Below are 72,089 nucleotides of genomic sequence, written 5' to 3'. Positions count from 1 at the left end.
TTTAATGCACGTGATATACACAATTTATACATAGTGACTCCCCCTCGAGGGCTAATCCTATAACAATTTTGACATCCCTACCCTCTCGTAAAGAATCTTGGGGTTAGATTTGCTATATATTTTCTACAATTAGACATGCTTATTGTTGCAAATCTTTCCTCTACATGAATCTAGGTTGAGCTTCCTCATGTGTATACTCTACACGCTATTGTTTTCTTAGCTTTCACTCCATGGAGCTGAATGGAGTTTTTTCAGCATGTCATTGGTTCGTGGAAAATGATACATCTTTAGCCTAGAACCACTAATTTGATTGGCCATAATCTCCTCGGCCACATCAAAAAGATTAATTACCCCACTTTTTGAGTTATCCATCGATAATAATTGGTCTATTTCCCTTTTTATTATTTATTGGGATATGCTATTCAATGGAATAGACTAGCACTAAGTCGATGGATATGCTATACGATGGAGTAGACTAGCACTAAGTCCCCTTTCTTGAACTCTTTCGTGATTAAATTTGAGTTGAAGGATTATTTTTGTTTTGGCTCGTAGATGTGTACAATGGTTGCTAATCTTTGCTCAGCCAAATATTGTAATTCCTCTACTCTTTACAACAATTCATGTCCTATCCATTCTAGCTCATTTTTCACTTTCAATGTAGGTAGCAAAAACTCCATTAGAAGTATAACATCTAATCCATAGAGTAGATTAAATGGTGTATTATTCAAAGCAGTCTTGTAGTCCATTGTTGATACCCACAAAGTAGAATGTAGCTGCATTTCCGAGTCTTCTCTTTTTGAACTAATTATTTTATTAGAATAGAGACCAATATCTTGTTTTCATGTTGAACCTATCCATTGGCTTGCGGGTGATATGGTGCAAACATGTTATGAATGATCATGAACACATCTAGCAAGTTTTCAACCACTTCATTCACGGAAATGTGTACCCCTATCACTTACAATCTTGATTGGCAAGCCATATCTTGTAAAGACATAGTCATACAAGAATAAAGTTGTCGTCCTTGCATCATTTTTCATTGTATCTTTTGCTTCAGCCCACTTTTTCAAATAGTGCAAATCTACAATGATATATTGGGTTGGGCTCTTATATGCCGACAATTGAATGAATCCCAAAAAATATATTCCCCATTTGGCAAAAAACTATTACCCCCATCATTGGTATCAACTGCATGTGGCCGGTCTTGTTTATGTGGCATGTTTCTTGTTTTGCAAGCATCACATTGTCTAACATACTCGTTGGTATCAAAAAATAGAGGGGGCCACCAAATTCTAGCCATCATAATTGATCTAGTAAGGTTATCAACTAGGAAATATCCTCCAACTAGTCAACATGTGCTTGCTGTAAGATAGGAACATATTTGTCTTCACTAGTGCATAAGAAAAGATGTTGGTCTTTACCTTGTCTGTATAGCTATTCTCCGAGAAGAATATAATATGGAGCCTCTATTGCAATTGACTTTTGTCTCTGTTTACATTATGTTTTGGGAAAGGTTCTTGTCAAGAAGTATTCTACCAAGTATTGACCCCATTGCTGTACAACCATATTCTTGAATAATGTGTATATGGTATTGGAGCTAGCTCATGGAATTCTTTACACCTCTCAATGTATTTATGGACATCCGTTTTCATTGATGGCCAATAACTTCATAACCATTTGAGCCTTGCAAATAGTTTGATGGTGGTCTACAAAGAACGTAAGTTTGGTGGCCAATAGATAGTGTCAAACTTTCTTTACAAACATATATCATCCCGAGCTAGATTTTCTCACTGTAGATATCTAGCAACCTACCATCTCATGTAGCTAGCACAATTCTAACCATTTTTCATTGTTTTTGCTTGAAACTATGGATTTGGCCTATGGTATCATGTTTGATTCCAGTCTTGGAAAAGCTATGTAGCTATAAATCGTCTAGCAGTGTTGAAATATTTGTTATGCTTCTAGTCATTAGGACATTTTGGAGGTCTTTTAGAAGACCTTGTAAGAAATTCTATTTCTCTCCCTAGAAACTTTTCTTAAAATGCATTTGTACTTATTGAGTATGTCCAAAAGGACAACTAGACATTCTGAAAAGTAAACCTAACTTTTTGTACTTTTTAAAAGGGTCACCTTTTCATTCAATGCAAGTGTCTTTTCATGAGGTAGGTGTCCCTTGTTTGCTATAGCTTTCATTATCTATAAAATGAAAAGAATTCATAAAATTGTCAACTACTAATAGAATTTGAAGCTTTTGGTAGCATCATTGCATCCGTAACGCCCAAAAACTCAAAAAAACTATTGTCTACTTGCCTTGTTCTAACACCCAGAGAGAGAGAAAAGGCCAAAAAAACCCCAAAAGGGGTTTTTTCCAAATGACGGGGGGGGGGGGGGGGGGGGGGGGGGGGGCATTCCATGATTTATTGGAATGCCCCTGTGCACCATTTAGCAAAAACCCCTTTCTGGTGGTTTCTCTCCAAGTTTAGAACAGAGGCAAGTAGATAGTCGTTTTTAAGGTTTTTGGGCATCCTTGATGCAATAGGATTGCCAAAAGCTTCAAATTTTGCAACTATTTGATAGTTTCATGATTTTTTTCCCATGTTATTGATAACAAAAGCCATATTAAACAAGTGACATCTACTATTTTTGTTAATATCAATGTATTTTGCTACATAACGTTGGTCCTTCTCTCATTGGAGGATCTCTTTTTTCTCTCTCTTCAAGAAGGCCTTCCAAAAGACCTCCAAAATGTCTTAACATTAGTTTGGTACCAAAACAGAACACTTAAGTGTCCTTTTTTTACAAATTTAGATTAAATGCTACTTGTATCATGCTAATTTAGATTAAATCAATTCAAATATTCAAAACTGTGCATGCAAAAAATTTGATATTTTAATTCTTGAGACATAAGTATTCCAAACTTCCAATAACTTCAAACTTTCCACACATATCAACTAAATGTATCAAAGTGCATGGTATGAATACAAATGGGCCACCTAAACCCTTGGTTTCAATGTTATTGTGGAGGACTCAAGATTTTCAAGAGTTTTTGCACAATTAAAATTTCAAGATAGGGTGTAAGCAACAAGATTTAAGTTAGGGAGCCGAAAAAATACCTAGTTTCTTGGTTTTAACATATAAAGTCATTTGATGTTGTCAAATTGCACTAGAATAACTCCAATTCCATGAGAAGACCTTTGAAAAACCAAAATTATGCTCTTAGTCAGCACGTGCTCAAGTATGAAATTATGTTTATAACTTGCAATTAGATTTGAAACTATTCCTTGAAGGTCATTCCATTGTTTTGTAACACTAAGTACTAGCACTTGGCTTTTAAAAACATAAAAAAGACACCTCTACAAAAAGATATAAAGTCATTTGATGTCATCAAATTGCACTAGAATAGATCCAATTCCATGAGAAGACCTTTGAAAAACCAAAATTATGCTCTTAGTCAACACGTGCTCAAGTATGAAATTATGTTTATAACTTGCAATTAGATTTGAAACTATTCCTTGAAGGTCATTCCATTGTTTTGTAACACTAAGTACTAGCACTTGGCTTTTAAAAACATAAAAAAGACACCTCTACAGAAAGATATAAGAATTTTATGATTTTTTTTTTGCAAAACAGCTTAAAATTTTAAAAAAAAATTATAATTTAGAAATTACCACAATTCTCTCCATAGGGCTTGTATTTTGACATGGAGGAAAATCCAATGTTTTCTTTCCCTCATAACCAACCTATGGTAGAAGCAAGGTGTAAAAAACTTCTTTTTAGCTTGACAAATAAATTGCCAAGACATCATAGAAAAACAAGACACTTTAGTGTCTCCGGAAACTTTAGTGTCCAATTGTAAAACTAGTGTTAATGATCCCAAGTTTTGAAACCAACATCACTGAAAAACATTTCAAGGCCAAAACATTTCACCCTTGAAATGGTGTTTCACCATGAAACATTTTAGTGTAATGATACAACACAGTGAAACATGGCATCAAAATGTGGATATATGAATTTTGAAAGGTCCTAACACCTCAAACTATGGTAGATGTTTCTTAGTGAAATGACATGTGTTTCACATGTTTAATAAAATGTTTCAAGGCTTGAAACATTTCACCAATCCAAACCCATTGAAACACATTTCACGATTACTATGTTTGAAACCATGTTAGTGCTTCTTCTTCAAGGTTTTCAAAACCCTCATAATGCATATAAAAATCATAGGATCTCTCTATTTGGACCACTTGCTTAAATCTTCCTAGACAATAATATGGATCTCCACTTCCACTTTATTTCTTAACCCATTTTTGGAAATCCGTAGACCCAACCCTTCTTAAATAAGCTCATGCTCATCCGGAGGCTGCATTAGTTGTCAAAAGGTTGAATTTGTAGAATAGAACAGACACTCAAAAGATATACTCGTGTATCTCTTGCGCCTGAGTGTTTTCAGTCGCAATTGGCCTATTTGCTAGTCACTGATTATACGGTGAGTCCACTTGTTTTATAAAAAAGCTATTTAGATGGATGATAGCATGAAGTGGGAGCACCGTTATGCAATATGAGTATAACTTGATCCTATCCAATGAGACTTGGAAATCGATAGAGTTATACAAGGGTAAACAAGCATTGCCTTGCAGATGGGTGTACAAGAAGAAGTACACGGCAGAAGATCTCAAGACTAGTTATAAGGCTAGATTGGTTGCTCAAGGATTCATGCAAAAAAAAGGCATTGATTTTGATGATATCTTTTCCCCACTGGTCAAGATGGCTACATTGCATCCTGTACTTGATCTAGTAGCCATAGAGGACATGGGATTGATTTAGATGGATGTGAAGGCAAGGTTTCTTTACAAGGATCTAGAATAAGATGTCTACATGATGCAGCCACAAGGTTTTGAGATAAAGCTTGAGAAGCCAACAAGGGCATAACTGGTGTGTAGACTCAAGAAAGATCTGTATGGACTTAATCAAGGTTCAAGGTAGTGGTACATCAAGTTTGATAAGTACATTCAATCCCAAGGTTATGTACAGAGCCAAGAGGATCAACGCTTATACACAAGGAGGTTGAAAAATGGTCCCCTCATCATTCAAATCTTGTGCTTGGATGAGATGCTTATAGTCGATAAGTCAAAAGATGAGATTGCACTTATCAAAGAAGCCTTAAGCAAGTAGTTTTCCATGAAAGCTTTGGGCTATGCACATCACTTCCTTGGTATGCATATCAAGAGAGATTATAAGAGTGGAATACTTTAAATATCACAAGAAGACTATATTCACAAGGTCTTGCAATGTTTTAACATGCAAGGGGGAAAAGCATTGACTTTCCCAATGGTTGCATATGTAGAACTTAGCAAGAATGATTGCCCCAAATCATATGCTGCAAAAGAAGAGATGAAAAATTGCCATATTCTTTGACAAGGTAGTCTCATGTACGCTATGGTTAGCACGCGACTAGAAATCACATTTGCAGTGGAAGTGGTCAGCAGGTATGTGTCAAATCCAAGTAGAAAGGTTTGGAAAGTAGTGAAGCTGCTAGCATATTTTGAGACACATCAAGGGTTCGGTCAGCAAGTGCTTATGCTTTGGAAACAATGATGCATCCATAGTTGGATACACTAATTTTGATAATCGATTTGTGTGGACACTAGGAGATCCACATCTGGCTATGTTTTCTTGTTTGCTAGAGCGGTAGTCTCTCGGAGATCGTGCCTCCAAAATTGCACTTTGTTTTCCACCAATGAGGCTGAGTATGTTGCAGTTTTTAGTGCCAACAAGAAATTTGTGTAGTTATCTTGTCTAGTGAGAGACCTTGGTGTACATCAGACTCTAGTGCTACACCGTGACAACCGAAGTGCAATTACGTTAGCGAAGAACCCCTTTTTCATTCCGAATCCAAACACATTGAGGTTAGGTATCATGTGATACAAGATATTTTGGCTAGCAAACGCATTGAGTTAGCCAAAGTCCACATGAATGAGGACCCAACAAATACTCTGACAAAGAGCCTATTCTTAGAGTGGTTTGCACGTTGCATAGAGATGATGGGAGTATGGTGAAGCTATGGGCATGCTTCACACTTGTATAGTTGTACATACTAACCCTTACACTTATAGCCACTTGGGCCACGTTGTCCTGCAAGTGGGACATTGTTAAGGTTCATGCCAAGTGGCCAGCCACCCATCACTAACACTAACTTATTCTTTGGTAATATCAAAGAATAAGGAGTCTGTCAGATCCTCTCACTAAAAAAGCTCCACCAAAACACTGTTCCTTCTCCTCTTCTCCTTCCCTCTTCCTACACACACAAGCAGGAGATCTCATCCCCTTAAGGGGGACTTGACCAATGTTCTTCTTATAAATATGGGACACTACTTCAAAAATAAGGAAGAATATCTCATGATTAATCAATGTTTCTTATAGAGAGTGCCTTTTTTTTTCCAAACTCACAAAGAAGATGTCTTTTATGTTACTTATGGGGATGGCCTTGATGAACAAGGGATAGATACTTTGAAAGGGCTACCCCTCATTGAGTTATATTTTTTATGAATTTCATACCTAATGTATAATTCATGAATTTTGTGTTTTAATATAACCACATGGAAATTATTGGAAAAATAGTAAAATCAAGCAAGGCTTGTGGTCGAAGATGGGGTAGTTTTGGTTTGGGCATATACCTTAGGGGGTGGTCACATGAGACACACTTGTCCGTAATAGATAATTATGTCTACTAAGTCATTTTTTGAATAAAAACATGTTGGTGGATGGACATACGTAAACACCTAGTTTGTGACCACTGCCACCTAAAGGTTTCAAGGCTATGACAACTCATCATTGATGTTTGAACTTGTGGATATAACATTGAGGCTCAAAATATCTTGTAAGCCTTGTGTGGCGAATTGCAACTGAACACTGCCACTATAGGATCGCATCTAAGGGAAAGGTGAGAGTTGTACCACTAAAGGTTTCAAGGCTATGACAACTCGTCACTGATGTTTGAACTTGTGGATACAACATTGAGGCTCAAAATATGTTGTAAGCCTTGTGTGGCGAAGTGCAGCTCAACCTACAACACTGCCACTATAGGATCTCATCTAAGGGAAAGGTGAGAGTTGTGCCATAGAAGCATGTGAGGTAGATTATTTAGGTCATGCATTAAAAGCACCCTCAGTAGCCTTTTGCCAGTATTCCATTTTTGCATAGTTGGGGAAGACTATGCATAGTAGAACTGTGTTGGCATAGTTATCTAGCATAACCACAAAAAAAGACATAGTTATCCACTAAAATAATTGATAGATGTGGCTCGCATGACCACCACCATAGTCAATGTTCTTCTTAGTAACACGCTATATTACTTCAAAAGAGGCTTCAAAACTAGGGAAAAAAATCTCATGATTAGGTGATCTATGATTATGATCAAGGACCTGACATTTGGTAAGGACCTTAATTCCCACTGGATACAAATTTTTCACAAGGCTACCTCTTAGTGTGTGTGTGTGTGTGTGTGTGTGTGTGTGTGTGTGTGAGAGAGAGAGAGAAAAAGAGAGAGAGCGAGAGAGCGCAAGGCTTTTACATGGGGTTGCAGGTGTGTGTGTGTGTGTGTGTATGTGTGTGTGTGTGTGTGTGTGTGTGTTTGAGAGAGAGAGAGAGAGAGAGAGAGCTACAGTTTGAAACAGTCTGCATGTGACCACTAACAGTAATCAAAGGGGTGTGTGTGTGTGTGTGTGTGTTCATGTTTGTGTGTGTGTGTGTGTGTGTGTGTGTGTGTGTGTGTGAGAGAGAGAGAGAGAGAGAGAGAGAGAGAGAGGCTTTATGCGATATGACACTTGGCCCTGCAGCTTATTTCGCTCACAATAATCAATGGAGCTTCGTGCAGCTCACACTGCGCAGTTATCAAAGGTGTGTGTGTGTGTGTGTGTGTGTGTGTGTGTGTGTGAGAGAGAGAGAGAGAGAGGGGGGGGGGGAGAGAGAGAGAGAGAGAGAGAAGCTCTATGGTAGATCATTATTTTTGGCCATATTTTTTGTCGTTTCTAGAAACCTCCAAAAAAATCATTGTTCCAAACATACATAATTTCTTTCCTTCGGTCACTAACTTTTTCTATTCTAGAGAGGAATTCCTCCTTCATTTTTTTTGGATGTCTCTACTTAGGGAGAAGTCGTTGTTCCAAACATACAGAATTCCTTGCATTGAGTTTGCCAAGAGGAGATTTTAGGAAATTAGGGGTGTTTTACAGGTTCTTACACTATTTTTTTCTATCTTGGGGCGAAATTTCTCCTTTTCCCCTTGCCCTCAACCGAAATTTTTTAAATTCGGCTTTTTGCACTATTTTTTTCTATTTTGGGGCGGAATTTCTCCTTTGCCCCTTGCCCTCAACCGGCCTTTTTGTAAATTGGAAACGGAACGCAATTAAGCTAAGACACATTTTTCCCCAACATTGTTTACCTTTGAATCATGCCGGCATTTTTGAAATTGGAAACGCCCGCTATTAAGCCGAGACACATTTCTCCCCAACGATGTTTACCTTTGAGTCATGTGTAAATCAACCATCGATGTGAGAATTTTTCCAGTTTTTATACTATTTTTTCTATTTTGGGGTGGAATTTCTCCTTTCCCCTTGCCCTCAACCAAAATTTTTGACATTCAAGTTTTTGAACTACCTTTTTCTCCTTTGGGGTGGAATTTCTCCCTTACCCCTTGCCCTCAACTAAAATTGGAAACGGCACACTACTAAGCTAAGACACATTTTTCCCGAGCGTTGTTTACCTTTGAATCATGTGTATATCAACCGTCAATGTGTGCGTGCGTGTGTGTGTGTGTGTATGAGAGAGAGAGAGAGAGAGAGAGAGAGAGAGAGAGAGAGAGGTTCTAGGACAAGGGACGGAGGGAGCAATCCAAGGGCACTGTCAAAGGCAAGTGAAGCCGAGGCGGATGACGAGCGGTCCCAATGCGACGTAGGAAGACCCGAAGTGGCACAAGAAAATCCGAGGTGGCGAAGGTGGGAGATGAACAAAAAAACTTGACGATATTTGAAGGTTCTTTTGCACTAAATTTCTCTACTATTTGTGCTAGACTTGGGTTTCTTTCTTGCCTTAAGTTGCAATGAATAGCTAAATCTTAAAATTTAGTGGTGCGATTACACTAAATGTAGGTTTACTTCCATCTCGCGTTCAAGTTACATTGAATAACTAAATCTCAAAATTTATCGGTAGGATTACATTAAACCTAAGTTTGCTTCAAGATTAAAAACCGACAAAAAATAATGTGAACTTTTCTGTGTGTTTTAAGGTTCTTTACCTAAAATTTGTAGGTTTTCTCATCTTTGAATTAAAATCAAAATCAAGACTAAAATTTAACGGTGAATTTTAAAATTGAGAATGTGGGAATACACAAAACCTACGTTTATTCAAGCAATCAGATAACACTTAGATACATAATGCTTGCCTGAAGTGGAACAACCAAATCTGAGGTGGCAAAGGCCCGAGATGGATAAAAACTCTTGACACTATTTGAAGGTCTTTACAATAAATTTCTCTAGGATTTGGTTGCCTTAAACTTACAATGAATAGCTATCGATGAGATTACACTAAACCTAGGTTTACTTCTATCTCACCTTCAAGTAATTACAATGAATAGATAAATGTCAAAATTTATCAATAGGATTACACTAACCCTAAGTTTACTTCCAGTTTAAAAATCGACAGATGGAAAAATTTAAAATGTAGGGCAACTTCATTGTGTTTCAATGTTTTTCCCCTAAACTCTATAGGTTTTCTCATCTTCAAATCGAATCAAAATTGAAATCGAACATAAAATTTAGAGGTAGATTTCAAAATTGAATATATGGAGTACACAAAACCTACATTTTTTTCAAGCAATCGGATACCCACTCAGATACACAATGTTTCTTCTTGGACACTGGGAAAATGTGCATACGAGAAATTTTAGATGCAACCTACTTTTACTTTACAACAGTAGAGACAACGCCCAATCGAATCTTGTGTATGCGTGCGTGTGTGTGTGTGTGTGTGTGTGTGTGTGTGTGTGTGTCCTCATCCTCTCCTCAGAAACCTCCTCTCCCTTCACAAGGAGCACAATAATTTCAATTGAGAGAGAGAGAGAGAGAGAGAGAGAGAGAGGCTCTAAGCAGTGGTGTTTGACTCATTATGGTGGAATTTTGAAATTTTATGGCTTTTGTATACATAAACAAGTAGATTTGTGTAGATCTTTATGCATGTCTGCGAGTGATTTACAAATTTAAGAGTTGTAGTGGTATTGATAGTGTGCTCTTTTGGTTTGCAACAACATATTGGTCACATACTATAGTTGTTATGCTGATTCAACTTTGATTGTCATGAAAAGCTGATGTTATGATGTTTCTTGGATGGGGTTGAAATTTTCTATTTATAGACGCCACATCAAAGAAGGCATTAGACACTATCTACATTTAGCTAGATGCTTCATCATCCACCATTTTATATCTATGGTAACATCTAAGTATATCCTTTGTAGAATTTTCAACTTGGTGTCCAAAGTAACAATTTTCTCATGTGGTTGGAGAGGCCCACTCACTACGCACAATGTAGTACACATTATTGAAAGCTTGGATGTTGTTAGGTAAGGAACATCAATGAAGCACAATGATTTTTTATATTTTGTTTGATTATTGAACTTATTGTACTTAAACTGTTGGCTTGCAGGAATCAATGTTATCGTGATAACATTTTAATGGAAGTACATGAGTTTTTTGGAGGACTCCAATGATACTTTCACATCAGTGTGGCTATGAATTGTAATGTAGGTTTAGCTCGCATAAGGGTTCGCGAGCTCAAAGATCGCTTGCCGGCCAATGCATAATACTCTTATAGGGATAAGTATGTGGAGGATTGTATTGTATACCTTGCATGAGGGGCGTTGTTGTTTTGGTAGGAGCGTTCTTTGTGTGTGCCCGTGGGTTCTACGAGTACCAAATGCAGCATCCCGAAGGTTAGCATTTTGAAGTTGCAACAGTTTTGTTAGTTAAGATTTAGTGTCTTTCAAATTTTCTTTAGAGACAAATATTAGGTTATTCTTACAAAGACTACTTACAGTAATGGAAGTGGATTGTTTCTTTTCTTTTAGTTTCCCTCTCTCTCCGTCTCTCTCTCCCAAATGTGCAGTCTTTTAAATTTATGTTCTAAAGTTGTTATGTTCATTAAATTCTCTATGCACTTTGTGGTGTCACACAAAGTCGATGTGATATAGATTGATATCATAAAGCATATAAAACCTTATTTCACATAATAAAACATTTAAGATATGGTTGTCACTACCTTGAATTGGATGCATAAAGAATACTAACATATGTTATCCTTTTGAAGAAAGAGAGAGGGAGGGTTACCCAAAATTGAATGATACTCTTCTTGACTGCAGCAATGTGCGAGTCACGTACTAGTAAGTCTTTTTAAAACAAAAAGTTGAAAAGTTATCACGAGGTTCTTCAACAAAGGGGCCCATTTGCAAGCTATCAATTTGGACTCAAAACTTTATAGGCCTTTCTTCTTGTTCTCATCGGTATTGACATAGGCTCATCACTTTGATAATAGCACGTGGACTTGGGCATCTATTGTATAGTACTAAATAGTCTCTCAAGTCTCACTGTCAATCGAGCAAGTAAATTGACATTTAGTCCTAAAGTTTCCTAGTTTAGATGTTCATATCGATGAAAAGTGGTAAAATGTTTTATTGTTTATTCTTTCAAATTCAAGGGCATAGATGTTTGGTTTACAACTATAGGACTCGTAATAAATGTGAAGTGGAGCCAGTAGTATGTGAGCACATGTCAAGTTCAAGTGAACTAAGTCTCATTAGTCTCTTTACTCTATGATATGTGTGCATTATTAATGGCAACCAAGGGTTGATCACATGTCAACTAGTTGTGAGAGATGCTTTTTTTTTCAAAAAGCATAATTACTTTATGATTTGTATGCATTATTAGTGGCAACCCACTGTTAATCACATGTTAACTAGTTGTGAGCAATGTCAAATCCTAAGAGATTTTCAAAAAGCATAACTTATGATGGGCAAGATGTAATGTGTTGCTCTTTTTTTTTTGGCAAAACTCACAATTGTGAGTGGATAGTATTAAGAACATCAAAAATATACACCAACCTTGAGCTCTGAGGGTCAAAGGATTACAAGTTCTCTACTTGACAGAGAAACCACAACTACTCCTAGGTTTTACTTATTACAAGATGTCATCATGATATGTATTGTTCTAAACCAGTCCTATGAGACTTGTTTACCTCCGATCATGTGGATCGTTACTCTGCTCTCTTGTATGATTCCACAAAAGCTTGCCATAGCCAGATCCCCCTCAAACACCCGGCGGTTCCTTGCTTGCCAAATATAGTGAAAGAAGTAGTACCTGATTATTTGTATGCAGACAAGTAGAGCAGGACTTCCCAACCTGTTACTACCAAAGAAAAAATCAGTCTTGAAGAACTTAATTTTCCATGTCCTTTGAATCCACTTGCATATATTCCCAGCCATGCCATTGATTTCCTGGCATCCCATGAAAAGGTGGGCTAGGTCTTCACTAGCTATTCTGCACCCCGAGCACCGATCGGCCCCGATTTCTCTTTCTTGTATCTTTACGCCCGTCGGCAGAGCACTCCACATCACTTTCCACAGAAATATCTTCATATACTGAGGCCACCTTGGCTTCTAGATGTTCTCCATGACTCCCTCCCACGGTTTTTCCATCCATTGTCTCTTCCATAATTTGTTGAGGGGGCTACACCAATTAGCCTCGTACATTAATGCATGGTAAATGCCTTTAGAATGTGGTTTCCAAAAGAGGCTACTCCCGGGCCATCTCCAAGCGTCCCATTCAAAGTTGGATTCAAAAATTGGCATCGCCACTTTCTCAAGCTCTTTCATCACCCTGTAGACTAGTAAGATCTCAAAGCCATTCAATTAGAATAGGATGGCTAAAGAGTCAGCAATTTTCCAACACTTCCTGTTGCCATCCCAAAATTGCTCTAGTCGAGCGAGCCCCTTATTATTCACATTTCTAGCCATTTCTATCCAAAAGGGGCTTTGCGGCGGCCTCAATATTCTAGAAAGCCACGGGGACCAGTGAAAAATGGAGTTCTTAAAGTATCTGGTTGCTTCCCCCCATTCAAAAACCTCAGCTAGTCTTTTGCACTTCCTCATTATCTCCCCTGAGAGTCCACCAGATCTATGATAAGACCACTTCGGGGCGAGAAGTTTGTCGTGCATCACAACCCCCTTCCACTTTCCCCCTTTCGATCCCAGTTTTACTGCATCAAGCATTTCCTTGGTCATGATAGCCCAAGCTTGGTCCTGTTTAGCCAATGAGACCATAAATTTGGCACAAAGGGCCTCAGCATGGGATACAGGGTTAAGAATGCCGAGCCCTCCTTGGTCTACTGGCTGAGCAACAAATTCCCATCTAGCCCAGTGCCATGTCCGGGATGTTTTTGTGTTGTTCTTCCAAAGAAACCATTTTACTGGTTTTAAGAATTCTTTCCAGTTACACTTAGCCATCTTGAGCACGGGGCTGAGGAAAGCAATATATAAAAGCATTTATCACTCTAATCCGGCTTTGGAAGGGGAGGAGAACAAACTCTCATCTTCTCATTTTTGAGCTTATTTTTCAAGGACCCATTGAAATCTTTGTCTGTGGGTTATGTCCAACCCTACGGGAGCTCCTAGGTGTCTAAATACACTCCCTTTTGAGAAAATCTCTCTTGTCCAGACTACAGGGTCAAAAAAGTCGTTCTCTGACAGGGAGATAAGCCTTGACTTCTCTATATTGCACTTGGATCCCAAGGCCACAGAAAATGTTTGCACAATCTACAGAGCTTTCCTGACAACTTGAGGGCACGCCTTCAAGAATAGGAGCGAATCATCTGCGAACATTTTGGCCAGTAGCTGGTCGTTGCCCGGTAATGCCAGACCTTGAATATCTCCCCGCGCAGCATTGGCTTTGAGCATCATAATGAGAGACTGCGACCCGATGGCGAAGAGCAAGGGGGACAGAAGACATCCTTGCTTTATAGACCTTTTACCTCAGAAGAGCCCAGAATTCTGTCATTAAACAGGAGCTCTGATTGGCTGCCAACGCCTAGTGTGCGTATGAGGCGGCAAAGGCGAGGCCCAAAGCCCAGAGCTCCCATGACTTCTTTTATATAGGACCATTCTATTCTATCATAGGCTTTGTCAAGGTCCAGCTGCAACAAGATGGACTCTTGCTTGGAGAAGGATGCATACTCTATTCCTACCATTGATGCCAAGATATTGTCATATATAGATCTCCCTTTAATGAACCCGTGTCGATGGGGAGAGATGATACTACTCAGGAGGGGGGCAAGTCTGAGAGCTATCGCCTTGGAAATAATTTTGTATGCTACTGACATCATCGTAATGGGACGCCAATGTTTAAGTTGAGAGCAACATCTCTGTTTGGGGATGGGCTTGATAAGCCCTCTCTTAACACTTGCATCCAATGACTCTTCGAAAATAGCTTGATTGGCCATCCGTGTGACTGGGCCCTTGAGATCATCCCAAAATTCCCTGAAGAATTCAGCTGTCAGTCCATCCCAACTGGGGGACTTTTCATTGCCAAGATCTTTTAGTGCCACTGAACATTCCTCCTCAGAGAAGGCATTTTCCATGCGGTTGACTTCCTCTTGGGAAACCTTCTTTTCAACACTCCCAAGTAAAGACGCTTGGGCTTCTTCCACTTCTTGAGATTGGGTCTCTGGTTGGTCGATAATCTGGCTGAGATAATTGAGCATAAGTCCAATCATCTCATCTTGGTTTTGAATTGTATTCCCTTTCTCATCTTCGAGCACTTCTTAAGTCAAAGTTGAAGACCACTGCCTTGGAAACACCTCTTCAAAGAGCCACTGTTTGGAAGATTGGTCAAAGAAGCAACTAGCAAGCTCAAAAAAGATGTGTATGCAGATAATCTAAGGGCTTGGGACACTTTGGCACGGAGTCTCGAGATGGTGAGAAAAAGAATAGGGTCAAGGATGAAGAAGGCTTGTGAGTCAAGTTCCAAAAAAATAAAGAAGAAGTGGAGATGCTAACTATCAAAAACCAAGAAGCCACTGCCATTGAGGCAAAGCACAAGAGGTGGCTTGAAGTAACAGCAGATCTTTCCAAATAGTAGCTCAAAGAAGTCAAAATGGAAAATTACTGTTTAGGGAGATCTACCTTAAGCCTAAGGATCCAATCAATCACACTTCTTTAGAGCCATTAAAACGAAATGAAAAAAATCACAAACGATGCATAAAACAAAGTGCACGACCCAAAGAATTTGGAAAACAATATGCTAAATCACTTAAGCCGCATCATAAGGAAATCAAAAGTTTAGACAAAAGAGATCAAAGAAGCGAGAGCCTCACTCCTCAACAGCGGTAATCTAGGTATAGCACCCATAGAAGAAGACCTCCTGAAAAAAATATTCATCGAAGAAAAACGTTTGCTTGTCTTACAATGTTTGGGCAACAAAAAGTCATGATGAGGATGGGATGGAATGACAATAGAGTTATTCAAGGATTTTTGGGACGAGTAGAAAACTCCCATCGCTCACTTAGCAAACAAAGCCCTATTATAGGGAGTGCTAGGCCCTAGCATTAAAAGATGTATTGTCAAGCTTATACCTAAGTAGGTATGATGTTCCCAACTAAAGCATTGGTGACCAATAGTTCAATCATGATAGTCGCTTACAAAATCATTGATAAACTTATTGCCCTAAGGCTATCTCCCATCGTGGATAAGGTGATCACCTGTCACAAACATGGATTTATCAAAGGAAGTGACGAGCATAAAGCGCAACACGGACCCCGACGGCCTCAAACGCTAAGAGCCAATGCACGCCGAGCTGGTCACGGTGAAATGAACAAGGGACACCACCTAGCTTTGAGCGGCTAGGATGTGGACAAGGTGATTTGAAATAGCACAAACTCACACACACACACACACACACACACACACACACAGGTGATGAAAACTCCTCGGGATGTGAAACTGATTCAATCCAATATTTACAAAAATCTTATCTTTGACGAGAATGCAACCATGGTGATAGAGAGAGATAGTGCGCCTAATAGTGCGTTCTCTAGAGGTGATTTCATAAGCATGGAGATTCCAATCTTGCGTATGTCTGGAAACCCTTGAAGTCAGGGTGTGGACATGGCTTCCTTCTCATAGTGCTAACTTCCCAAAATGCTGCCTTAAAATCCCCTCTCTCTTGATGCAAGTGTGGCCAGTCCCCCCTCCCCCGATAGTGACTTCTCAATGCCCTTTCATAGGTGTAGGCTGCATTAGGTTTGGGTAATCTGACTAGGTTAGGGCCCTAATTAGGAGAGACAAAGCAAGGAGTTGGGTCCCAGATGGTTGACCCTTGCTTTGTCTTAGGAGAATTTTTAAAATGATATCTCATAGGTGGGCCTTTGTGATCATCACCTAAAGAGAGGTGACAATTTACAATGCGTTTTTATACAAGATTTTTGGCTGGAAACTATAAAATAATAATATCCTACAGATGTTACTGCGGAGATGCATCATGGAGGAGATTCCGGCGAATGGCGGGCCTCGTTGGTGCGTCGGTGTAGTGCGTTCACCAGTTTTGGAGTCGGCCAGAGCATGCCTTCGGCATCACTTCTTGATTTGGTGTTGTTACTGCATGATTTGACAGTCTCCTTCCTTTGTCGATGGCATCGATTGCTGAGTTCCTTCGTTTTTTATGTTTTTTTTGTGTGTGTGTGACGTGCGTGTGTGCTAGTAAGTGTGCGAGTGTGTTTGTGCTTGTGAATGTATGTGTGCATATGTATATGGGGTTGTATGTGTGTGTGTAAGTGTATGTAGGGGTAGTGTGTGAGAGTCTGTGTGTGTAAAAGAAAGTGTGTGTGTTTGAATGAGAGCAAGAGAATGATTTATTAAGCTGGTTACGTGCACATTGCAGAGAACCGGGGGGGGGGATGAGAGAGGGAGCACATGAGGGTTGAGGGGGTGAGAGGGATGGGGAGTGTGTGTGTGTGTGTGTGTGTGTGTGTGTGTGTGTGTGTGTGTGTGTGTGTGTGTGTGTCGATGAGAGAGAAAGAGAGAGTGATTTGTTTCTAGCTGCGCCCGCGGGCTGCTTACACATGGGGGGGGGGGGGGGGGGGGGGGGGGGGGGGGGGGGGGGGGGGGGGGGGGGGGGAGAGAGAGAGAGAGAGATGGGAAGCTTGGTGCTGATGGGGGGTGAGTGAGTGAGGAATGGGAAAGTGTGTGTGTATGGGTGTTCTATGAGAGAGAGACAGAGTGATTTAATATGCTGGTTCGGGCTTCCTGGCTGACAGGAAACGGGGGGGGGGGGGAGAGTCAACGGGGTGGGGAGAGGGTGATGGAGAGGGGAGGGGGGAATGAGGGTGTTGAGGGTGAAGGGGTGTGTGTGTGTGTGTGTGTGTGTGTGGGCTGGGTGTAGGTAACGAGAGAGAGAGAGAGAGAGAGAGAGAGAGAGAGGAGAGAGAGAGAGAGAGAGAGAGAGAGAGAGAGAGAGAGAGAGAGAGAATTGGCTGCACCCGCATGGGCTGCTTGGGTCAACACCAAGAGCAAGGAAGGGGAAGGGAGTGTGAGAGAGTGAACAAGGGGTGAAGAGATGCGTGGGGCTGGGGGTCCGAACGAGGGAGAGAGAAAGAGAGAGAGGGGAGAGTGTGAGATAGGGTGAGTGCCGACTCGCCTGGGTTGACAAACAAGAGGGAAAAAGAGGGGCTTGGTGAGGACGAGAGAGAGTGGATAGAGGGGAGAGGGGAAGGGTGGTATGGCGGCCCACTTGAGGGAGAAAGAGGGAGTATGGACAAGAGGGGTATGGACGAGAGGTGTGTGAGAGAGAGTGAATAATAAAAGAGAGCCTGCTTCAATCGATGTTGACTCCATTGGCTGTAATATTGCACTTTTGTTTGCAATTGTGAGAATTGTTTGCCTGCATGTGAGTAGATTTTGATCTTAGAAGATCCATTCTACTGTCTACGAGAATCTGTCTCTTCGGAGGGGATTTTGGTGGTGACCTTTGTGTAGCCTCCTGGACTTCAGCTTTCATTGACTGTGACTTTTCTATCACCTGTTTTGGTAGCTCGTGGCTTTGCATCATCTTCAGATAGTCTTTGACTTTAGTCATACCATCCATAAGGGTTTGTATAAGATCATGATCTTGCTAATATTTGTTAACATGTGCATCTTGATATGCATATGTGAGCTTGGCCACATGTAATAGATTTGTCGGATTTTGACTCTGACTTGTGGAGATCACCTGAAACTTCTTTCCTTGATGATCTTCATAGAGGCATTTATATGTGGATTCTGAGGGAACCTGGGTCAATTGGCAACTTCTAACAACAACATGATCTTTCAATAGTTTCTGCTTTGAAGGTGTCTATTGGCTAGAGGCTCTAGGGCTCTAACTGACATTGTGATTCCTAGTACATAAGCTGAGCTTGATGGATTTACAGCTCCCCCCTTCCTAGGGTGATCACTATAGCCCGTTTCATTGTAAGAGTTCAAAACTGTTTGTCTCTGGTTCAGTCTCACCTGTTGGGACTATGAAGGTACACTTTGGGTAGCACTGTTGATGTTTGACATCTGTAAACCTTCTGCATAGTTTCCTGTGTATCTCCTTGAAACATGACAAATTATTCCCCAAGTCAAGCTATATATAGCATTATCTTTGCCCTGATATTGTCTATCCCATGGGTCTCCTATGATATGAGCTTCTGTGGTTTCAGGAACCAAGGCATCATAGATTCTAGACTCTCGTCTATATCTAGGACTGTTTTGGTCAAAGTATATGCTCGTTTTGTTACAACATAGAAGCTTGATTTCCGATGGAGGAGAGTTTGTCTATGAATAGATTTCTGGGTTCACTCTGGTAATATCCTTCACTCTAGAGAGGATGGGCTATAATAGATTCTTTCTTCTAAAATGAACCATCCATTCTGATCTATCACTGCACACACTTCTATGAGCTGGTATGTGGGTTGTTCAAACATTGGTTGATCCTTTTTGTACAGTTTCCCTTTTTGGTCTACATAGTGTGCATATGAATTATGTGTACCATACAAAGCGAACATCATTTTGTTTGATGTGTCCCTTAGACTCGTGAATGATTGCACACTTGTGGCAGTGGATGCAGAATCATTTGCAAATTTAACAGTCTTTTCAACATTTTGTGTTATATGGACATCTTGACCAAATTCATGTAGGAATTTGTTGTTCAAAGAATCAATTTTAAGCTTTTCAGGTGTCTGTCCATCTTTGTGTTGATTTTGAACTTACAGTGATTTTACAAGTGCTTCTAACGATAATGCAAAATCATATGATTGCATTAAAAGTGACGAGTTAGATACACTTACATCGAGATTCCCATTTCCAATTTTCTCTGTACCTCGCTTGGCAGTTGATGTGTCCTTGTTGTTTGGATTTCTTGGATAATCTTTAGAAAATGTCCACCTTTTCGTCCACAATCTGAGAAATATGCCATGATTGGTGGTATTTCATTTGATTTTGTCATGTTAAGCTCTTGAGTTTCTGCTTCTATGCTGGCCATGTTTTTGGCTTCTTCTTTTAGAACACTAAGCATTAAGTTGTAGAATGCTCCATCTTGACCTTTCTATCGTCTTTGACTCGCTTCTCCAATTAGATTGGCTTTTACTGGTTGATATGTCGGATCTTCCATTACTGGATCTCTTGACTATAGATCTGACCACAGTAATCCATGTACAATGAGCCTGATTGCATATGCACCAACTGTATGTTTTGCTAGCTTGTGCAGGTTTCTAGATAAACACTTGGGTTGACTTTCTGAACTTCTATCTGCACTTCATCTTTGAGCTTGCAATACCTGGCTCCACTGAAGTCTATGAAAAACTGGGAGTTCTCTAAATCTAGCTTTACTTTTATCAATAGGATCTTGGCTCCTATGTTGCTTTTGTTGCTCATCATATCTATGGCTTTCAGAATTTGCAAAAAAGACTTTATCTCCATTGTAGCCATATACCTGTAAAATGTGCTCTATTGCATTTGTATCGATGTTGCCACTGCTACTAGCTTGCTCTGCTGTACTTGAACTCTTAGCTCGATTTGAGTCCATGTCGTCTTGATCTATAAAAACTCTAGCTCGAAAGTGTCAAAATTGATTGTAGTGTTTGAATTGATGAAAATCTGGGCCTTGAATAGCCTAATCTGCAACCCACCCTGATTTATGTACCTGTCCGTCCAATTGGAAGCTAATTTGCAGTGCTTGATTTTGACAACTTTAAAAAAAAATTGTCGCTCACTGCTTCGAGTTTGTCTTTTTGCTCGCTGTGTTTCATCGTTTTTCTGCTGATCTGGATCGCTTTGCGGTGTGAAATTCTCTCGCAGGTATGTTTTTTTTCTTTTTTGCTTCTTTCTAGCTCTTCCGACGACTTTCCTTTTATTTTTATTTTTATTTTTTGAAATTTTGAATTTTCTAAAATTTTAAGTATTTTTATGATTTTGAATGATTTTTTTGGGAAAGTTTGGATATTTAAGGGATTTTTTGGTGAATTTTCTAATTTTTATGGATTTTAAAAAGGTTTTGCAAATTTTTTGATTTATTATTGTTTTTTTGAGCAATGTAAGAATTTTTATGAATTTTCTCTTAAGTTTTATGAATTTTTTGATTTTTGTGATTTATTTGTGACTTTTTTTATTTTTTAATGAGTTTTCTATGAGGTTTTTGATTTTTTGTAATTTTTGATGGTTTTTTTTTGTGATTAAACTTTTTTACCAACCTTTTTTCTTTTTATTTTTTTATTGAATTTAGGATTTTTAAAATTTATTTTGTGTGTGTGTGGGTTTTTAAAAATATATATTTTTTAAACCCTTTTTAAAAAATTTAAAAAGAATTTTTGTGTTTTATTTTATTTTATATTCTTATTGGATTTTTTAATGGTTTTTTGCCTTTTTTTTATTGTGTATGTAATTTTTTACAACCCCCCTTTTTCTTATAAAGAGAATTAAACTAAACAACCAATAAATAAAAAATTAAATTACCTTACTTACTTACCTGCCAGTCAGCGGTGGACAGCAGCGCAACGTTGACCTGCAGGTAGGGGCATATGGGAGCGGGTATGGACCTGGCGCGTTGTAAGGGGCAGTACACGACATTGGAGCGTGGAATGACGGAGGGGCCCGGGCCTGGCACGCAGTACAGAGTCCAAGCTGTAGCGGACAGTGATAAAGAGAGAGACGCTGATGGCTCCGAAAGGACAGGGAACGAGAGGGAGAGTGGGACCAATGGTTGTGTGTGTGTGGTGAAAAGGACAAAGAGGGGGAGAGAGGGTGCGTTCAAGCACGAGAGAGAGTTGAAAGAAGAGAGAGAAGGACAATAATCGTGATTCCAGAGAGAGAAAGAGGGAGTTAGAGAGAGAGTGAGGGGGATGAGAGAGAGGGATAATGAGCGTTAGTTTGACTTGAGAGAGATAAAGAGAGTTGAGGGGTGTGTGTGATGGGGTGGGTTCACACGGAGCAGAGTATTTTAATTTCAAAGGAAACTATCCCAACAGACCGTAAAGATCTATACGAAGAGGTGGCTTCCTGTGTCAACAGAGGAGAGAGAGGAAAATACAATAACGCAAGCCGGAGACCGTTCATGCGTCGAAAGGCACGCTCAGGAAGTGCCGAAGCTCGAAATTTGACCGTCGAGTGCGCACATATGTCGAAATTTATCGGAACAGGCACCGAAGCTCGAGATCAACCGCCGACGTTGGTCGAAGCTATTTTTCAATGTTTAATTTTCCTCATGCTCGAAAAAGCCAAATTTAGTCCGAAAATTAGCCGAAAACGCTAAAATTCACCCGAAAATACAAAAATCACCAAAAAACCCAAAAACTTCTCATAAAATTCTAGAAGTCTTAGAAAATCATCGCCAATCACAATCAAACATTTTTGACACCCATAAGCACACCAAAAATAGCAATTTTTATCAAAAAATTCAAATTCGACAAAATCATCAACTCGACTCTCGAAAATGGCAAAATGCTCCAAATTTGGTGAACAAAAGCCAAAATACGCTCGAAATCAAGCCATAAACACGCATTCAAAACAGTTCATAAAGATCGTAAGATACCAATTTTTTATGGAATTAAAGAAAAATTTATGCAAAAATTGCCAAAAAATTATAAAAATTATTCAAAAAATACCCTTTTTTAAAAAGTTTTCCAGACATAGGGGATTAATGCAGCCAAATAAAATCATAAAAAGCACATCATCTCAATTGCCAAATAATTTGATTAATAAAATCCAAACTAGGCAATTAAATCGACAAAATTAGGTCAAAATTTGACGCATTTAGAATGTGTTAATCCCTGTTTTGAGCTCAAAACGCAACAAATAATCATTACACACATCCATTACGCAATCAAAAATTGAATTAATCATGCACATTAAGCACTTTTTAGGCACACATACACACACACACACACTAATAATTGACAGTTTTTACCAATCTTTAGGTGCGCACATAAAAGGGTAAATGTTGTCGGAATTGCAATGTGATTTCACAAATCTCTAGTTGGGCATGACCACAATACAAATCAATCATCACAATTGAAAAATCATTTATCACACACATTGATTTTTAGGTGCACAGTCAATGGCAAAATAGTGTACACACACCTAAAATTAGGCATACACACACTCAATTAGAATGCACACACACTTGATTTTAGTGCACACCAAGCATACAATTAGATCATTTAGGCACATAATTAGCAATGCACATTCACCAATTAGAAATTGAACTTGTCAATTTTCATACGCCACCAAATCTAGAAAATTTCGGCATTATGACGGAATGAAAACGAACAATTCAAAAATTTTCAAAGCAACATAGCATCAAAATTGCATTGCAATTAACATAGCATCAACATTGCATTGGCATCGACATGGCATTGACATTGCATCATCTTGGAATCTCTACACAATTCTACACATGTTTAGATTCTTAGGGAGGTTGAGAATACCACCTTGATTACCTTTCCAATGAAGATCGATTGAATGATTGAAAGCTCCAATCCTTTGGAGCAAATTAGTGTGTAAGTTAGAAAAATTAGTAAAACTAGCAAGGGATTAGTGTGAAATTAGAGTGTGTAAACACACAAGTGGCAAGATACGATGACAAATTAGGGAATAATGAACACATTGCTTTATGCACACACATCCAAAATCCACAAAACCATAAACACACAAGTGAAATTAGTGAAGAAACACATCAGATTATGCCACAATTACTCTAGTGTAGGCCATTGTCCCTAGCAATGGGGCCAAATGTTGGGGGTCCCATCGTTGCATAGCTCCAATGACCAACAAATTTATCAATCCGAAGGGATGAGCTACCCGGCTAGGGCATCCAAACACTCACACAATTAGTGATCTAATCATGGCAGCACGAATGGTGACTCTATGAGGTGAGATTCTCGGCCTATGGAGAACATGGATTTAATATTTATATAATTTCGATAAATTTTGTTTGATCACAAAGTCTTATTGACACATTTACATGATTACACTAAACATGATCACAAAGAATCCGGTTAAGGGCAACCTAGAAACCCACTAAAATCCCACCGGGATTTTTAGTATTCCCGGCCGGCCCGCCGAGCTTTTCCAAGGGCATCCAAACACTCACACAATTAGTGATCTAATCATGGCAGCACGAATGGTGACTCTATGAGGTGAGATTCTCGGCCTATGGAGAACATGGATTTAATATTTATATAATTTCGATAAATTTTGTTTGATCACAAAGTCTTATTGACACATTTACATGATTACACTAAACATGATCACAAAGAATCCGGTTAAGGGCAACCTAGAAACCCACTAAAATCCCACCGGGATTTTTAGTATTCCCGGCCGGCCCGCCGAGCTTTTCCATTTTCCCTGCAGGCCCGCCAAGAATACTAAAAAGCCCGATGGACCCACAAAATTATATATATACGAGCCCGATCGGGCCCGCTAGGTGTTATTTCATTGCTTCATCTTCTAAGAGAGAGAGAGAGAGAGAGAGAGAGAGAGAGCTCGACCGCCTTTGCAGGTACATCGACAGAAGAGAGGAGAGAGGGGGTCGTGTGGGATCGTGCTCTACATCACAGTGCGCGGCAATAACGGAGTACCTAACCACACGATCTGGGTATGTGTTATGTGTGTGTATGCGTTGTGTGGTAGCATGCCTTTTGTCGTATTGCACGGCATTCATAAGGTACCTTACCACATAATGGGAGTATGTGCGTAAGCTTTTCTACGGAACAGTGCTTACCATGGGGGCATCACCTCGGTGATGCGGGGAATATGGTGTCCTTGTGGTAAGTATTGGCTTACTGTCTGGGTACTACATCGATAACACGACGAATCTAGTATCCTTATGGTAAGTCAACTTCCCTTCCCCTTTTCCAAAAAACATATGGGCATCGATCGATAACGCGACCATATGATGTTCGAATGCAAGACATTATTTCTCCTTAGATTCAGGTGGCACTCGATCAATAACGCGGATAATAGAGTGTCGTCTGTTAGAAGCATCTATTTTTGCATAAATATTGTGGCATTCAAGTCGTTAATCCGGTCGTACGAATGTCATATAATTTGTATGTGCATGTGCAGTTAATTTTTTAAGTATTAAGTATATGAAATACTTGGTCGGTAATGCGGCTATGAAGAGTATTTCATATACAAATGTTTGAATTGTTTGATTTTGTTGTTTTTAACTGTCCATATAAAATTATAAACCAGCTAATCATATTTAAAAGAATGCTTTATTTATCAATCATCGCTATTTTAAATGTTCCATCTATATAAATTATATGCAAAAAAGTATTTGCACACAATTTGTATGTTAAATATTCCTTTTTAATTTTTTTAAAGAACCTCAAGCATCATCACTATTTTTAATGCTTCATTTACATAAATTCTCAGTAAAAAAAAATTGCACACAATTTGCATGTTAAATATTCTTTTGTATTTGTTTAAAGAGAATCAATTATCATCACTATTGTGAATGCAACATTCTATGTAAAAAAGTGTGTGAACACAATTTGCAGGTTAAATATTTATTTCTATCTTTTTAAAGAGCAAGACATTCTTTGCAATTTTGTAGTTTGATTTGTATAATTCCAATGTTTTAAATGTTTTTGTAGTCTTTAAGTCGGTGTGTGCTTTGTTTGAACTAGTATGTGCGCACAGAGAAAAATATCAATTAAAAATTCAATATACGCTAAAATGTGCCACACTGTTATTATGTATTGTTTGATCTGAATTAAGTTCTTATAAACCACTTGTTTGATATGCATTTTACACGTGTAGCAGATTGCAATTTTAAGCGAAGATTGTTTTCAATGTTTTATTAATATTTCCTTGCACATTTCTTAAAGTCTACAAGTCGTGGTTAAGGGTTTGCATGAAATAGTGTGAGAGTGTTAGTGTCACTTGCAACCATAAATGACTATTTGATATGTTGTTTTTTATTGTCCAGTGCAAATATTACGCCGAAAAGTATTATGTGTGCCATTCGTAAAGAATGTATTTTGGAAATCTCATCATGTGCAGATGGTCGCATATAGTAGATTAGTGAAAGCGATGTCTTCATCAAAGACCCCACTAGCGCTATATGGGAGAACATAGAGCAGGAGTTAAAAGAGCAAGAGCAAAGAAGAAATGCTTTTGACCTGTTGATATTTTTCAAAGAACAATTAAAAATAGACCCTAACCCTGTCCAACGTCTCCTTATTGAACTTGCACCATCATTTTATCCGATCTAAACATTTTTATGAGCTACATGTCTTGTCCACTGTATTCTATTTTTTATTAAAGTGTATTATCTGGTTTGAAGTGGTTCACCTAATTGAGTCAATTATCTATAGTCATTTCAAATTTCTCGTGTTGAGTGTTGGTTTTTCAAATTTACCTTGTGGTTCAATTAATCGCATTAGTTGTGGTTTAATTTAGTGGATTCTGATGTCTAATGTGGTGGACAAGAAGTTGCTATCTTGTGCATCTGTGAGACTGTTCAATCGTGAGAATATATATTTGCCAATGATAGAATATTTGTCTATATGTTGATTGCAGCTCCAAGAGAAAATGACTGATGAAGAACAAGATACTGGCACATCATCAGTGCCCGATGATCAACAACGAGTGACTCTTAATGCATTTCAATGCATGAAATCTCTAGCACACGGTATGTCAGCACAACAAGCAACGTGCACTGCTCAACGACTCTCAAAATGGGCAAATCCAAACCATATGCAATGGAAAGAGATCAATAAAGAAGTGACCAAGGACATGATCAAGACACTATGGCCATGTGAGGATGCAGAGATCAAGAAAGGAAGGTGGAAGGTTTCAAAGTGCAACCATGATGCGATCAAAGAAAATGCTGAGAGGATTTACTTGGAATTTTATGGTCATCCCATGCACAATGCAGATTGTGCACTATATTTTGCAAAAATGTTTTATGTTCACTTTGTGCAACAGTGATCAGTAGAATTTTTGTCAAAGGAGACAATTGTTGCCACTCATGATATAAGGGAGAGTTGTGTCACTTTCACTCGAGATGAGCTGGCATTGATAGTGGAAGGCACCGACCTACAGGTAAAGAGAGAGAAGGATATTTACATGACACAGTTGGAATAAAAAGATGCAAAATAACAAGGCTTTCTATAGCCACCCAGACACCCCTACCCTCACAAGTTTGGATGGAGAAAATCATTCACCGCTTAAGCTAGGACGTTCAAAATCTGACACAGCGACTGAACCCAACATCTGTACAAGGGACACACATTAGCCACCTTGTCCTGCATCCAGATTTTGGTCCCCTCGTCTACTTCAGATGCATCCTCTTTCCAATGTCCAATTTTCTACAATAATTTTGATGGATGGAGTGGATATTATACATTGACATGCGGTCATTATTATCACCTCGTTTGTCTTATTCGTTCAATTATGCAAAATAGTAGCCGATGTGCAATCTGTTCACAAGATAATCCACAAAGAATATATATTACATTTGGCATAGCAATTGAGTATAAATTCAAGCAACGCCCACCAAGATAACCCTAGCACAATTAGCAATCTGTTTGGTGAACATGATGCTACTTCAGAGCAACACAATTGAGATTGACAAACTATGTATAATCGCGAAATATGAAGCATTGTATATGATCAAAACACATTTGAATACAAGGTCTTTTACAATGATTTTTGACACGATCTTCATTCTACTCTCAAGCTATATTGAATCTGTAAAGTTGTTATCTGGTTCTAAATTTGAGTGTTGTGGTTCTCCTTGTATTTCAACCTCCACATCTATTATCACATTCTCTTCTATTTCGTCTATAGTGCATTGGGATACACCAACATTGAGCTCTTCTTTGTCTTCTTTTTGAAAATCATACAACTAGGTTGGCATTTCCTCCTCGTAGCCAGCACTTTCAATGTGATTCAATATCTTTTTGTTGCAAAACATATACACTAATTTTTTCGCTCTGTCTGCTAATCGTCTGTTGCGAATAGTGCTGTGAACGAGTTTCTCTTTGAACTTAAGTTTGTTGCACATTGTGCCAGTACTTTTATTGCAAGGGGATGTAAGATAGAGTAATGCTCTCCACCATTCATCATCCACCACTTCCATGCAGGTTGCTCTTTTGCCATTACATGTACGAAAACATTCGCAAAAGGACCTTCTTTTAATCTAAATGCACTCACTTCTTTGATGCAATCAATTCGGTCTTGAACGTTGGAGTAGAACGTGTTGAAATTGCTTACCACCTCTGTATTAGACATCAGTCTACATTCCAATACTCTGGATCGAGCATGTAAGCAACAATACGGAGTGGACTATGAGCACTCTTCCACCTTGCATAAAAATACTTGGCCAAAATTTTTCGCTCTTTGCTAGAGAATGGTAGTTGCCACTCCTTCTCTACTATAGACTCTTTCAGCTCTTTGGGATTTTCAAGACTCTGTTGGACTGACCACCATGTCATCCACACTTTGCCCAAGTCTGGTACCCTTTGATCAAGATTGCGGATTGCGAACATAACGGGCATCATTGCATGGTATACATCCATTACACTCCTCCACCAAGAAACCTTGTTTACATTGCCACATTGACATATAATTTTATCTTTCACTTTTTCTTTCTGCTCAAGCTACCATTCATCAAAGGCTGCACAATTGAATGTGTCAATCACAACGCATTTATTGTGGAGAAGTGATTCCAAGGTATAAAAGTGTGTACACAATTGAGTTTCAGTAGGAAGCTTCAACATCACTGACATGCACATCCTATACAAATCGAGCACTCTTTGTTGTTTCAAGATAAATTTCACAACATGATGTGCTGTATCAATTATTTTGGCAAACCATGTGGTTTCTTCGCTAGTGTACCAATCTTTCAGCACTAAGTTTTAACAGTGCATACTAGAACCATTGGCAAAAATGTGTGGAAAGAAATTCTTTATTAATTTATTGGCATTTTTACAATTCTTTGCGTTGTCCATGACTACTTGAACAACATGTTCAACACCAATTTATTTAATTACATTAATCAAGAACTCAGAAATGTATTTGCCACTTTTAATTGCACCAAAACTATCAATCTCCTTTATAAATGTTTCTCCCCTTGGACAAACCAGCATTACATTGATCAGCGGTCTTCTTTGAACATTTCACCAACCACCAGTCACAATCGTAGATCCTGAAAGCGAAATATTCCTAAGTATTATTTTTCCAACACGCTCTTTGACTTCGATGTAACATTTGTCCAAGAAAACATTTTATATCGTGTGATAAGAAGGAGTTGAAAATCCTGGGCCAAACTCACCGATTTTCTTCCAAGCAGCCTTCCAATGATTGTTGTCTACCATGACTAAAGCACTTTCAGTAAAGAATATTGCTTTGGCAAGTGCAGTTTGTGTTTCTTCTAGAGACTGCACTTGAAAGCTTTGATGTAATAAATTTTGACGCATTTTACTAGGTCCACCTTCATTGTGACGCTTAAAAGGAACACTACCTGGAATTTCATCTCCCTACGTAGGTTGTTCTCTAAGGTTAGTTGGCGTCACTACAGGATCTGCAGAGCTAATATTTGGCTCTGATAACTCTTGACTCAAAGCCTCAGAGTTATATATATGTTGTCTCTTGCCACCCTTTTTGGCGATCTCTTCTCTCAAACGCTTTGCAACTGCAGTGCCTGAGGATGTTCACATTTCTTACAACTCTTTTTAATGCTACCCAGAACATGATCCCTAATACGTGGTGCACTGCCTGATTTTGTTGTGTGACAAAATTTACATTGCGTCTCCATTTAGCGATCGCATATGATTTGAGCATAATCTCACTCTTTGACAGGAGCTTTTTTATTCTTTGGCTTCTTTGTACCACTTGTGCCCACATTTTGCTCCATTGCTTTTATATTAAAACTAAAGACAAAAGAACCATATGTTTAGTTTTTGAAATTATTTTTTTATTTTCAATATATATTTAAATTTAAAAACCATTCAATATGAAAGTAACCATGATGCACAATATGAGATTTTCAATGCATGCTAGTCAATCCACATATCGATCACCTATATTGTGAGCAAACATACACATTGCAATACAGTCTATGCACGGCATAATAACTACAACAATGCTATGAATCTCTCAATGCAATTATTGTTATAATGATTATTTATATGTCCACTTTGATTTGCAAACACTAAGACATATCTAATATCAATTTTTTGCTACAAAAAACAAACGAAAGCAATCAAATATATGATTGGTCTTTTCATGCACTAATAATCTATCATAATACATAATGCACTCTCTGTATAAACCAATGCATGAACTAACGCAAATAAATCTTCAATATAATCACTCAATTGAGGACTACTTGTACCCAGTGAAGGATTGTAGCCCCCCCGTGCAACCAATTCAATAGATAAAAGCTATTTTACCCAATTAACGATTATAGCTCTTATATTGTGGAGTGATAAATGTAAATCAGCTCAAATCTATGATGGTGAAAAATGCAAGACTTCAAGGATATTTATATGCCCAATACACTAGTACAAGATATCTGACCCTTGACTATAGACTCGTCATTTACATATGCTCATCTTCTAAAACCAATTACAACCCTCATTTGGACCAATGGCTTCTTTGCAATGAGCATGACTCTACAAGTTTTCAGTTGTTTTGGTTTTGTACCTTTATTGGGTAAACGAATTAAATCTTTTTAGAAGTGGTTACCGAATTAAGAATCACGTTCAGCCCAAAAAAAAGACCTATGACTCTGTAACCTTAGGTCAATTCACAAGGAGATGACTTTATAAACTCTCGGATACACTTCCCAAGGATTTGTCTAGCTAAAAGACCATGTTTAGCACACTGTTTACTATATATAATTACTCCCGCCGGGCTTTTTCATTTTCCTAATGGGCCTATCTGGCTTTTGCAGATACCCGGCGGGTCCATCGAGAAAATGAAAAAGGCCCGTGGGTCCTGCAGGAAAATAACCCCCCAGAGGGCTAACCGGCTCTATGGGTTTTTGCAGGTCATAATCAAAGTCACATTAACAATTAACATGATTACGTGATTTTCTTCTCTAAATACTAAAGTTAGTGACGTAATCACATGATCGTGATTACGTTAATAAAATCCCTGATGGAGGAGCTAAGCCACAATGATGGGCAATCTCCACATCCACTTCCCTTCACCTCCAATCAGCCCAATCACACACATAAATGATTGCAAGACGCACAAAACACTAATCCTATCATGCAGCACACTAATCACAAGCACACACACATAGATCTATCGAGCACCAGACTCCAATCAAACCTACATTCACACACAAGAAAAAGAGGGCAATCACACAAGATTAGAGCGGGATTACCCACTAATTAGTTACGATCTAGCTAATCAAAGCATCATAGGCAGTCATAAGAAGCATGAGAGAGGCATAGTGAAAGAGAATTAAGCATTGATTAGTGTTAACCAAGTCACACGAGCAAGAAGAACCTTAAGGACTCCATAGACACACACCTCAAGAGCTTTCACCAAAGAGTGCTCTCAACAAATGACCTTGAGAAGCCTAATTTCTTTTACACACTGCCTTATATACCTAGGGTAAAAATATGCAATGTCCGGGCCCCCAAGGCCTTTAAGGCTCCACCACTTATTGAATCTGCAACCTAGGCACACTACTGACCTATTCTTTACAGCATAAAAGTCCCATTGAGCCCGTAACACAATAAAATATTACAATGGCTTGAAATAAATCAGGAATTTATAATATGTGACCATTTTGGGAAAATGTGAAAAATGTGTAATTAAAATCTTCATTGCTTCTTTGTATTTATCCTCGATGTGCATCCGTACTTCTTTGATATTTAGTAGCTTTTGTTAACTGATGTTGACTCAGTTAACAACAATAGATGAGGATAGATCTTTGAAAATGCAACCAATTTCATTAGTAGAAGAACCATGGCCATAATCCCTATGGGAATTGATCATAAACCAAAAAGATGGTAGTGCTACTTTGCAGTCAGCACCTATCCCTGAAATAAACATGGATCATGAACTTTTCCAAGGGGATATACAATCTCTATATGGGGATTCTGGTTCTATAGCATCTGAAGAGAGCAAATCACATTCTCTCCATACTTTTCCATCTTTCATAGGATAACTTGAAACAAAATATGAGGCTAGAGTGGTACCTTTTGAGTGGAAATCCATACCAAAATGATGGATACCAAGAGCTTGCACGAATTGATGTCTTCTCTTATACAATGCACACTTTCTCTCTCAATGTTGCTGAGAATTAGACCGTATCTATGGGATCGAATGGGAAAACACCTGGAAAAGATGGGAGTGAAATCCCTCATCAAGACATCCCTTTAGATGACAACGTGGGTGAACCTTCACGTGAGAGACCAAAAGCGTGTAAGGGACGTGTGTGTGTGTGTGTGTGCGCTCAAGGAGTCTTGTGTGTGTATGCAGACATAGCTTACACACACACACACACACACACACACACACACACACACACACACACACACACACACACACACACAGAGTACTCGTGATTTAGACTCAAAATATATTATATTAAAGTACACACCTTAGCATATACCATGTACATGGAGGGCTTTATTTATAAGCCTTGGATATATATCCGCCAACACTCCTTCTCTACTTGGATTACACATAGCCATACTAGAATTGGTACAACACATAGGTTAGATGCCAAACACTAAGCTATACAAGTGTAGAGGTGTTTCCCATAGCTATAGAAGGACATGCCTCTCCCAACAAACCTCCCCTTAGGCCTGGACTATACTGAATCAAGCTGGATCGAGACCTAAGGGCACATAGGCTAGTAGTCACAGAGACTAACTGTAGTCACACAGACTAATTGGTCTCAACCAATATGATGTCACACAAACTAAAGAATCCTCTTTTTAAACAAAGAAGATGGAAGACCATCCATATCTACATTACATAAGTATACTCACAAAATTAGTTGGGAGCGGTACACACATGGAGACAATTATCTTCCTCTCGAGCTGAATCTCCGTCTTTTTCCTTTGCAAGATTGACTCTACCTTTGTCTTTGTTGTTGTTGCTTCCTTGGCATTTTGATGGTGGTTGACCTTTGATGACCCAATTGACTTGTTCTTGTAGCAGTCCTTAGAAAAGTGTCCATGCTTGCCACACTCGTAGCACTTCTTGTTATTTAATCTAGGTGATGATGATGCCCTAGATGATTATGATGCGAGATATGCTCCTCCATTTGATTCTGTCTTTTTAGTTTGCTTATTTTATTCTTCATGAATTGCATTTACAACTTGTTGGAGTGTAGGAGAGGGGTCCTTTTGATCTAAAACAATGACTATGTTGTCAAAGTTGTCGGGTAGAGCACTCAAAAGGACAACTACTTAGTATTTATCTGGGATCTGGTACTCAATATAAGTGAGTTGCATGATGACACTCATGAGACTATTTACTAGGCTAGATATTTCCTCCCCTTGAAGCATAGAGAGTTTGTACCATTTTTTCTTTAAGCTTATTTTGCTTTGCTTTTGTTTAGCACCAAAAGTTATTCTAGTTTTTCCCGTGCTTGAATGGTGGTGGTGCAATTATTTGTGAAATGCATATAATTATCATGTAGAGAGGTGATAATTATCCCTATATCTTGTTCATCTTTAGTTTGTGCTTGTGCAATCTGAGCTCTAGTGAGAGTGCCTTCAAAAGTGGATGGATCACTTGCCCTAAGCTTTACTGCATACCACAATTACTTTTTCATAAGGTATCCTTGTATCTTTGTCTGCTACGTATGGAAACCCTCCCCGTTGAATTTATCTACTCCTTTGTCTCCTATAGTAGTGCTATTAGAGGGATATTAACACTTTGACGATGTGCCAAGGTCAGTGTCTACCTCTTTACAAGAGATGATGTGAGTATGGGGTTAAATTATGTCCAATCATGAAGTCACTCTTTGCAAATAGAATCTACAAAGTACCTGTTTACAAAAATTTAATAGTTCTACCACCTTCAAGAGAGCACCCACCCGCTTCGTGTGAAGAGCCGTCGTGTGTGATGAAAATCTGAAGAGCGAGTTTTCTTGTGTTAAGGACCGCTTTGCTTGAGATGAAGGGATACCTTGTAAGTTCTGCTTCAACTTCAAATGAATAAGGACATCCTCTTGAAAAGATTTTAACCCTACATATATGAAGAAAAAGCTTGAATCTGATTTGATCAATATTAAAAGTCCTCTTTGCAAATAGAATATGCAAAGTACCTGTTTACAAAAATTTAATAGTTCTACCACCTTCAAGAGAGCACCCGCTTCGTGTGAAGAGCCATCGTGTGTGATAAAAATCTGAAGAGTGAGTTTTCTTGTGTGAAGGACTGCTTTGCTTGAGATGAAGGGATGCCTTGTAAGTTCCGCTTCAACTTCAAATGAATAAGGACATCCTCTTGAAAAGATTTTAACCCTACATATATGAAGAAAAGGCTTGAATCTCATTTTATCAATATTAAAAGTCCTTTCCTTTTATTATTCTTAGTGTAAATCAAATCAAAGGGTTATTACACTATATTGAAGGGTTGAACCTTACATTCTAAAAAAAAAAACAATGTGAGCTGAAAAGGTGAAGGGCTGCCTAAAAGGAATGTAGATCAAATTGAAGAGGTGTGCCTTTAAGAAAAATATAAATGTGAGTTGAAAGGTGAAACGGCTGCCTTTTTAATAATAGTGTAAAACAAAAGGGAAAATAAAGCGAAAATGGCAGAATTTGAGAAGAATGAAAACTAAGAAATGGCGATGAAGAGCAGCTATCATTGATTTGGGAATAGAAGCAAACTAGAAAAGCTCTTGGCAAATTAATGATAGGAGAGAGGGCACCTTGGGGAGACAAGTGCATCCACCAAGGCCAATCATTGCAACTCCAAAGCCAAAAATAGCCGTTTAATTTATGGTGAAGTTTGATCTTAGGCCTTGGAGCTTTTAAAGAATAAGAGAGGGTCTGCCTCGATGTGGGAAGAGCATCCCGCAAGCTCCAATTGAATCAATTTGATGCGATCTCAATAATTTAAATTGATTGAGGGGGGAAAACTTGAGCTCTTAATGAGCTTCTTAATTAGTGATTAATCAAACTTGAAAAACAAAAGATTAGAGTTCTCTGTGATGCTAATAAGATTGCTAGACTTGCAATGGTTCTCATTGGCTCTGATACCAATTGCGGGATCAATTGTAAGGGATGTGTTACCACTTGTGATTTAGACTCAAAGTATATTATATTCAAGTACACACCATAGCATATACTATGTACATAGAGGGCTTTATTTAGAAGCCTTGTATATATATTTGGCTAGCACTCCTCCTCTACATGGCTTGCACCAAACTAGATTTGGTACAACACATAGGTCATATGCCAAACACTAAGCTACACAAGTGTAGAGGTATTTCCCATAGCTGCAAAAGGACATGCCTATCCCAACAAAGCAAATCCTGTACCAGTGAATAAGGTGGGCGATCATTGCAAAGGCGAGGAAGGAAACACCACCTTACCACTAGAGTAAAAGGAGTAAAAACAATAGCCATACTTGATAGTGGGGCTAGAATAGCCATAACTACAAAGGGAATCTAGGAGAAATGGGGAAGACCTGCTCTTAGGAAATTGTGCATGAAATTTCAATAAGCTGATGAGTATGTGGAGAGACCCTTGGGAATGTTAGAACAAGTTATTGTATCCTCTTGCGAGATAGAATATGAACATACCTTTGCGGTAGTAGATTTTGGAAAAGACAAATATTTTGAGGTTATTCTGGCACGGCCATTTATGCGTCAACTCCAAATGGTTCAAAATTGGGGCTATGACCATCTCTATTTGCGACATAAGGGTGTCACAGACAAGGTTAACACCAAGGACCACAGTTACAGGGAGGTAAACCAAACTTCGATAGAAGACTTCTTTGTCACTATGGATGATGGGACATGACTGCCTGCTTGGCTAGTGAAGGATGCTCACATTTGGATGTGCAGGGCATCATAATGTGGGAGTCTTAGAAAGGAAGGTTGCATCCTAGAGAGTTCAGTAGAAGATGAAGCCTACATGAAGGAACCACTCCTAGAGGAGTTACTTGAACCCTTTGGATGAGATCAAATACTGGTGACTCTTGATGCCCGTATAAATGAGGTAACAAACACCAAATTTTGTGTCAAAGATGGCTATGATATACGATCCTTTCTAATGGTTTTAATAGTCCAAGAAACTGAAAACCTCTCTGAAGCTACTAAAACAAAAACTGGTAAGCAATTGCAAACAAATTGTGGATGGAATTTCTCTATGCAATCCTCCACATGATGCTAAAGACAAACTTTCAAGTGGATATGCCATAACTCCCTTATTTACGATAAAGGTGTTCAAGGAAGATAATGAGATTTGTGAGTGTAAAAGAGCAGAAAAGGTGAGACAGATAGCTTCATCACGGAGCAGGGTGTCAAAGTGCAAACAAAGGAAGCAGATCAACCAGAAGAATATGTCATCATTGACATACCTAAAGAATCGACATAAGTTTTTTTAAAGAAGCCAACTCATGAAGGAGCACAATGAAAATAGACGATGAAGAAAAGTATCCAAGTTCAAAGTCAAATATTCAAAAGATGCCAGATCAAGAGAAGAACAAGGATAACAAAGAAGATCAATTGTCTCCTACACAGATCAAATTCAGCATATGCGAAGAAACAAGACTTAAAATCACATGTTTAGTTGTGATATATCCTTATGTGACAAAGAATTTAATGTCTTATGGCACATGGATAATGATGAGAAAGCCACCAATCATCGAGCTAGAGCACATAGTGTAGGCAAGTTCTAAAACCGCAATTCCTAGGTTTGGAGTGGCAGTTGTTGTACTCAAGTTGAGGAGTGGGGACTACAAGGATACTTTCTACATAATCAACTCCCATCATATCAAAGAGAGGTGGTCTTAACAGAAAGCTAGAGGAACCTTCTCTCAACCACAAAGAAAAGCTTCAACAACAACACCATTAGAAGCCCAAAAGCAGCTCAGTCCATGCAAAACAAGCGCAACCAGCCATCACAAAAAAAGGTAAAGCTAAGGTAAAATATGAAGTATATGGACCTTGCAAGATGACTTTACCTTCAACGAGCCTCCATCAAAATTCCTGCAAAGCCTCTACATCAAGAGCCAAACCTAGGAATTGCGGTGGACTTCTCTCAACACTTTTGAAACACATAGTGGAGGGCTTTAAGAAAAATCGCTCGAGTGGTCCCCATGCTTGTGTCATCCATAAATATTTTGAGAAAGTCTATAAGGTCATCACGAAAACTCTCATGCTTACACTTTTGATAAGATGCCCCAACATTGCATAACCCAAAATGGCATGACACGATATGCAAATATCCCAAAGATGGTGGTAAAAGTGGTTTTAAGCTTATCTTCATCAGCTACGGCCATCTGGTTGTATCCTGAGAACCCATCCATAAATCCATAAATCTCCCTCCCAGCTAAAGCATCTAAAATCTGATCAATAAAAGGCAAAGGGTAGTAGTCTTTGATGGTAGCCTTATTAAGCTGTTTATAATCAACACATATTGTTTTTCTTAAGTACAACAACAATAGTGGAAACCCACTCAGTGTTATTCATGAGAAAGATTAACCCAGCCTCTAAAAGTTTTTTAATCTCCATATATACCCCCTCTCTATAATGCTCCGGGAACCGACGTTGACGTTGATGCACAGGAACAGCACCAGGATTAAGTGGGATATGATGTACAACTAACTCGGGTGGGAAACCTTTCAACTCCATGTAATCCCATGCAAAAATGTCCTGGTACTCTTGACATAAACAAATAACCTCCTCCCTTAATGGTGACTCTAAAGAAGCACCCAAAAGCACAACTTTGTCCTCCCCTTTTATAGGGACCCTCATAGTGTCTTCCTCTATAGCCAGAGGTGGAGTCTCCACGTTTTCATCAAGGGTAATCTCAGTAGCATCAGGGTAAATATAATAAGAACTAGGTGTACAAGAAGAAGTAGAACTACAGCCATCATCAACATCACTCTCAATTTCTGAAGTAACCCCAGGACTCGTAATAGAAGAAGGGTAAGCTGGTAGAACTATCCGTGAAGATCCCCTACCCATCAACAATTGTCCTCTAGGGATATCAATGACGCAATCGGTGCACCATATCCAAGGTCTCCCCAAAAGAAGCTGGTACTACCCAGGTCCCAGACTAAGACGCAAAACATAACAATCAATCTCCACAGTTCGGCCTTCCACCATAATGGGCAAACCCTGGATGAAACCCTCAGCACTCATAGAACGGTGATCGCCCATGCGTAAGCCAGGAATCCCATTAAAAGATAAGCCAAGCTTGGAAAAGGTTGTGTAACTCAAAACATTGACGCCCAACCCGCCATCAACTATAGTATGTGGGATCACAAGTTGGTGGATCATGCACTCCACTCGGGGACACTCTCACTCAGCAAGAAGGGAATCCACCTTTTGAAAAGCAAGAAGAATAGGACTCACCCTCTTTGAAGAACCCAAATCTCTGCAATACCTTCTCAAAAGGGCACGGCTCAATGGATTACTTTGCAGGTTCAGGGTGGCCTTGTGGGCTTCCTGAACATCTATGCGCCCAATGTGGCGAGTGCTCGTGCAGAGTTTTGGTCATAGATTGTTGAGTCTTTGCCACAGGTTGACCATTGGTGTGTAGGAGGGGACTTCAACATGTTGGAGGACCCTTCTGATAGGATCGGAGGCAGCCATGCTACTGTACATGGAGTTGAGTTAGCAGCTTGGGAGAGGTTGTGTATGACCTTGAGGGTCTCGGATACATGGCAGCATTCTGGCTTTGTGAGGCCTCCAAAGAGTCTTGCCTTCTCTAGATCAGACCGCAGAGTGGGAGGAGTGAATCTATCGTGGATAGATCGCTTCTACACTAGTGACCACTTCAGTGACTTGGGGGGATCAATGGGCATCTTGGCAGGGACATCCTTCTCAGACCATGCACCAGTGATCCTCACAGTGACAGATAGGCAGAGGAGTGGGAGCACAATGCTTCGCATCCCAGAGCGGGTCTTGTTGGACACAGCACTCAGAGAGAGGGTAGAGGCTCTTTGGACAGAGGGCATGGACAACCAGGCTCTACCGGCAGACAGAGTGGCCTTAGGCCTAGCTCAGCTTAGTCACTTTTTTCTCCAGGAGTCTTTGGCTCGACGGGCCGCAGCAAGAGAGGAGGAGCAGCGTCTCAGACGAGGCATTGCTTCACTACAGAGGATGCAGAAGCAGCATCCAGACAGTCCATGGCTGGAGGAGCAGTTACAGCAGGCTCGACAAGAGCTTTCTAGCACAGAGGAGAGGCGCCATGAGTTTGCCTTTCACCGACAGGCATCTCAGTGGACTCAGGTAGGTGACAGAGTGACAGGTGGCTTTTTTGAGATAGTAGGACCTCGGCACTCGCATGCCAAGGTCACTCAGCTGAGGAGACCCGATGGGTCAGTTGCTTGTGAGCCTGAGGATATGCGTGCAGTTGCTACTGACTTTTACTGTGAGCTACTGACGGCTGAGCCCCAGTCAGAGAGACAGGATGCATACAGGGAGCAAGTTTGGGCGCAGATGCCTTGTCTTGTGGCTGAGGAGATGCGCCAGAGGCTGGAGATACCTCTTCATCTTGAGGAGTTTCATACGGCTCTTAGGGCCCTTCCTCATGGTAGCTGTTCAGGTGAGGATGGGCTGACTCCCAGCTTCTTCTTGGAGTACTGGGACTTGATTGGCCCAGATCTTTGTAGTGCCTTTCAGTACATTCTACACACAGGAGTGATGCCGGATAGCATGAGTGAGGGCCTGATTTACCTCATTCCAAAGGAGGGTGGCTCCTTGGATGAGATTCGACAGTGGCGCCCCATCACCATCCTCAACTCACCCTACAAAATTCTTGCCAAGGCTCTGAGTTTGAGGATTCAACCACTTTTGGAGAGCCTTATACATGGGACTCAGACAGGTTTTGTCAAGGAACGCAGTATCCTTGACAACATCTTCACTTTCTGGGAGGCTTCTACCCTGGCACGTCTCCGTGGGGAGGACCTTGTGATTCTTCTTCTCGATTTTGAGAAGGCATACGACAGAGTTGACTGGGACTTTCTAGAGGGCACGCTTCGCAGGATGGGCTTTTCAGATGCTTGGATCAGAGGGTTGTCAGCTTTGTACAGACAGGCTCACAGTCAGGTGCTTTTGGCAGGAGGTAGAGGTGAGCGCTTCATGCTCACACGATCAGTCAGATAGGGTTGTCCTCTTGCCCCCTTTCTCTTTATGTTCTATGCGGAGGCGATGAGCAGATTTTTGGTGTCACAGCAGGTTGGTTTGAGGGGCTTAGCACTCCCGATACGGGGAGATGAGCTTCTGGACGCTGAGTTTGCCGACGACTCAACCTTGTACTTAGAGGGCCAGGAGGCCAATTTACACAGGTGTGGGCAGGCTCTTGAGACCTTCTGCTGTGCATCGGGCGCATTGATCAACTGGAGAAAGACAGTGGCTTTCTCGGTTGGCAGTGCTCCTGTGCCAGAGTGGATGCCAGGAGAGGGTTTCAGGTGGATCCCCCCAGGGACTACAGTTTGATACTTGGGTTGTCACGTTGGTTTGGATTTGTCCCCCGAGCAGCAGATTGCTCCTCTTCTCCTGTCCATCAGGAGAAAATTGTTACACTGGAGTTCAGCACGACTTTCGCTGGCTGGTAGAGTAGTAGTTGCCAACCAGGTGTTGTTGGCAACTATGTGGTACATCACTTCTTGCTGGATCTTCTCGAGTTCTTGTATCAGCCAGGTAGAGAGGAACTTCCTTTGCTCAGGTCACGACACTCAGGTTGCCCGAGCCAAGGTGGCTTGGTCGGTCATCACACTTCCTTGTTCTCAGGGAGGGCTTGGGATCATTGATCCAGCACAGTAGAGCAGAGCCCTTCTTGGTAAGTTCGTCGTTAGAGGACTTCTTCCAGACGAGGAGCCCTGGAAAGAGTTCTTGCTGTAGAGGCTTTGTGCCAGGGTGCCTCAGTCAGGAGGCCCTTGGCAACCTTCGACCAGATGGATCTTTATAGAGTTACGCCGAGTTGGTTTGAGCAGGAGACTAGAGGACCGATTCGCTGTGAGTTTGCTTCTCTCTTGGGAGCTCTTACGGCGTGGCCTAGAGCAGAGACAACCGACATGCACGGAGGAGTGCCTACGATAGCCCCTCGTCTGGAACCCCATGGTTAGCACTCAGAGAGGCCACTTGGTTGGGAGTAGGCCTCATGTTTCATGGGGTCCCATGGCAGCAGGTCCAGCGCGCTCTCTAGGTGACTGGCTAGAGTTCACAGGTTTGTCAGAGGAGGTGCAGGGTGTCCAGCTACAGGGCATGAGAGGGGTTCAGAGCATGTGTCAGGACATCTCAGAGTCAGTTCCAGCTGAGTGGATCACGCCTCTCTAGCCAGTAGCACCCCGATGGATGGGAGCCTTCACACGACTGGAGGTTCTCATCTCAGTCACGGCTTGTTCAGAGACTATCCCAGCCCTGTTCTTTGAGCTTCAGGGTAGGGGACATTTATAGAGAGTTACAGTAGAGGCCCCGCAGGTAGCAGAGTGCTGTTTCCAGAGGATCCGAGTTGTGGGCATCTGTGGGAGGACTTGCGTCATAGACCCTGACCCAGCAGCTCTCGAGACAGGACACTAGAGGCTATGGGCTTGGGAGTGTTGTCCACTGGCACGAGTACAGTGGGATCCTGGTGAGTGGCTATGGAGGGACCCCTTCTCTTCTGCAGACCGCCCAAGAGTCCCTTTCTTCCAGTACACTGTTCGGCTTGGACGTCATATACTTGCAGCGCAGAGAGAGGCCTGCCCCGCTGCAGCACGTCATTGGCAGGAGGAGAGTCTCACAGTTGAGTTCTTGGCAGCTTTTTGGCAGAGGTTGTGGGACTCCAGACAGCCGAGGCGCGTCACTTTGTTCCAGTGGTTGGTTGCACACAGAGCCACAGCAGTAGGGAGCTAGCTTGTGCATAGTGGTCTCTCGATCGCATGTACAGCCTGTGACTAGTTGGTGGAGAGTCAGCAACACTGTCCTTCGGCCCAGCACGTGTGGCTACGAGTTCTTCGGCTGATGCCTGCCCTCTCTGCGGCTCGACAGTACACTTGAGGGGCAGCGGCTTGGTCCACCCTCACGGGCCCGGCACTACAGTTTGAGCTATCTTGCACCAGCAGGATGATAGTGATACAGGGGGGGCGACCTGCACTCCAGCCTGCTACAGACCTTACTCCACAGGAGTGGTGCAGTGAGAGAGAGGAGTGTTGGGAGCTCATCAGCGGCCTAGCTCTTTGGTTCATCTGGCGGGCCCGTTGTTTCCACATCTTTGAGGCTCGCCCTGTGCCACCAGCAGAGACTGTTCGTGACTTTTGGCTAGAGCTGATCCATACTCTCAGAGGACAGCTTGAGGGACTACAGGGCAGCTCCGACCACATGCGGGAGCGCCGCGAGGCTTTCCTTCGACTCTGGCGCCCTGGGCCTTTCTACACCATGGTCCAGGGGGTGCTCAGATGGCACTACTGTCCACCTGTGTGGCTCTTCCCTACTCCCATTTCTTGATTTAGCCCCATTGTATATATGTTGTTTTTTCATTGGGAGAGTCTCCCCATCATGCGTGTTGTAGCCCTCTCTTGCAGAGGTGGATGTAGCCCTATGGGCAGTTTTCATTAACTAATAGAAGGATCTTTTTCTTGGAAAAAAAAAAGGGCACGGCTAGAAGGAGAAGTGAGAAGGTATTGTGGTAGGGACAAGGTAAACTCCACTCAATTAAGAGCAGCAAAACAAGGTCAAAAGAAGGTATAGGAGGGAGTAACTTACTTAGGGTAGGGTGAATACGAAAATGACGAGGTTGGGGCAAAGGGTCGAGAACAGGAACAGCAACACGGGTGGGTGGGTAGGTAGCAACATCGCGTGTAGGGTCTCTCTCCTCCTCAACAATTTTCTCTTTTCCCTTTCGTGTAATGGCACTTACAGGCAATGCAATAGAATCAATCATATTAACTGATGGATTATTGGTTGTTGTGGGTGCCAAACTAGAAGAAGCCATGGTTGGAGAACTAGGAGAACCTCTTTGTAAAAGTGTCCAACTAGGGCTTGGAGGTCTCTCATTCCTGTTACGATGGTTCATGGGGCCTAGCAATGGTATTGTAGAATTGTTATTCATCATGTGTGGTGCATCTTGATATAGCAATTTTCTTCAGTATTCCCCTTTCCAAACATCTCTTATAAGCGCAGATGACTGTGGGACAATCCTTGGAAAGATGGTCGGGTACGCCACAAGCACGACACACAATCTTAGTGGGATTAGGCTCAGAGCGGCAAGTGGGCAACAAATTTTGTTGGCGCTTCAAAAAGTTCACATCTAGAGTCACAACTTTCATGTTTTCATTTACCTGGTTCATGTAATTAGTCATCATGTCTTTCAAGTCCCCAATACTAGATGCAGTGCTCTCATAACCATCCCCACCCTTGTGATGCATGGAAGGTGCAGTGGTAGAAGTAGATTGAGGATAAGTCACAAAAGGTTGGGGAGCGTGAGAAACTGGTACCGGGGGATGTGGAGAGGTGGATGAAGAGTAAATGTCTATAACAGGTGTGGGTGCTAGGAGTGAAAGAGGCGATGGTGTAGCTTGAAGTTGGAGTGGGGTAACAAAAGGTAATTGCAGAGGTGGTGTCGATTGTAACTGGGGTACATAAGATGGGGCTGGTAAAGATAAACTCAGAGTGGAGATGGGTAAAGAGTGTGGTGCTAGCCATGGGTAATACGATGGAGATGGTGTCGCAACTAGTTGTGGTTCATAAGAGCACGTGTAGGAACTCTCCACATTAACAACAGATGTGATAGCAGTATTTGAATCTTGTGGAGCCTGAGCCCTCGCTAAATTTGAATACTAGGATGCAACCCCCTAAGAAATGATTCCACGATGTTAAGCGGATCAATGTTAAAAGTGGGAGTGTAATGGTCGATAAAATTCCGAAACCTGGTGGCGGCTTGCTCGATGCCTTCATGCGGAAAATTTTGCTTAAAGGAGCGTAACCGCTCAAAAAATGAGAAAAAGTTTGGACGTTTGCGAAAAGCGGCTACGAATTTTTGCTCAAAATCGGCAAAACTAGGAATAGAATTTTCTTGCTGCTTAGAAAACCAATTTGAAGCTTCCCCTTTTAGTGTGGTGCTAAAATAAGTCATTACATGTCCCTCCTCGACAATATGCGATGTCAAACAAGCAATTTTAAAATTGTTTACTGTTGGAATTAGGGTTGCAGAGAAACACACACAGCTTGGAGAAGACGAAGGAAGCTCAAGGCACACGATAGAGATTATTTTACTTAGTGTGCAATGGAAAGATAGATAGCCCTAGAGTGATGGGCGTATATACAATGCACGGGGGAAAAAACCTCCTAAAGAGGGAAAAAATGCCCCGGCGGTCCTAGTGTGTTCACACACATCACTACCACATGTATATGGTAACAAATCCCCCCTGGAGTGATGCGGTGAACGAGAGCTGGCACATGAGTAAAGGGAAGTGCCATGCCCTAAGGACAGGATCAGTCCACAAAGGGGAGTAAGCCCAAAGCTTTGCGGAAAGCTTCAAGCTTCTCACGAGACAATGCCTTTGTGAAAAGATCTGCAAGGTTGTCCTGTGTTGGCACATAAGCCAAGCTGATCTCTCCTGCTGAGAGCCTCTCCCTGACATAGTGGTAATGCACCTCAATGTGCTTTGTGCGAGCATGAAAAACTGGGTTCCTCGCAACTGCCAATGCGCTCTGACTGTCAGTGTAGATAGTGTTGGCAGTGTCCTGTCCAACACCCAAGTCAGCCATAAGGCGTCTGAGCCATACACACTCAACCGTAGCTGTGAAGACTGCCCTGTACTCAGCCTCACAACTCGAAGTGGCCACAGTAGGTTGCTTCTTGCTCAACCATGATATACATGAACTGCCAAGCATGAAACAAAAACCACTTGTGGACACTCGCGTGTCAAAACAACCAGCCCAATCTGAGTCCGAAAAAGCATGTAAGTCTGGCAGCAATGATCCCCCCTTGGGATAAAACAAGCCAAGATGTAAAGTGCCACTAAGGTAGCGGAAAATCCTCTTGACAGCCTGCCAATGCTTAGACCCTGGGCTATGCATAAATCTGCTGACCTGCGAGACTGCAAACTGAATATCTGGCCTCGTGTTGCATACATAAATGAGGCAGCCAACAGCAGTTTGGTAAAGAGTGACATCAGCAAGATCGCCAGCATCATGTAGACTCAACTTCAAACCTGTTTCCATGGGAGTGGCAATAGGTTTGCAATCGTCAAGTCCAAACTTACATAGCAATGTCTCTATGTAACTTTTCTAACACAAGGCAATACCACCATCACACTGCTTAAACTGTATACCCAAGTAATGATGCAACAGCCCCAAATCTTTCATCTTGAAAGTAGCATTCAAATCAGCCTTAAATTCAGCAATATGTCTCTCATTTGGTCCAGTGATCAGCAAATCATCAACATAAAGAACCACAATGAGAAATACATCATCCTCACGCTTTACATACAATGTGCTTTCTGTTGGACTGTTACGAAAGCCTCGTTTAACCAAATGAGTGTCAGCTTTCTCATACCAAGCACGAGGAGATTGCTTCAACCCATACAAAGCCTTCTTACATTTGCATACTTTGTCCTCTTGTCCTTTTATGACAAAACCGCGAGGCTGCGTTACAAACTTCCTCAAATATGTCACCGTTCAAGAAAGCAGTAACAATGTCTGATTGATGTACATCCCAACCAAAATGAGCTGCCAATGCACATAGAAAACGCACAGTAGTCATACGACAAGTTGGAGCAAAAGTCTCTTCATAATCTATGCCTTTTTGTTGTGCATAACTCTTTGCAACAAGTCGAGCCTTATGGCGATCGATCTCACCATCCGGCTTGCGTTTCAACTTGTAAACCCACTTCGTACCAATGGCCTTTTTGCCAGGAGGCAAATCACATAAAGTCCATGTGTCATTCTCTATAAGTGCGTCATATTCTGATTTCATGGCAGCAATCCAATTTTCTGAATTCTGTGCTTCATCAAAAGACAGAGGCTCCTCAACATCATGTAAACTAGAAACAGCCAAAGCATAACAATCTGATGCATAAGATGCATGGCGAGAGCCTGAACGAGTACGACTAGACAAAGGTGCATCCAATTTACTGTCACGCAAAGTGTGCACCAGCCATTTTGGCATACCTCTAGCCTGCTCATTTTCAGCCCTTTCCTCATCAAGTACATCATGTACATCTGCATCAGTAATAGGCTGTTCTAAAACATTTTCAGAAACCCCCATAGGCTGTACATTTGCCTCATTGGAACTTACATTCGTATTTCCACCACTGAAAAGAGGCAACAAAGTGTCATAAATGTCATGTGAGCTTACATTACTGTCTCTAGTACATGACAGCAAGGGCTAAACAGAATCTTCCACAAACACTACATCCCGTGAAACCAGAATACGTTTTGTTTGCAGATGATACAACCTGTAACCTTTGCTTTCAACACTATAACCAACAAAAATACATTTGACAGCCTTATCATCCAATTTTCTGCGCTGCACTTGTGGCACCAAAGCATATGCCAAACAGCCAAAAACACGCATGTGCTCAATAGAAGGTTTTCTATCATGCCATGCTTCATATGGAGTAATAGACTGCAAAGCTTTCGTAGGACACCTGTTAAGTACATAAGTGGCACACATGATGGCCTCAAGCCAAAAAGAATGCGGCAAAGCTTGACTTTTGACCATACATCGTGCCATTTCCATTAGTGACCTGTTTTTCCTCTCAGCAACACCATTTTGTTGAGGTGTATAAGGCACTGTACATTGGTGTTTTATCCCACGACTAGCCAGAAATGCATTAAATTCATGAGACATATACTCCCCCCCTCGATCGGAATGGAGGGTGCCCATAGTACATTTTGAGACATTTTCAGCCATAGCCAAAAATTGTTTGAAGCACATAAAAACTTCGGACTTCGCTTTAAGCGGAAATACCTATGCATGCCTGGAGTAATCATCAATGAAAGTCACGAAGTACGGGTAATTGCCCAAGGACGGAGTTTGCATGGGCCCACAAACATCACTATGCACAAGCTGCAACCTGCATGTGGCCCTAACTGAACCATCCTTTGGAAACTTAGAACGCTGCATTTTACCCAGAATACAGCCTTCACAAACATGTTTGACAGGTGCTTCAAGAGGCGGCAAAGAAGCAACCATATCAGATTTGTGCAAACGCAGCAAACTGGCAAAATTCAGATGACCAAAACGTGCATGCCAAAGTTTTGCATCTGAAATAGCCCTTGAATCTGCAACAGCATTTGCAAAATTTTGTCCACACTTGTCATACAAAGTGAGCTTATACAGCCCACGACACAAAAGCCCAGATGCAACAATTTCATCACCAAAGCTGAGATCATGAACAGTACATCTGTCATCCACAAATTTGACTACAAGTCCAAGTCTAGCAAGTGCGGATACAGACAAGAGATTCTTCTTGATCCCAGGTACATAAAGTGCATCAACAAGTGTGAAGGAACTGCCATTAGCAGCAGTGAGCACAATCTTTCCAACTCCCTGAACTGGATAAGAGGCGTTGTTGGCACAAGTGACTGAATTCCCATGAGGGACAGACTCGAGAGAGGTAAACAATTCACGATGTGAGGTAATGTGCTTTGTAGCACCACTGTCGAAATACCACACATGTGAATCTGCAGCAAATGACAAGCATACATCATGGACAGCAGGATTGTAAGTGCACTCTGCGCTAAAAGCCCATTCCGCATCAACATCAGCATCACAATCTCCTTTCACAGAAGACTCAACAATGGCTGCATTTGTAGTGGAACCAGCATTTGCAGTGGAACCACCCTCTTTCTTCTTAGCCTCTTTGGCCTTCAACTTAGGACACGACTTGATCAAGTGATCATTGGCTTTACAATAATGGCAGCGCATCTTCTTTTTGCCCTTATCACCAGAATTGCCAGACGAAGTGCTGCCAGCAGAAGCATTAGGAACAGAATTTTTGCCACTCGCAGCAGAACCATAAGAAGTGGCTGCATTACTGTTACCACCCTTTCTTTGAGAAGCAATAAAAGCCTGTTCAACTGCACGCTGCCTAGTCCTGTTTTTTCTAGAAAGTGACTCTTGCAACAACAATGTGCATAATGCATCAAACTTGACAACTTCAGGATTTCCTTGGGTCATCAGTCTCCAAGTACTAGCAAAAGTCTGGTAGGAATCTGGTAAGGCATCAAGAACAGTCTGCACAAGGGAACTGTCCGAAATGACTTCACCTGCAGAAATGAGTTGCTCATTGATATCCTTGACACTAGCAAGGAAAGTGTCCATATCATCTTCCTCATGCATAATCTTCGACTCTAGCTCTTTACGCAGCAAAGCAATTTTAGCCTCATTGCGGCTTGCATAAAGACCTGCTAGAATATCCCAAGCCTGTTTTGCAGATTTTGCTGAACGGATGTGAGGAATAATGGTGTGCTTCACAGACAACGCAATCAATGCATGAGCTTGTGCATCCTTAACATCCCAACGAGCTTGTTCTGCCGTAGGCAAAACAACTCTAACAGCTGCAATCCTTGCAGCAAGACTTGCAACATCCTCAACATCGCCTACATCTTCAGAACCAGGGCGTACATCAATGCCCTGCACAATGTTCCAGACACCTTTTGAACAAGAACATGTTGCATCATATAAGCCCACATAGGGTAGTTGTCCCCATCCAACCTGTCCTCAGCAGCAAACATCTTGAACACATCTGTGTTGTTGTTGTCAGCCATGGTAAATGCTGAACCTGATGTGAAAACTGCCCGAAAATAGGAGAAATGGAGCGGGAACAACTTGTGCTATATAGCACAAACCGTAGAAGACTATAAGGAAGCCGTTATGCAGAAAGCGGCACTGACAGAATATCTGCACAAAATGACGAAATAGCCTGTGCAGTACTGCCCGTAGTGGAAACGGAGGCCGAAATGACCCCAAAATATTTGTCGACCTGCGAACGCTCGCCAAAGCTCACTGAAATCGGAGAAAGTGAGCAGGCGTGTGCTGGAGCAGCTCGCGACTAAGCCCGGGAGGACGTGACCTGCTCTGATACCAATTGTTGGAATTAGGGTTGCAGAGAAACACACACAGCTTGGAGAAGACGAAGGAAGCTCAAGGCACACGATAGAGATTATTTTACTTAGTGTGCAATGGAAAGATAGATAGCCCTAGAGTGATGGGCGTATATACAATGCACGGGGGAAAAAACCTCCTAAAGAGGGAAAAAATTCCCCGGCTGTCCTAGTGTGTTCACACACATCACTACCACATGTATATGGTAACATTTACATGGGCAGCAAGATCTTCCAAGGGCGACCCATGAAATGTCGGGAGTGGGATGAGTGGTGCATCAGGGCAAGCGAGATTAGTTGGTAACAATAGGGATGACTGGATTGCAAAGGGTTGGGCCATGATGGAAATATGGATAGAAAGTGAGGTACCTGACAAACCTTTCCTTGGTGGAGTTGATACTTTTGGAATTTGTTGTTGTGAAGGAGTTGCAGGGATCGAATGCCCTTGTAATTTTTTTTCTTTTTCCCTTCTATGATATCTCTTAGCTCGCTCACTCTCCCTAAGATGTTCTCGCCACTCTTTATCACTGTGCATATGTCCCCTTCCAAGTAGGTTCGTGTCGCAGAACCTCGACTAAGTCAAGGTCCCACCGGGCATGCCAATGTCCGGTAAATATCTGGATGGGCAAGGGAAGAGGACAAAGACCCAACCCCCCCCCCCCCCCCCCCCCCACCCCCCCCACCCCCACCCCCAGATACCCAACAAAGATATATGATAAGTGCAATATGAACCCCCCAAAACCTAATGAGAAAGATGGAGGGAACTTAGAGATGAAATAATGTGCTAAATGTTCGCTGCTAGGGAGCGCTGGAGTGGTTAGAGTATAGACACACTTGCAAATAACAAACACAACAAAGGCACAAATATGGTGAAGATTTGTAACAAAATGTTATAGTGAATGCTTACGAACCAACACAATGAGAATATACATAGATTGTGTTTATATTATGATGTCTGAGTGTAAATCGCTTTTACAAATATTTGCTTTGTTTTTATATCAAAATGGAGCGAAGGAGAGGAAACTTAGCTTTGAAATCATTGCGTCGAAAGTCAAAACTTGATGGCGAGGCTCAGAGTGATTCTCACGACCCTCGAGGATTAAATTTTACAAAGGTTCACTATTTTTGTTAAATTACAACTTTCACGGAAGTTTGCTATGAGTGGCTATATGAAAACGACAGTGCCTGAAGTGTGTGAATAGCTGAGCAAGGATTCTTCACTTTAATGGCGATCGTTGCACCTTCTCTTGTGCGGTTTGACGGTATTCCAAGCTTCAATGGCCGTCTTTGTAATAATGCTTGAAATCTGCAAGTGAGATCCAAAACTAGTGGGAGAGCACCTCTCACCGTTTGACGGTGAGCCACTCTCTTGGATGCAAATTCGCTCTCTCTCACTCGCACTTTTGGAATTTTAACGCTCTCTCTCAACTTCTCTGTCTTCCTCTCGGACCCAACACTAGAGAACTTCTCTCTCTCTCTCTCTCTCTCTCGGACCCAAGCTCGTTTGTGCTCAGTGCAAAGCCCTCTCTCTCTTCCAATCACTCTTTTTTCTCTTTTAAACCCGTTCAGAGACTCTATCTCTCTCTTTTGTGGGGACCCTCCCTTGGAGGGGGCGAATTAATGACTTTTAATGCAAAGAAAGAAACAAATTACTTTCTCTCTCTCTCTCTCTCTCTCTCTCTCTCTCTCTTCGAATTCTGCAGAGATAAGGGCTCGCTCCCTCTCTCTCTCTTCGACTTTTCTCACACACAGCAGGGCTGAGCCCTTTTTCTCGTTCTCTCTCTCCGACTCTCGGCAGCACACAGACGAGCCCCCCCTCGTTTGTTGCAGGGCCGAACCCTCTCTCTCTTTGGTTCTCTTTGCCAACAAAGGGGCAGCCCTCTCAGGCACTCTCTCTCCCTCTTCAAAGCACTACAAAGAGACAAACTCTCTCTTTCTCTCTCCCCTTGCTCTCGGCAGCCCACGGACGAGCCCCCTCTCTTTCTCGATTTGCAGCAGAGTAGTACTTTCTCTCTCTGGTTCCTCGACTTGACTACACACAGTTTGCAAGAGCAAGGCTTTCTCTCTCCTCTTTGATTTTCAACATGGACAACTTCTCTCTCTCTCTCTGGTTCCTCGTTTAAAGCGTGACCTGCAACCCACAAGGAGAACTCCCCCTCTCTCTTCGATTTCACTCAGAGAGAATCTCTCTCTCTCTCTCTCTCTCTCTCTCTCTCTCTCTTCAATTTCAGCAGGGCCGAGCCCTCGACTGGCTTGATTTACAACAGGAAAATACACACACACACAGTACACAATGTATGCTCTCAAGAAAGCTCTCACAAATGCTCACAGCTTGCTTCCCTAGCAGCCGGCAAGGCACAAATGGAACCACATCTCCCTCTTCTCTCTCACGAGCAGACACGAGCCCCCAAAGGCATCCCTTCATTTTATTTTATTTTGTTATAAGGCCTGCTCTAAAAACTCCAACCTTATAACATTGTAAATGGAATGAGCACTTGAAATCAAAATGTACACTACAAGCATCATTTTGGTATTTCATGTTGATCCCTATCATCGCGACCATCATTTGCGATCCTTCTGTAACTTTGAGTTTCTCGAGCACTGCAAAAACGACCAACCTTCTTTGACCAGGATTAAGCACTGCATCTCAAACAATCACAATATTGACAGTGATAATGCTGATGCAATCAAATGCAACACCGTGGCGGTGACAAAAATGCATATGCATGCCATGGTGCAATGATGCGGGCATATAAAGATAGCACTTGCTCTCGAAAAAAACTGCAACACAATGCAATGGAAACCAAAGCAAAAAGTCTATCAACCAAATTTTCCATCACAAAAAAGCATCAAGAAGAAGATGAACAGAATCAACCAAGTGCTGGTATCCAAACATAATACTGAGGTCAATGACCTAGTTTGGATACATGAAGCACCCCGGGGGATTCACTGTGTTTTTTCGTACAGTACCACGTGAGTGACAATAGGGGGGGTTTTAGATTTTGTACATAAGCGTATACAATAGGGGTAGCCTCTCGTTATTTCATACTCGTACCGTACACATAAGGGAGGGGGAGGGGAGGGTGTTACATTGGGGCTACATTCAACTACCTGAGCCTCGACAAGCACTTGCACAGAGACATGCTTGCAAGCACTTGCAACAGGTGCTACATTAGTGAGAGACTCTGTGTGTGTGTGTGTGTGTGTGTGTGTGCATCAATGAATACTTTCATGGCGTGGTGAAAGTAAGGGCAAACTTGAAATTCTCTCGTTTTCTTGGTCAAAATTAGAAGCTTTTGTCGGTAATTACACTAAAACTTATGTAAATTTCCTTGTAGCCAAGCTCAAACCCCTCTAATTTTTCAAAATTCCCAAAATAGCCTTCAAATTTTTAAAATTCCCAAAGTACCCATGTATCTATTTTGATCGGATTGATCAAGCTTTTCTATTTTTTCTTTCTTTTTGACAATTGAGATGCATTTTTGAGTGGCTAGCATGTAATTTGTCACATATTACCTCACAAAACAAGCGATTATGTCCACAAAGATAACACATAAGTGTACTCATCAACAAAATGTCAATCATTGAAGAACAAGAATACATCCTAATTCCTCTCTGTCCTACCGCACATCGGCTAGAGAGAGAGAGAGAGAGAGAGAGAGAGAGAGAGAGAGAGAGAGAGAGAGAGAGAGGTATGGATAATGTTAAAGCTGGTATTTATTATGCTAGTTGAAATGTAGAAATGACACATCATGAGAACATAGATTTTCACTCAATATTTGTTTCACCACCTTTCATGGCAACATGATGGTGTTCAAGCATCGTCTACCTGCACTATTTGAACATAGGGAATGCATGAAATCGATATTTTCTATCACTGTTGTTTGAATATGGGGGTAGGACAAGATTAATCCAAGCATCTCTCAAGTGCAGACAGTGAAGAGGCTTTGTACGAGTAGAGAGCATTATTTACAGACACCCATTCTGTGTCACAGGCTGCTATTGGACGGTTAGCGAAGTGGGCACTAGAGAGAGGTGCAACTTCACACACAGCCTGGACAAGCACTTGCACAGAGACATGCTCGCAAGCACTTGCAACAGGTGAGAGAGAGAGAGAGAGAGAGAGAGAGAGAGAGAGAGAGAGAGAGAGAGAGAGAGTGGGTTCATGGGCCGCCGTGGGACCGCGGCATTGTGTGTGACACTCTTGGCAAGTGATTGCATCAGTGTTCGGGAAAAAACATTTATCTAAACCTATAGAATTCATTTTCTTGAATTTGCCAAGAGAAAATTTTAGAAAATTACATTTATTTTTCAGGTTGTTACACTATTTTTCTCTATTTTGGGACGGAAAGGATGATGGATGATATAAAGTCAAGCCACATTTTTCTTGATGGATGATTGCATCTGGGCGGACAGAAGTGGCAGAAGGAGAGCCCAATTAATCCTCGCTTGCAGAATCCTAGCATTGTGTCGTGCAATGCTCAAAATAAACTTTTTCCCAAAAACTTGGCAAACCTGCATATGTGAAACAACAGAGGTAAACCTTCATATGTGAAACAACAGAGGTAAATTGACAAAATTTGAAGGTTTTTACACCAAATTAGAATGCAATGTTTAATTACAACCAAAGATAATATGTAGTTAACTTTTGCTTAATTGTGATGAGTGAAAACGCTCTTATGATGCCATGCGTTAGTCAAGAGTGAAAGTAAAGAGAGCATGAGGAAAACCAAATGTCCTTTAATCTCTCCTTGCTCTCTTCTTTACGCAACCATTAGCCCACTCCTCTAAGTCTTTCCCTGCTATGCCTTGTACAGAATTTGTTGCTTCCACACAATTTACTTCTTAACTGATTTATGCACATGAATTGCCCTTAAATTCCCTTTGTACATGACTACCCCTTGCTTTATGAAATCCACCAAACTCTCTTTGTGTGACAAAGCCTTAAATATAAGGGAAATATTCATTGACTGTAGAGTCTTGATGAGAGAGAGAGAGAGAGAAGAAGAAGAAGAGTATTTTAACGTTGTAGGAAACTATCCCTAGAGATCAAAGATCTATTCAACGAGGAGAGTTGAGCTCAAGACCTTTTATTCAAGAGGAAAATGGTGTGAGAGAGGGAGAGATGCTTGCAGATAGGGCTTTGGGTTTTCTCACCTTCAAATATAAAATTTAATGGTAAATTTGTAAACCTAGGTTTTTTTAACGAGCACTGTCTGCATTTGGGCAATTCCGATGTCAACAGCTCAAGCTCACACTTCTCTGTGTGTGTGTTCCTTAGAAAGCCGATCAAGTAGGCCTTTTGATTCCCCTCTCAAAGCTTTACTGTTGGAACTAATTTATTGATGTCTGCTTGAAATGGGGAGGCAGGATTTCCGACATCTACACGAGAAGAGCTCCCACACGTGCTTGGTACTACAGCGCCATCTCACCGGCAGTAGCACCTGCAACAAGCGGCATCTCTCCCCTCCCTCAAAGCAGGTATTATCCACAGTCAACATGTCTGCTCTTTTTTGAAAGGTTATTAACTGTTTGAAAAAGGCTGAATCCAATGAGCAGTAGGTGCTACCCAACCCGAGAAATTAATTTGATGGGGAATCTTGTAGGGATGCTCTGTCTTCCCTCTCAGACAATCGCATCCCAAAAGCCGACTCTTTTCCTTTGTTTCTATGGCATCCACATATCTCCCTCTTCCCCCCGCGTGCCAAGCTCCAAAGAGAGTGAGTTGCAATCTCTCTCTCTCTCTCTCTCTCTCTCTCTCTCTCTCTCTCTCTATATATATATATATATATATATATATATATATATATATATATATATATGTATATATATATATATGTCCAACTTCCCCTCCACACGAGTTACCTGAGCGAAAATCTGTGAGGTCTTCGCCTACCCTCGAAAGCTTCATCAGCAGCCTGTGATAAACAATCTCTGCCATCAAATCTGCAGCAGTACCAGGAGGCGCACACACGAGGATAGGAGAAGGAGAGAGAGAGAGAGAGAGAGAGAGAGAGAGAGAACAAGAAGCTCAACACCCATTAGGGTGGAGAAGAGAGACGAAATTGGCATGTGATTGCGGCCTACGTGTTGGACCAAATGCCTGCAAAGTAGGAGAATATAGCATGTGGACTCTGTGTTGGAGATCGTAGGGGAGACGTAGATGGGAGGACCCTCAAAAAGGTGGAGCGTAAGAGGAATCTTTTCAAGTAGTGATTTTTTGAAATGTCATTCAGTAGTATGAGTAGTAGGGGCTACCAGCTTGTGTAAAATCTAAAAATGGTGGTAATAGAAGAGAATATTCGCGTGTGAGAGAAGATCGAGCAAGGGGATGGGGGGGCTAAAAATCTTATTTCTTGAATTCAAACAACATAGATAGTAGCAAGACAGCTTGGTTCTACTTGTGGCTTACAATAGCTGAGATTGAAATGGTCACTGCTGCATGTGCGAGTTCAAAACCTAGTCTTCATTTTGAAGGGTTAGTTTTGTAGGTGGGGATGAGGTCCAAATTTAAGTTCATAGGAATCTTGGAACGAATGAATAAGATAATATGTGAGCAAGAAAGATGTACACATTTCATAAAAACGTAAGCTATAAGAATATGCGAGCACTCTCAGGAGGGTAAAGGGGTTGTGCTGTGTCGAGCAAGGGGTGTAAGCTAGAGGCGCAAGGTAAGGGCGAGAAGGTAAGGCGCATGAAGGGCTTCATGCGTGGAGGGTAAGACAAGGCGCATGTATTTTAAAAACATATATGTAAGGATGTAATAATTCGACACCTAGCAGCTCTGGTCGAGGTGGTTAGAGCGACGAATAGTTTGTAAACTTGCCGCCATGGTTCAAATCTTCGCTTTATGAAGAGCTTTTGTTGGACGAGAATCAAATGGATCTCAAAGGCATCTATGAAGGATTCGGGGGCAATATAATAACGGAGCCACCAATATACACCAAATCCAGAAAGTAATGATTGGAATCTAGGCATTACCAAACTTTAGCAATGGGGAGGGGATGGGGAGCCCTCTGAGGTTGGCCTTGCTTTTCCTGACTGCCAGAAGCCCTAGATCTCGGGAAATCAGACTGAAAGCGAGAAGGGAAATTGGTGAGGATGAGCAATCACGTGCTCTATATGTTTGAGGTTTTCATGGTTTCATGAGTGGCTTCATGGTGAGCATGAGCAATCACGTCTTCTGTATGTTTAAGGTTTCATGGTTTCATGTGTGCGGATTTGATTACCTAACATAGCCTCGCCTGTGACACCTTGCCCATTACAAGCTTACATAGTTTTGTCTTTTCTTTTGCTGTCTACTAAACATTGCAAGTTGTTTCCTGTGTGCCAGGTGAGTTACCATGATAGCAAGCTTTAGCATCGAGCCCTCTTAGGTTAGCCCTGCGTTTCTGTCTTGCCAGCAACCCCAGACCTCAGATTAAGGGCCAGAAGGGGTTCAATACATAAGATTTTGGGAAGAGTGGTGAGGAGCAGTCACGTGTTCTATATTTGTTTTCTCAGTAGGGGGTACCCAATCTTGTTTAATATGTTATTAATGGGAATAGGCAAATATCCGTTCGCAAGCAGCAGACGACAAACGGGGAGGCAAGGCGAGGCACCCTTAGGCGAAGTGGGGCACGAGGAGGTGCAGGCTTCAGACGATTGGAAAGGAGGGACGCCATGCACATAGGGCTGAGCTGTGCCAGTTAACATTCAAGTGGAACCGTTGCTTAAGCATTTTTTTAATATATTACGCTTGTCACTCACAGCAGCGTCGCATGGACGGTGAGTTGGTTATGAGAATCGTTGTAAAGTGTTGGCTTCTATGTCCACGTGAGTTTGACCCTGTCAATCCCTTTTAGAGGGTGAGATTGGGTGGGAAGCTCCAAGGTATTTGAACTCAAGGATGAGCGAGATTGGGGGAATCTCCTGGAGCAATGAATAAACAATGCAACGAGGTAGGGGGTACCCAATCAGATTAAATACAAAGAATAAAATGAGATATGGTGTCGGGTAATGGACAACGTAGCAATCACACAGGAGGTTGCTCGCGAAAGGTGGTGGGTACCCAAGCACTCGAAGTGCAAGGAGACTAGCATAGGATGTGCAGGGAGTGAGGGCGATGGTCAACTGAGGAGGACGGTGCAGAGAGGTAGACATGCGAGCTTTTTTTTATAACATGGGTTGACAGTTTGAAGTAGTTGATCGTCACAGCTTGCCTAGTTACATATGATGAATTAAAGGTCATATTCCTTATGGTTATAGGTCAAAGGCATCCTTACGGGTACGATGGTGCACTCTGTAAGAAGGTAAGGATTGAGAGCTCCAAGAATTAAAGACATGAGTTGGGGGTTCTATCTAGGTTATCTTGTGGGGAGAGCTCGAGGGCATTTTGAGGTGCATTTCTTCAGAGTGTAGTCACATTTTGTCAAAAATTTTCAAGGTAAGCTCGAATCTAGCCTAGATTTTGCAAGTTAGTGATAACCTATGAAAATTAGAATGCATTATTTCAATTTTGAATGTCCACCATTAAAGAGTTAAACTCTTTACTAAAGAATGTGTAGTCACATGCGACCCATGGGTCTCCATGAAGCAAAAAGGTCCGACTCCCACACTGCAAGCCTAGTGGATCAGATTATTACTAGAAACAAAGAGAAGGTGGTTGAGGCAATGGAGGAGGTCAATGCATTTGCAAAAGAGATGAAATCAGAATTTGAATTGGTGCTTGAGACAATTGATGACTATAAGTCTACCTCTAAAGTCTTTATAAAGTGCAATGTTGATGGAAAATGGATCCCCCTATTTCCAAAGACAGGGTATATCAAACAATGCATGATAGAGCACACAAAGTCAAAGGTGCATATTTAGGCTAGTGCTCCAAGTTCGCACGAACGGACAAAGAAGGTTGGTCATCCAAGTAAGTTCCCGGTACCTGATGACCATCAGAAGGAGTTGACTGGATTTTTCAAACCAATCTCAGGTAAATTGCATTATTGACATTTTTATTAGTATCGTAGATCTTTTGTTGACAAGCTTGATGAATGTGTGTTGTCCTTGCTAGTATGTTCCGAGAAGTCATCGAGTGCACCAGAAAGAAATGAAGGTGAAGGTATGCCATTCTAAGTACCTCTCTGTCTTTTTCTTGTACCACTTTTGAAGCAGGTTTTGATAAAAAAGACTTTTGTTGTTCTTTGTTTTCCTTTTGTTCCAAATAAAAGAAAAGATATATTCAACACTATGTTGGGGATTTTGGCAAAAATCATTCATATTTGGAGGAAACACAATTGACCTAAAACCATTTTTAGATGATAGTAGAGGGGGGGGGCAAATTGGTTTTCTGAACCAAACACCATAGCAACGTTATATAAGGATCAATGCGTCATTGGCATATCTAGAACTTTTTGTCACAAAAATTGCAGCAGAGTAAGCATACTGGGAATGCCATTTGATGGGCTAATGTGTTCAAACTGTGCCTCCATTCCCAAGGAACGAGATTTTCGGATGAGAGTTTATCGCCAATCCCAGGCAACACATAGTGGAGGGCTTAGAGATACAGGTTTCGGCAGAAGACTTGATTACATGACTAACTCAGAGATTCTTGGCATAGCACGATCTAGGTGTATCCTAGTTCGAAGACTTAAGAAGATAATGTGGTTCACAAAAACCAAAGTTGCAGCATTAAGTGTAAGAGTCAGGAACCTTCATGATACTGTCTCTGAAGCTTTGGGAAGAGGAGATGTGAAAAAGTTTTGCATGGATATCGTCAATGCGCACAACCTCGGTTTGTTTGAGGGAAAGCAACCATTGTGGAGATTTCTCATGGATATCTCGCAAAACATTGGAAGAGATCCCCAAGGCAAGAGATACTTTGACACAACAAAGAGTCTCTTTGAAGGTGCTAATTTGTGGGGAGGTACAAGAATGCACAACTTTCTCTCTTTGAACCTTGGGGGACCTCATATTTCAACCACTATGAGGGCAACAAGGAAGTCCATATGTTATAAAACAGCGGTCAGGGAGGATATATTTCAACATGTGGCTGAGGTTTATAAGCATCAAATGGGTAGAAACAACATCTCGATGGGCAACGTTCCTGTTATTATTGTCGAAGATGAGACTGTTATAAAGAGGATGTTCAGGTGGAATGCAAGGAATGATGAACTTGTCGGCTTTTGTGGAAGGAAACAAGAACACAATTGTGTACCAGATTTTGTGGTGGTCGTTGGTTCTGGTGAAGCCGGGTACAACAACGTTGTTGAGGCGTTCCACGCTAATATTATTGCTCACTATGCACGGGTTCTTATTGCAAATCCCCTTATTCATTGTCTACCAAAGCTTTTCCTGGTGGTCCAGCTGACATGTAATCAATTTAATTTGAATTTTATCAAAGCGCAATGGGATGCAGTAGCATTGCTTTAGAATCGTCATCTTAAAAACATTGTAGGTCCTTTGATTCGTCATGCTTCTGATGGGGATGCTCGAAGAAGGAAACTCATGAGAGATGACCACTTCTCATGTGGGTATTCGATTCTCTATTCCTTGGAAAGGGTGGCCATTAACAACGAGCATAGATTATGATGGAAGTATCTTGGGATTGCATGACTCGGACCTCATTCGTAATGGGAAAAAGTTTGTTAACCCTTTAGATAATGCTTCTAGAAGACTTGTCCTTGGCAAGGATATCGCTACATTGAATCATGTTTCTCTTGTATATCAACATTTTAAGGTTGATGAGCATGGATTGCAAGAGGGTGATGTGGAGAGAAAGGATAGGCAAAACTGGAGATCAGCCCAAAGATTGGCAGGACCTAAGGTGCAAGCACGTCTGAAGGATTTGCGCATTTGAAGTCAATTTCAGCAAGAAAGAACACTTGGAACAGAAATGTACCTTTCAATAGTAGCTTCATACAATGATATTTTTTTGTCTCCAACTCTCTCATTATTTGAGAGAGTGAAAGCTTCCGGCAAGGTTTCCTTCTTTTTCAGGTACTCAGTGTTTAGACAGGGTGTCATTCTTTATGTTTACCACTAAATTAAGACAATAGTTATTCATTTTGTAAGAAATATCTAACGTTGTTTTCTCAGGATGTGGCGCACTTGGATCATGAAACAAGCGATATACACTCTCAAGGAGAATTTCATTAGCAAAGAAACATTCCTTGATATTCAGCTCTCTTGCCACTTTATAGTTCTTCTAATCAAGCTATTCAGAGAAAAGTATACACATCTACAAGTTCCTTTGTCTGCAACGGGGTCACACACTTGTGAAAAATTCTTTAGCAAAGTTGGCGGTATGGTTATAAATGAGAGGAGTTATGATGGAGTTGATTTGTTAAGCAGTGCTGGTGTGCTAAACAGGATCGTTGGGATTCAATCAAGGTCCATGCTTGTTTTTCCAGCAGCACACTCTAAGCAAGAAAGAATATGGACTGTAATGAATCATGTACTTGGCGTTCCATTTGCCAATCTTGGTGACTACATGTCCATATCTTTTGATGGGAACATAGTACAAGCTTTAAGAGAGGGCTTTTGTGAAGCGAAGGATGTGTGTAAAATACTAGGGATTCACGATATCTCTTGGTGCCATGACACATGGCAAGAGAGAGATCTTGAAGGCATAATGGTTGCCAATGTAGATGACCAAATTTTGGATTATGGAGTTGTTGATGACCTTCCTCTTGAGATAGACGAAGGTGCAAATGAGTTGAGCACATGTGCCAAAGATGACATGATAGTCGCAGAATGTGAGTTACGTCATGTGTTTGATGAGATAGTTGATGAAGAGGAGAAAGTTCAGAGCCAGTTCTATTCTTTTGTAGAGATAGATGGCAAGAAAATATGTAAGAGTACTCTTGTGAGTCAGCTAAATAGAAATCCAAATCTGTCTAAGGACAGACTAACAAGGGTGAAAAGTGGGATTTATTCTTCAATGGATAAAAAGATCAGGTTTCAAACAGGAAATTCTTTTGTAGTAGGCTTAGATTGTGTTGTTTTATTTGAGGGGTTGTCTTCCAAAGATGACACAAGGTGCAAGAGTAAAGGAAAGATCTGTAGCACTAGCGAAGGTGCAAATAAAGGTACATGGTATCTTGGAAGAGTTGTGTGAGAAGAAAAGTGGGATCTGCTATGAAAGAGACCAGGGGTCCTTTTGATCGTCTTGACCGGCTTGCAAATGTAGAGAAACATCTTGCATGGTATCAAAAAGCTAAGGGTGCAAGGAGCTATACATACGACTCTTGTGGACAATCAATGTGTATCCTTGGAGTCTATAATTTCACTTGCAAACTTGATGTATGATTTGGAGACTAAGAAGTACCATCTTGATGCTAAGGACTACAAGGTCTTCAATGAGTATGTGAAATGTAAATCGACTTCATTTGTCAATTAGGTTCAAGCATGTGCAAGAGAAAAGTTCATAGGATTGGTTTGTACAATAAAGAGCTATGTTTATTTGCTAATTCTAAGTGTAACTATTTTGAATCTTACAGGTTGATACTTATGCTGGATGCAAGTGGCAAAGATAAGGGATGACTACTCTTTGAAAATATTGACTTAGATTTCAGCTCAGTACCTAGATAGGAGTATTTTCATAAAAAGACGATGTGCCATATGAAAGATGTTTGTCCAACATGGCATGTGGACTAGTGAAATGTTGATTAAGGGGTGCGCATTTGGTTTAGGAAACTCTCTTCAAACATTTCATTTTGATGTTTTGATTTATGTATTTTATGTACACGGCAGCCATATGACATGGACATGCCATTTTGTTGATTGTGTAGTATGAGAAGCATGGCATACTAGCACTTGGAATGTACTTTGGTTTTGAGGGTTCTTAAGTTTATTTGGTAGGCTACTTTTATGTTTTCATTTTGTGTTTGTTTTGTACATGATCGCGTATCGATGTGGACATGGCCTTTTCGTAATCGTGTGATTAGACTATGTGATTGGAGGTTCCTACGTACTATGATATGCAGGTCATATAACCACTTTGAAGTTAGATTACTTTGACTCTATTGAAAATGTGTTTGATTTTAATGTGTTAGATAATCCTTAAATCCCATGTGGGAGCCCAAGATGAGGTGGACAGTTTTTTTGGAAAAAGAAATTATGTGATGAAAATCCCATCTGGGAGCCCAAGAAAAGGGTATACTGATTTTTTTTGAGAAAGAGGTCTCCGTACAAAGGAGACTCTGGCAAAATTTTTAAGATTTATATTTTATGTACAAACTCAAAATTAAATACAGATGGTGCTTTTTTAAAAGCTGTATTTGCTTAAGCATAGACGTGCATTCATATCACATATAATTGTTTTTGTTCAAAAAGATTAATCTTTCAATGGATTGTTTTGTAATGTGTTTTGATTTGATGAGTGAATTTTTTCATAGTTGTTTAAGAGTATGCATTATTTGTTATTTAGAAAACAATCCATTTTATATGTGTGCCTTAAATCCCATGTGGGAAGCCTACTAAGTAGGTGGGTAGTATCATATGTTTTGAAATTGAGATTTGAATCAGTTTACAAAGTAAATGGTATTTGTTTTTTGACAAATTACATTGAAACAATTGGTTTATTTTAATTTAGTTTTCATTATATTTGTTGCTTTTCATGATTTGTTCTTTTAACATCTATTGCAAATGAAAACACACTACAATGTACACTTTTGCTCATTTGCAGTTCAATATGTATTTTTTGCAAAAGCATGTGCTTCTAAAATTGGTATGTTACTAGTATACATAAAATAGTGGGTCATTACATTCCGTATGAAATCCGTATGAGGGGGGATGGCTCATTACGAGAATGTCTGTATCTTGTCCGTATGTAGGGGGATAGGTTAGCACGTAAGATATCGTACATAGGGGGGTTTCTCTAATTTTGATGCATGCAGGTGACATCCCCCCATTACTAATAGTGAATCCCTCGGGTGAAGCACAAGTTCAACCTCAACAACAAAAAATCGCAAGATGGGTAGCACTAAATGAGTCAATCACTACTCACAGCTACTTCCAATGAAATGCTAATTTTGGGCAAAAAGCCTAAACTAACAGCCTAGACCCAATCACCTCAAAAAAAAAGTTCTACAAGGAGCAAGCCGAGCTATCAACAAAAGACAAACAACTCAAGCAGGAGGAACAACACCTGCAAGAGGCATTGAAAGAGATCTTCAAAGCAACAAGCAATGCGCCAAGTGTCGGTATCAAAGCTAGAATTCAACCAATCTACCTAACAAAGAAAAATGATGTAGTGGATGATTCCAGTCAAGCTACTCATAGCACAAGGATTTTATGAAGGTAACACTCAAGTCTGGTTACCAAAAGTAATAGCTAAACCTAGAACAATGAAGATCAGTTAAGAACAAAGGGATCCACCCAAAGACAAGCGAGGACAACCAAGATCCAGCAAAAGCCAATCACAATTGAGGGTCATACACCCTCTAGATAGATACCTTTTTTCCAACTACAAAAGAAAGGCTTCTATGATGAAAACAATCAGATATGGGTACCAAAGCCTAATCTCCATCAAGACAAAGCAAAAGAGAAAATGCCAAAGATGGTCACACATGGACCAAAGACAAGATGGGTTCCAAATTCGCTCACAAAAACTCAATCACAAAGAGTCCACACATCTCGACAACCGCTTCTCATGGGAAATAAAAAGCAAAGAATCCATCAACTCCTACAATGTCCAAAGAACTTGTTTCACAAAGCAGTGTGACATATGACAATCAAGTCAAGATGAGCCAAAGTATGCCAGCCTAATTGATAGAATAGTGGAATCCGTAGGCCAACACAACGAAAGAACATATATCTCTAGAACTTATGGAATTGGGTTTCTGGTCTTGAATAGGTACATCCAAGTCGCCATTAAAAATACATGGCATAAAATTCATAGTCGGGTAAGGCTAAGCCACCAAATGAGCGAGGTGCTAGTCCCAAAGCTTCAAGTAATATTCTCTATGGTCTAAGCATCTTAGCTAGTTTAGGTATTGCTCAAGCTAGAAGAGCTGAGCATAATTACTTTGTGTCGCTCATGCTGTATATGTGAGCATAAGAGTCAAAGTCTATGTAGTTTATGTCTCGTGAAGTGAAGGAGGAAGTCCAAAAACACTCACGCACTAAGCACAGTGAGGTATGAGTGGAGAAGCTTCTACAATGAAAACCCTTCTTGGAAATGTGGAAGCTATTGCGACGTCTTTAATGTCACATGTGCTACATTTGTTTCTCCAAGCATACATCAAATCCCTCTTTTGCACTGCATGCTTTTGTTTGAAAAATTTATCATATGCATATAGAGTGTCCCATAATTGACACTTGCATTAGGCACTCTTTCTTAATATAATATCTTCCAAGCACTCACCTTGCATGCTAAATACTTCAAGTCCAAATGCTCAACTCCAATAAGGGCGTATATCATTGGCACTTTTTTCCCACTGGGTTTTTTACCTTTGGTCATCCAAATTTAAGACCCTAATCTAGAAACCCTTATCATCATTCTCTTGTATATATATATATATATATATATTTTTTTTTTTTGATCAGCAACAATAAGGAAATGGCTACCCAATCATCAAACAAAACAATAGTTGCAAGTCTCCATATACTTATCAAGAGCATCTTTTAAGTTCAAGGGCAACAACAAAGCTCCATAAAAAAATGACAAGTTAAAGAATAGCCTACAACAACAAGCAATGACAACTTCAACAAGAGAGATATCCACAACAACAATACGAAGCTCACACAGTGCTTCGACATTGGCTACCTATTGCAGACAACTCAAATTGCAGTGGACCTTGAAAGCAAACCCATCATAAAGTCCACGCAATAGAGAGGATCAATTCTACAAACTCAAACACATCAAAATACATCTTCACCACAGCCAAGACTGGCAACAAAGAGGAGAATGTGCAACAAGAAGAAAAGTTGCCTCGACAATCAAAGTGTTGGAATTAGGGTTGTAAGGAAATGCACACAGCTTGGAGAAGACGAAGGAAGCTCAAGGCACACAATAGAGAGTGTATTACTTAGTGTGTAATAGAAAGATATATAGGCCTAGAGTGATGGGCATATATACAATGCACGGGGGAAAAAACATCCTAAAGAGGGAAAAATGTCCCGGCGGTCCTAGTGTGCTCACACACTAGGTGATGTGTGTTCACACACATCACTACCACATGTATATGGTAACAAATCCCCTGTAATGTACCCAACATTTCTCAATAAAAGTATTTCATTTACCTTGCAAATATTTAAGGTTTGCATTTTGTTAGATCTTAAAGCGTTCCAACGGAATGACCGGATTAAAAATCGGACTCTTAAACTATGAATTATGACCCTTATTCACTTGAAAACTATAGGTTGACGGAAAACTTAAGCCTCAAGATTGTATCTAATGATAAGAGTCGACCATTTAGAAAAGAGAGAGCAATTTTAGGAAAGGAGGAGTATTTTTAGGAAAGAAAGAGGAGGGAGTTAAGTTTAGAGTTCTTGTCTTGGAAGCCAAGCTTCTTCTAATTAGAGAATCGAATTCGCTCATCGGAATCCGTGTCCCAAAAAAATAAAAAATAAATTTTATTTATTTTTTAAAGCCACGAACGTACCCGAACTTAGCTCTCCTTGCTTTCCTCTATTCTTAGCTGGCCTTGAGAGCCTATATAAAGACCCCTCTACCTTGACTTTGAAGGACACAGACACACACTCTTAGAAGCAGAAGCTCTCTTGCCTTGTCGTCGGAGTTACCTTCTCTCCCTCAAGCTCTTACCTTCAAGCCATCTCCATCTCCAAGTCTTCTCTATCATCGTCGTCGTGTTGCCCTTCGGATTCTTGAGTTCTATTTCTCTCTCTACCTTTTCTCTATCTCATTAAGATGGATCCGAAGCGAGTGACCCAAAGCTCAAAGGATGCTTATGTCGATCCACCTCCAAGGAAGGTGAAAAAGAAGGTATCTTCTACTCCAATCATAACTCAAGCGGACATATTGACTCCGAAAGAACATGAAATCATCCAGCCTCAAACACGGGAGTTAATTGAACATGTTGCTAATCCAGTAAGACAAATTTATAATTTTGGATTGCTATTCATGTTGACCTGGGAAGCTAAGCATAGGGAACCCCTTAAACTATCCAAGAAACGTGATTCTATCACGAGAAACAAGCATATGTTTTCATAGATTAGTCAAAGAACTATTTGATAAATTGTCACTGTTTGCGGCAAGAGCAAATGAGCATCCTTTGAGCCTCATGAGAACCTGCAAACTGCAGCAAGCAGCCTCCTGCCGTCACGTGGAGAAAGCAAAGATTCAGATGGCCAAGATGCGAAGTTTAATACCGCGACCTCGGAGCCAACCCAATATCTGCTTCGCCAAGATGAAGAAGCGCCCTCATCCTCTGAGCGTGCGCAGTTGGAAAGAGATGAAGTGGGCCAGCTATTGCCCTCAATAAACAGAGCAATTGCGGGCTGCCTCCCGCCCATCCAAAGAGGAGACGTTGTAGAAGTTAAATCCCTGCAAGTAATTGAAGACCCTGGCGAAGGCTCTCTCCTGCCGAGTCAAGGAGATACAAGTACCTCTGCCATTCTCGTATCATCCATGTGTCGGGCTGCTCCTTCTTCGAATGGGGCTGAAAATCTCCTACAAGCTAAAATTGTTGATTCTCTTGCCGACCACAAATCTGATGCACTTGCAGATGGTGGTTCCCGACACTTCCCTACTTCACCTTCTTCACCCATAGCAGTCAACCGACGAGCAAATGGTAATCATGCTTCAGTCATGTCGATGATTTCCAAAAATAATGTCACTTTCTCTATTCATACACTTGATATACTTGATGCGTATGAGTTTCTGCACCTTCCTGCTGATTCTCCTCAAGTCAATGAAGTCGAAATACCGGATCCTACTCGCGACGAGATCTTCTTTGTAGATTTGTGTCATGTGATGTCGCTATGTTCTCCTTGTCCTCGAAAAGTTAATCGACTGAGAGGGGACTCAAAGTCGTTAATCAACTGAGAGAAAAAGGGAGTGGTGGGTAATAGATTGGCCAAAAAAAAGGGGGTTGGTGGAGAGTTTGCGGCTTAGGTTGGTGCATGTGTGTATGTGGCTGCTAGGTGTGAGAGCATGAGGCCACCGAGTCGCGCGAAGGAGAGACCGAGTCATTGGGTAGACGCTAAAGAGAGAAAGGGAGAGTCGGAGATTGGCAAATGCCCACTCCATGGCCGGTAGGTGAATATGAGAAGCTGAGAACAATACAAGGTGGGTGGTTGGCACGAAAGAGAGGATGAGAAAGAGAGAGATCAACTGCTTTGTCTGCTTGTTAGGTGAATGACAGGGAAAGAGGAAGGCAGCGCTTCAGGTTTGTTTTCGACCGCTACATGGCAGGCCAAGAATTGGTGGGTCGTGGTTGTTCATTCTTGTTGCATGGTTAGGAGACATAGGGCAAGGAAGGAGGAGTGCTTTGGCTTACCACCCTGCTTACGCAGGCGGGCCGAGTGAAAGTCCCCGAGTTAGGGGGCCACCTGTAAAGGGCGAGGCCTCTTTGCATAGAAATGTGAGCCTGAAAGGGCAGACCTCCTTCCATTTGGCGTTAGCTGGATACTTGGGGCTGAGACAAGTGTGGAGCCCCTTTCCACTAGAACGTCATACCGGGGAGTAGCTGACTATACCACAGTCATGAACTCTCGCTTGCAACAGAACGGGGCTTACTCCCTCCTTGCCATTTATTTATTTGGTGGATTACTTATCAGCTAGCAAATTCAAACCTCACACTACTATATCAAACCCTGCTAATTAAGATCTCACTCGTTGATTACGAACTTCCCTCACCTTTTATCCTATGTTGTGAGTCATAGCCGAACCTTCAGAGATTCTAATTTTGTGACATCCTATCTAAGGACACGTACTAATCTTTTCTTGTTCCCGAGTATCGCCATAGATTAAGTTTAACCTATTCTACTAATACGTTTAATTAGCATAATTATACTAATAATCAATATATTATGACAATAAAGAAAGCACTCTTTTAATTCAGAAAAAATCATTAACTACACATTGAAGCAATTAATGGAATCTAAACGTAAGAAGCAAAATACTTAGTTGGTATTGGTTAAAATATTTAGTTTTGGAGCGTGTCCTAAGCTCTGATACCACTACTACAAACGGAAGACGTAGCGTCCTTGCAAAATACCTCGAATAGCATGATAGAAACAACAAAACACCGCAAATATGCATACCTAACAAATCGTGTGATCATATAATCAAATCATACTCGAACAGAGAGAGAGAGAGAGAGAGAGAGAGAGAGAGAGAGAGAGAGAGAGAGAGAGAGAGAGAGAGAGAGAGAGAGAGAGAGAGAGAGAGAGAGAGAACACTTTCAGGTGCACCTCCTAGAGTGGAGTGCTACACCGGCACGGCAAGAGAGAAGAGAGGAGAGGAGAGAAGAATAGACAGACACTAGGTGCAATCTCCCCCCGTGCAAGAGTGAGCATTTTCCTCTTGCACGTATTTAATTTATAGATTTCTTGAATGCTCAAAGTGAGTACAAACTGGCCGGCCGGACATAATTGGCCAAAGCTCATAAAGAGCACTTGAATAACCAAATATACCTAACATGTAACATCCTTTTGCATAATCCATTATCTGTTGATGCTTTTGCCACATGTCAACTACAATAGATAATAAAATATCAATTCTATAACAATATCAACCAGAGGCATGTATGGCCAAAGGGTGGATCGTTTAGGAGGCATTTGTTTACATATCAGAGTATTTGGCACAAGTTGATCCTTCAATTTCTCGCATGTGGTCAGATGAGGAAGATGCAAGGATAACTTCACACTTGCCAAGTGTAAAGAAGAAACTACTTAACATGGATATGAATCTATCCTGAGTGGTTGATAACTTTTGCATTCTCAATGCAAAGATTATGACCAAGTGGGTGGACTTGTGGACAGTGGCAAAGGCAAGGCTTTTTCAAGAGAGAAAAGCATGGAAACAAGCACATGGAGGAAGGAGGGCACCCCTAGTGCCTAGACACCTTGCATGCTTCCCAGATCTCATTAGTGTAGAGCGGATTCATGAGAGAATGATAGAGGCAAAAGCGCGCGGAGAAGACATCACCAAAAAAGAATGGGAGTATGCACGAGGCTGCATACCAAAGGTAAAGTACTCATATACCTAAACCATATTTTAACGCTATTTCTTGAAATTATCTTTAACATGTATTTGATAAATTAATATAGTTTTCTATTTTGTAGTGCCTTTCCTTTAACTCTATGTGGTCAAAGGGTCGTCACTTTTGTACGTGCCACATGGATGAGCGTAGAACCACCATGGATTGTGCCATCATGGGCAACTTTGACACAGACGGTGATGAAGCCAGGTACTGCGGAACTATTGAAGGATACTAAAGGTTAATTTTAGAACGTTTCATACCTTCATCTTCAAGTGCAAGTGGTTTGCAAATGTGTGTAGACGACATGAGAATGGCCTCTACACGGTGGACTCTAGTGTGCATCACACAGGGAGGTATGACAATTTGTTTTACCGTGCAACTATGAGCAGGTGAGTGACATGTACCTTTTTTATTCTTATTTTCTTGTAGTGTTAGTTATACCAATGTTACTCACTTTGAGCATCTATTTTATAGCTCATCTATATCCCAGCAATCCACCAACCAAAACATTGGTTTGTAATTCCCGTAACACCTCGGGGGAGAACCATTTTTTCCACTAATGAAGTGGAGACTATCTTCGACCCTCTTCCACCTCCAACTTTGGATAAGGTGGAAACAGAGGGGAGGGAGGCCAATGAATCAAGTCCGGCGGCAGAAGTCTTAGCGAGGATGATTGTCATGATGATGAAGATGATGAGATGGAGGATGACGAACTCAAAGATGGTGAAGCTGGCAATGCATCCACAAACGACAATTCCGTTTCTCTCTTTATTGATTTAGGAACCATGGGCTTAGAATTGGATGATGCTTCATGTAGAGATCTTTTGGAAGATGATTCATAAACATTTTGCATTTATAAAATTTTTTGGTCGTGTAATCCATTCATCTCTCTCTCCCTCCTCTTCCTCTCTTTAGATTTGAGAATATGCTCAATTATGTTAATCAATTGACAATGATTAATTTAGTTGTAACCAAGTGTAATCTTATATCCCCCGCCTCCTTCTCCCCCCTCTTTCTCTCTCTCTCTCTCTCTCTCTCTCTCTCTCTCTCTCTCTCTCTCTCTCTTCTTTTTTAAATTTGAGAATTATATACAATATTCTTCATTTTTTATTGAGAGGAGGGAAACACCAAAATTTGAATTGTGGGGGCAGGGCGGGGGGGGGGGGGGGGGGGGGGGGGGTGAAGCCAGAATTTGAAAGTTTAGGCGCTAAATTTGGTTGTCGGATATAACAATGGTAATAAGCGCGGTAATAACCGCGGAGAGAGTCATGGTAATACTAGTCGAAGATTATGCATGAGGAAGATGATATGGTCACTTTGCTTCCTAGTGTCAAGGATATCAATGAGCAACTTATTTCTGTAGTTGAACTCATTTCAGAGAGTTTTCTTGTGCAGACTGTTATTGATGCCTTACCAGATTTTTACCAGAATTTTGCTAGTACTTGGAGACTTATGACCCAAGGAAATCCAGAAGTTGTCAAGTTTGATGCATTATGCACATTGTTGTTGCAAGAGTCACTTTCAAGAAAAAATAGGACTAGACAGATCAGGCTTTTATTGCTTCTCAAAGAAAGGGTGGTAACAGCAATGCATCCACTTCTTATGGTTCTGCTGCGAGTGGAAAAACTTTTGTTCCTAATGCTTCTACTAGCAGCAATTCGTCTGGAAATTCTGGTGATAAGGGCAAAAAGAAGATGTGTTTCCATTATTGTAAAGCTAATGATCACTTGATCAAGTCGTGTCCTAAGTTGAAGGCCAAAAAGGCTAAAAAGAAATAGGGTGGTTCCACTGCAAATGTTGGTTCCACTACAAATGCAGCCATTGTTGAGTCTTCTATGAAAGGAGACTGTAATGCTGATGTAGATGCAGAATGGGTTTTTAGTGCAGAGTGCACTTACAATTCTGCTGCCCATGATGCATGCTTGTCAGTTGCTGCAGATTCACATGTGTGGTATTTCGACAGTGGTGCTACAAAGCACATTATCTCACATCGTGAATTGTTCACCTCTCTCGAGTCTGTCCCTCATGGGAATTCAGTCACTTGTGCCAACAATGCCTCTTATCCGGTTCAAGGAGTAGGAAAGATTATGCTTACTGCTGCAAATGGCAGTTCCTTCACACTTGTTGATGCACTTTATGTACATGGGATCAAGAAGAGTCTATTGTCTGTATCCGCACTTGCTAGACTTAGACTTGTAGTCAAGGTTGTGGATGGTAGATGTACAGTTCATGACCTCAGTTTTGGTGATGAAATTGTTGCATCTGGCCTTTTGTGCCGTGGGCTGTATAAGCTCACTTTGTATGACAAGTGTGGACAAAATTTTACAAATGTTGTTGCAGATTCAAGGGCTATTTCAGATGCAAAACTTTGAAATGTGTAGGGTTAAGGTGGATAGGTTAGTGTGCCTTTCATGGCATAAGAATGCTTGGAGAGGTTAGAGTAAAGCTTGAGAGAGACACTATTGGACAATACAATATAGTCTATACTTGCAAATGATAAAGCTTAATATTATTCAACAGAACCTGCCTCTATATAGGCTTTTGGAAATAGGCAGCCTCTTGACACATGAGCACAAAAGGTGGCTGCCAATGCACAATACAAGTGGCTTTCTCTTTACAAGGGTTTCAAGAGACTTTTCACATGGATTGACACATAAGGCTTTTCTAGGTGGAAGAGACTGTTCACATAAGAGATGCAACAAAACTCGCATCCCAACAATCCTCCCCTATGTGGGTTTTGGTTGTATATCACTCACACAATCCTCCCCTCAAAACACACTAGGGTGAGGCACACAATTCACATGCCTCCCCTAGACACAAAGGGTGTAGGCACACACAAGCCTCCCCTAGCACAAATAGAGGGTAAGGTACACAAGAGAGATAATGTTCACAGCACATCATCATATACAAAGCCAATATTGTTGTCGTTATCTTTGTAAGAATCTTCAGTGGTGTCAAGGTTGATTTTTGCTTCTGGTTTATCCTTGAAATGCTCTTTGTAATTGGTAACCTATGAAGATTTATCTTTGAGTCTGCAATATTTTGTAGCATGGTTGTTTTTGCCACAAATGCGACAAGGGTTGATTTCATAGCAATCCTTTGAAAGGTGATTTGTTCTACCATAGTGTGTGCACTTTAAGTTTCTTTT

The 72,089-nt window shown here is 41.0% G+C and overlaps 2 protein-coding genes, 1 non-coding gene and 1 pseudogene across 9 annotated transcripts; 3 read left to right on the top strand and 1 right to left on the bottom strand.

Annotated features, from left to right (window-relative positions):
- Positions 1-42,790: 42,790 nt before the first annotated feature.
- On the bottom strand, positions 42,791-43,821 carry LOC147453541 (uncharacterized; annotated as a pseudogene).
- A 9,896-nt stretch (positions 43,822-53,717) lies between these two features.
- LOC147453540 (uncharacterized) lies at positions 53,718-61,671 on the top strand. Of its 7 annotated transcripts, XR_015188546.1 has the most exons (6): positions 53,718-53,978; positions 54,171-54,281; positions 57,844-57,891; positions 58,269-59,768; positions 59,868-61,133; positions 61,271-61,669. XR_015188546.1 is itself a non-coding variant. In XM_086515708.1 (4 exons), the coding sequence occupies exons 1-4, from the start codon at positions 53,976-53,978 to the stop codon at positions 59,199-59,201; spliced, it is 1,095 nt and encodes a 364-aa protein (XP_086371834.1). In that variant the 5' UTR covers positions 53,718-53,975; the 3' UTR covers positions 59,202-59,859. The 7 variants fall into 7 exon arrangements, 1 of the variants encoding a protein (XP_086371834.1); XR_015188545.1 differs by lacking the exon at positions 53,718-53,978 and having other exon boundaries at positions 54,225-54,281; positions 59,509-59,768; positions 61,271-61,667; XR_015188548.1 differs by lacking the exons at positions 53,718-53,978; positions 54,171-54,281 and adding an exon at positions 57,664-57,762 and having other exon boundaries at positions 61,271-61,671.
- Positions 61,672-66,187: 4,516 nt separating this feature from the next.
- Positions 66,188-66,780, top strand: LOC147453539 (uncharacterized). The gene is made up of 2 exons (XM_086516930.1): positions 66,188-66,200; positions 66,236-66,780. Exons 1-2 carry the CDS (start codon positions 66,188-66,190, stop codon positions 66,778-66,780), a joined length of 558 nt encoding a protein of 185 aa, XP_086373056.1.
- Positions 66,781-67,204: 424 nt separating this feature from the next.
- Positions 67,205-67,485, top strand: LOC147453538 (RNase MRP). Its single transcript, XR_015188783.1, has one exon.
- Positions 67,486-72,089: the final 4,604 nt, after the last annotated feature.

Source organism: Adiantum capillus-veneris, chromosome 7, assembly GCF_014529385.1.
Source record: "Adiantum capillus-veneris isolate H3 chromosome 7, ASM1452938v2, whole genome shotgun sequence".
In the NCBI taxonomy this organism is placed as follows: domain Eukaryota; kingdom Viridiplantae; phylum Streptophyta; class Polypodiopsida; order Polypodiales; family Pteridaceae; genus Adiantum; species Adiantum capillus-veneris.
This window is presented reverse-complemented; position numbering and strand designations above follow the sequence as displayed.

Coding starts and splice junctions, on each gene's coding strand:
- LOC147453540 (XM_086515708.1), top strand. Junction 54,282..57,843: donor TCTCCCCTCCCTCAAAGCAG/GTATTATCCACA, acceptor TGTCCTTGCTAG/TATGTTCCGAGAAGTCATCG. Junction 57,892..58,268: donor AGAAAGAAATGAAGGTGAAG/GTATGCCATTCT, acceptor TCCATTCCCAAG/GAACGAGATTTTCGGATGAG.